This window comes from Geotrypetes seraphini, chromosome 1 (genome assembly GCF_902459505.1).
Source record: "Geotrypetes seraphini chromosome 1, aGeoSer1.1, whole genome shotgun sequence".
NCBI lineage: Eukaryota > Metazoa > Chordata > Amphibia > Gymnophiona > Dermophiidae > Geotrypetes > Geotrypetes seraphini.
In genome coordinates this window covers 351,810,339-351,882,427 of record NC_047084.1, presented here as the reverse complement: position 1 = coordinate 351,882,427, position 72,089 = coordinate 351,810,339, and the positions used below count along the sequence as shown (strand labels likewise).

The following is a 72,089-nucleotide window of genomic DNA, read 5'->3' as shown; positions in this document are numbered from 1 at the left end:
ATGCCGAGTCATTTTCTAAAAGCGGTGTTGGCTTTTGGCGACAAAAATAAGCGACTGGTCCAGAGGTGCCGGTCGGTATCAGAGACTGCTAGAAAGCTTATGTTGTGATGTAGCGGAAGAGATGCCCATTCTCTCTCCTGTTACATCACAATACTCCTCCCCTGCAATGGCAGCAAACACCCCTCCCCCCCCCCCCAAATGGTGGTGACACCCCCACCCACTGCAGTGGGAGAGATGCCCACACTCACCTCTGCCAAGAAATGTCTGCTGCCACTCAGCCGCACGCCCCCCCCGCAGCAGGAGAGATACTCACTCTCCCAACTGCCAAGTGACCCCCCCTGCCTCCGATTTCCACTCCCCTTTACCTTCACATAGATGCACAAGGGCATACTTCCTCCTCCCAGCTGGCCTACCTGCGTTGTCTAAAATTGGCTTTCCTCTTCCCAGTGCAGAAGTGGCCTGAGGCTCTGTATATGGCCCCCCCATGGATGCCTTAGGAGGGGCCTTAGGAGGGGCTATAGGCGTCCAGGCCAGTCAGAGCCTTAGGCCCCTTCATGGTGCATCCAGGGAGAGGCCTGAGGTTCTGATTAGCCCAGACTCAGGCCCCTCCCATGATGCACCAGGAAGGGGAAGGCCCATTTTAGATGATGCAGGCAGGCCAGCTGGGAGGAAGGAGTCCACCCTCTGTGCATCTATGTGGAGGTAAGGGGGAGGGGTAAGTGGGGGAGGAGTGTTCTATGGCAGTGGGGTCACTTGGCAGCTGGTAGAGTGGGCATTCTCTCGCTGCGGGGGGGGGTGCGCGTGGCTATGGACAGCAGGTTGTTTTTGGCAGCATGGAGAGTGAGCATCTCTCCCGCTGCAAGGGGTGCACACAGCCAAGCAGCGGCAGACGTTTCTTGGCAGCGGGGAGAATGAGCATCTCTCATGCTGTTGTCGTGTTTTTGGAGGGGGGGGGTTTCTGTGTTTTTTTCTGCGCATGTGCCCATCGCTATCACCAGCGATGGGCACATGCAAATTTAGCAAATCTTCACTGCTGTCTGCCGACTTCATCTGCATGCGTGATTTTTTTAAGAATGGCTTGCTTTTTTCAATTCGCTATCAAAACGGCTGCGTTTGCAGACTGTCGCTTTTAAATGCAGTTTTTTGAGAATCCTGGCCTGAGTCTGTAATGACTGTGTTAATTGCCTATAGTAAAGAATAACTATTTAAGGGCCATTGTCATTCAGTTTGACTTAAATAGTCCTTTCGATTTACGGTAGTTGATTTTGATCGACTGATCAAATCTCTTAGCTGCTTTGGGATACATGGTTCTCTTTTGTCCTGGTTTCAAGGCTTTTTAACAGAACAGCACTATATTGTAAAGAAAGATAGCACACTCTTAGATAGCTGGCGTCCTTTGAGTGGCGTGCCCCAAGGCTCCCCATTTTCTCCTACACTGTTTAATTTGCTTATGCAATCATTGGGATTTAATTTGGAGCAAGCAGGGATCAAGTGCTATATATAAAGAGATGATATTACGGTCATATTACCTGTTTTTCTAATGTGAGCTGATAGTATTTCTATTGTAAAAACCTGCTTTAATACCATAGAAAATTGGGTGTTTGCCTAACACTTTAAGCTTAATAAAAACAAAACAAAATTTCTATGGTTCGGTTCCCAAACAGATTCAATTATAAACTCCAATTATTTCCCTAGATGGGAATGATTTTCCTTTGGAGCTACATTCTCAAATTTTAGGAGTGGAAATAGATAACTGTTTATCTATGTATTGTCATGTACAATCTGTGGTTAAGCAATCTTATCTGATAATGAGAAAGCTTAGGTCTTTAAGAAAATATTTTGATACTGAACTTTTTCGGATTCTGATAGTCTTTGATCCTTTCCAGATTGTATTATTGTAATCTTACAATAGCTATTTGTTCCAAATCTTTTAACCCACCTTATAATTAGTTCAAAATTCAGTAGTTAGGTTTAGGTTTATTTTTAGCCTATGGAAATCTGAGCATTTATAATCTTATGATTAAAAAAACTTCACTGGTTGCCTTTATTAACCAGAATCAAGTTCAAACTGGGAGTTACAGTTTTTAACATATTTTTTTATTTTTTTATTTTTAAGATTTTCCATTTTAATACAAGCATTACATTATACAATGCAAAAGATCCAGAAAAAATATTTCAACAAAACTTATTTAGGAAAAACATTATGTCTTATTTAGTCCACAATTTAAACCACAATTTAAAGATCAAGAAAGGAAATTTTCTTCCAAAACATTAGTAACAAATCAACTAAACAAGGTCACGGCATTAGAATCCCAAGTTACAACCAGCTGGCAAGTCATACATTACTAGTCATGGTTACCATTTTCTCCTTTGATCCAATAAATTCCAAAAGTTGTTTGGGCTCGAAAAAAAGAAAACATCTTAATAGGTAAAGCTCCCACTTATGTAACTGATTTGACAATATTGTTGCAGGGCTCCTCCCTTAAATATTTTACAAGAAATTTATTTCAACTGAAGTTTCCAACATTTAAAAATTTGAAATCTACTTCGGTATTTTTTTTTGGGGAGGGGGGGTTTGTCTGTCTAGTATCAGTTGGCAAAATTGTGGAATCAGCTTCCTTTTAGATTGCGTTCATGTGGAAATTACCTTTAGCTTTAGAAAATGTTTTAAATCTTTATTGTTTCAGGATAATGTAACAACTATAGATTAACATCTAGAGCTCAAAGGATTTATTATCTGTTGAAATTTCTGGGCGAGTTGGCCTGGCTTCTTAATTTGGAATCCATCCTTAAACTAAATAGGTAATGACGGAATAGAAGAATTTGAGTAACATAACATATTTATTGATTAGAATGTTAGTTTTTGGACTGTACATCTGCCAGAGCTGGTTTTAGACATGGCTGGGACCCATGAGAAAAACTTTCAGCTTGGGGATTTTTGATACCAGCAACTTTCTCTTTAGGAAAAAGCCACTGCTTTTTTTTAAATGCATGTTTTAACCAGCGTAGAGGCTTAGCATGGTGGTTAGAACAGTTAGGCTTTGAAGCAGGATAACCAGGGTTCAAAGCCTATTGATTTTCTTTTTGATCTTGGGCAAATCACTTAATCCCCATTGCTTCAAATGCAGACTTACTGTAGATTGTAAACCCTCTTCCCCAATATAACTATATGGAATACACTGAATCCATAAAAGCAGACCAGATCTGGTCTTCATTCGCTAACCTTTCCATCCCTGATACCAATAAACTAATATCAAAGCTAGCCTTACGAAGCAGCCCCCTAGACAACTGTCCTCCATACCTTCTTTCAGCAGCTCCGTATCATATCATTAACTGGCTCACCAACCTGCTAAATAGTTCCCTGAACCAAGGGCATCTACCCAAAGAAATGGGTAAAATAGCCTTAACCCCTATACCGAAAACAGCCCAAGCAGACCTCTCCATAGAATCTAACTACCGTATTTTCGCGGATATAACGCGCGCGTTATACGTGATTTTACGTACCGCGCATACCCCTCGCGCGTTATATGCCTGAGCGCGGTATAGAAAAGTTTTTAAACATAGTTCCCACCCCGCCCGACGCCCGATTCACCCCCCCAGCAGGACCGCTCGCACCCCCACCCCGAACGACCGCTCGCACGCGCTCCCACCCGCACCCGCATCCACGATCGGAGCAAGAGGGAGCCCAAGCCCTCTTGCCCGGCCGACTCCCCGACGTCCGATTCATCCCCCCCCCGGCAGGACCACTCGCACCCCCACCCCGAAGGACCGCCAACTTCCCGACAATATCGGGCCAGGAGGGAGCCCAAACCCTCCTGGCCACGGCGACCCCCTACCCCCACCCCGCACTACATTACGGGCAGGAGGGATCCCAGGCCCTCCTGCCCTCGACGAAAAACCCCCTCCCTCCAACGACCGCCCCCCCCAAGAACCTCCGCCCGTCCCCCAGCCGACCCGCGACCCCCCTGGCCGACCCCCACGACACCCCCACCCGCCTTCCCCGTACCTTTGTGTAGTTGGGCCAGAAGGGAGCCCAAACCCTCCTGGCCACGGCGACCCCCTACCCCCACCCCGCACTACATTACGGGCAGGAGGGATCCCAGGCCCTCCTGCCCTCGACGCAAACCCCCCTCCCTCCAACGACCGCCCCCCCCCAAGAACCTCCGACCGCCCCCCCAGCCGACCCGCGCCCCCCCTGGCCGCCCCCCACGACCCCCCCACCCCCCTTCCCCGTACCTTTGGAAGTTGGCCGGACAGACGGGAGCCAAACCCGCCTGTCCGGCAGGCAGCCAACGAAGAAATGAGGCCGGATTGGCCCATCCGTCCTAAAGCTCCGCCTACTGGTGGGGCCTAAGGTGCGTGGGCCAATCAGAATAGGCCCTGGAGCCTTAGGTCCCACCTGGGGGCGCGGCCTGAGACACATGGTCGGGTTTGGCCCATGTGCCTCAGGCCGCGCCCCCAGGTGGGACCTAAGGCTCCAGGGCCTATTCTGATTGGCCCACGCGCCTTAGGCCCCACCAGTAGGCGGAGCTTTAGGACGGATGGGCCAATCCGGCCTCATTCCTTCGTTGGCTGCCTGCCGGACAGGCGGGTTTGGCTCCCGTCTGTCCGGCCAACTTCCAAAGGTACGGGGAAGGGGGGTGGGGGGGTCGTGGGGGTCGGCCAGGGGGGTCGCGGGTCGGCTGGGGGACGGGCGGAGGTTCTTGGGGGGGGCGGTCGTTGGGGGGAGGGGGTTTGCGTCGAGGGCAGGGGGGCCTGGGATCCCTCCTGCCCGTAATGTAGTGCGGGGTGGGGGTAGGGGGGCGCCGTGGCCAGGAGGGTTTGGGCTCCCTTCTGGCCCAACTACACAAAGGTACGGGGAAGGCGGGTGGGGGTGTCGTGGGGGTCGGCCAGGGGGGTCGCGGGTCGGCTGGGGGACGGGCGGAGGTTCTTGGGGGGGGGCGGTCGTTGTGGGGAGGGGGTTTGCGTCGAGGGCAGGAGGGCCTGGGATCCCTCCTGACCGTAATGTAGTGCGGGGTGGGGTTAGGGGGTCGCCGTGGCCAGGAGGGTTTGGGCTCCCTCCTGGCCCGATATTGTTGGGGAGTCGGCGGTCCTTCGGGGTGAGGGTGCGAGTGGTCCTGCCGGGGGGGGGGATGTATCGGACGTCGGGGGGGGGGCATCAGGCTTTCAGGATGGGGACAGACCTTCAAGGGGGGACAGGACTTCAAGGGGGGGACAGTGCACGGAAAGTCAGGGGGGGTGAACGGAGAGTCGGGACAGCGCACGGAAAGTCAGGGCAGTGCACGGAAGTCAGGGGGGTGAACGGAGAGTCGGGACAGCGCACGGAAAGTCAGGGCGGGCGAAAGGAGCGTCGGGCATCATGCGCGTTATATGCCTGAGCGCGGTATAGAAAAGTTTTGGTACATATCATCGTGATTTCTGCGCGCTATACCCCTGTGCGCGTTTTACACAGGTGCACGTTATATCCGCGAAAATACGGTACAGACCGATTGCAGGCATTCCGATCCTCACTAAAATCCTTGAGTCCCATGTCAGCAAGCAGCTAGCCTCATACATAGAGCAACACTCCTGTCTTCATACATCCCAATATGGCTTCCGAAAAATGCACAGCACCGAGCTCCTCATCATCACTCTAATCACTAAAATCAAACAGTTGCTAAGCTCGGGTCATCAGGAAATATTACTCCAATTTGATATTTCCGCAGCATTTGACTCAGTGGACCACCAATTACTCCTAACCAAACTCTCGGAAAATGGAATAACAGGGACTGTACTGAATTGGTTTGCCAACTTCCTACAAAATTGCGAATACTTGGTCAAAAGGCAAGAATCATACTCCAACCCTTGGAAGGCATTCTGTGGCATCCCAGAAGGCTCCCCACTATCCCCAATTCTATTTAATTTATTCATGAGCTCGCTGGGACACATCAAAATGGAAGATGAAACTGTTCTATCTTGTGCCGACGACATCCTCCTCCTCATCCCCATAACCAATAACCATCCTAATATTGCTGAAAAAATCTCAAACAATATAGATAAAATTCAAACCTGGGCAACGAACAACAAGCTGAAACTGAACGCCACTAAGACCAAAACCATTGGTTTCCGCACCGCACAACAGAATGTCCTATCTAACCTCACTCTTTCATCAGGCATCACTCTCATAATGGAAAAATCCACTGGGGTACTAGGCTGCATCTTAGACGACACTCTCTCAATGGAACCACAAATATCTGGCCTTCAGAAAAGACCATCTACACTATGCGTCAACTGTGGCTCACAGGATCATACTTCCACCCACACCACTTTGCTCTGATCGTCCATATGATGGTCCTGCCTCAACTAGACTATTGCAACTCCGCCTACCTTCGCATCAACACTACTGCAACTCATCCAGAACACGGACGTTAGACTAATCTACAAATTAAAGAAATTTGATTCAATCACAACCTTCATCAGGCAACTACATTGGCTCCCAATATCATCCCGAATAATTTTCAGATCATCATGCATCCTACATCTATACGGAAACTCAGCAGCCCCTCTCATCCAATTATTCTCTACTGTTTGGTCAACATCAAAAAGAATCCTTAACAAAATCCAACTGAGCCTGCCATCCACAAAATACCTTCACTACAAGTGAATTTTCCACTCTATGCTAACTTATCTGGGTGTAAAAACCTGGAATGACCTACCTGAAGCTACCAGGAAAGAGACAAGCTACACCACATTCAGAAAAAAACCTGAAGACTCACCTCTTTGACAATTAACTGTCTTAGTTTTTGTATAGCACCCCCTACTTCTATGTCCCTCCTCTTGCTTCTCCATGCCCCCTTCCCCTACAACTTTCCCTTCCTCTTTAGTCTGTCGCCTTGAGCCTTTATAGGTATGTGCGACTCACAAATGGAAGATTAGATTAGATGTCATTCCTGTTCATCTTGGGAAGCACTCAAAAGTGACTATTCAGGGAGCAAATGCCAAACAAGAATTCAGGGGACACAGATGTTACTGAATGGGTCACGGTGATGTGAGGTTTTGTTGCAGCAGCACACAGTGTCTCATCAGGCCGTCCAAAGGCTTTCAAACTAGATTACACCATAACACAGTGTTTCTTTTTAATAACTTGAGCCTTTTGTTTTCTCAATGCATCCAGAATGAGAATTTGTTATGCTTTGTTTTGCATTATAGTCCTAAGTGCAAACAATACTTCTCTATGATGTATCTGTTAGACAAGAAACCAACAAACACAGCGGAGATGGAAAATCATGTAGCAATATCATACGATACAGTGTTATTTGGAATGATGATGAGAAAAAAAAGTCAAATTTCACCAGAAAATAACAAGCTTTTATTAGTCATGACAGGGGTTGCCATTCAGCATATAACCAACAATTGGAAGAATTATAGAAACCTAAATTATACATTTTGGTGGAATACAATATGTCATATATTCAAAATGGAAAGAGCAATAGCAATACAAAAAGGGACATATACTAAATTTATAAAAATATGGGGGCCATTGACAAAATATTGTAATGAATGAATAGTAGGATTTCTCTTCTTCTTTTCTTCTTTTCAATATCTTCTTTGTGACACACATGAAGGGGGGGTAGTGAAAATAATTTTTACACAATATGCTATAATATGATATACAATATGTAATGAATGATTGGAAAGTACTTGAAAGGTGGGGGGAGGGAGAGGGGATAAAAATATGTTTAGAATATTATGTATTAGATATAAAAGTGATATTGTGTATTCATTAGTTGTATTTCAATATTTTGTACACTTCATGTAAAATTTGAAAATGAATAAAAATTATTAAAAAAAAAAAGTGTTGGTGTGCAATTTTATTCCCCAAATCACAAAGTCTTGTGCGATGGCTCGACACGCATGTGTTTTGGCCTCTACTGTCTGCCTAAGGAGCCTTGGTTAACCAATATGTTAATGCTTGTGTGATACAGCTTATCATGAGTCATAACACATATGTGAGAACCACATTTACGCACTGCGCACACCAAACAGCATGGAAATCTTGCTTGGCAACTGCCCAGCAGAATTTGTTTCACCTCAAAAGTGGCACCATCACCTCACATACTGCAGATTTCTTGATGTGCTCAGTCTCTCAGTATCCTCCATGTTTGTGAAAAGCCCTCTCATGATCCAGCCTTCATTCCTATCAAAAGAGCTGTTAGAACTGACTGTGGTGTAACTTCAATGCTTTAGCTGAAATTTAAACCAGTTCTGTGAAGTCTTTTCTTGAGGATATAACAAAACAAAAAAAGCCTCAAACATCAGCTTACCGGTACTCCATTCAAAGTGATCATGCCTTGCCTCTTGAATACTTTTATTTGATTCTAGGCTAGACTGTTTCCAGTTCTTCTCTATATATTCTTGTATTATTCATATAACCAAACCAGTGTCCCACCTATCAAGTTACTTCTACGAATTTAAGTCCCAAGGGTTGTTTAATTATGAGTAGTTTGTCCCCACCCCCAGACTACACCACACTAGTTCTATCATTTTCAATAAAATATTTTGTATTGTTGCAGGGATAGAGTGAGTTTGTGGGGATGGGGGACAAACTATGTCATTCTCTAAACAAGTGTTCTGGAACAATCCAATAGAATTAAAGGTTTTTAGAATAAATTCCTGTAATATTTGGTTGGTAAAAGAACTGATCGCATTACATGTTTTTGTACTGTATTTTTATGTATTGTTAAAAGCCTTGTAAAAGCATCCACCTTTTTCTGCACTGCATGATGGGAATTGATGATTGCCTTCAAGTGCCAAAAGGCATGTCTTTAACTACTGGAATGCCTTATTAAGGTATGGATTTTGAGTTGTAGCTTAAAGGCTGAATTAGAAGGAAGGATACAGTTGTCAAGACTTGCTTGGTTACTACCTGGATGTCATCTTTTATAATTTTTTTTTATCTGAGCCGATGAGAAAAGTTTCTTGGTTTACCAGTTTCAGAGATATAAAAAGGAATATTCTCTCACTTCCCTGTTTCCCCTACTGCTTGGATTTTCTTCAGTTCCTCTTTCCAGACATCATGCCTGAGTGACACTGATTCCCTCACTGCCCGAGAGTGAAGGATAGTCTTCACCAAGATTAATCCGCTGAGCACCAGTCTTGAGCTAGAAGAGTGCTGTCATGGTAGTGTGTCCACTTCTTCCTCCCCAGAACTTAAGCAGATAACTTTCATGACATGTCGAAGCCTTACCAGTCATACACACAGAGTCTCTGCCCCGCCCCACCCCACCATGCACCCAGGCGGAAACAGGAAGCTGCGTCAGAGGGAAGCTTTGGGCAAGCAGCACCTCTTGCACAATTACAGTTCCCGATGCCTTTCTTACCCGCGTTGCTTGCTTGTCTTACTTTCCGTCGATGGGGGGGGGGGTTGCGTTGCTGATTGGGGGGGGCCGCGTTGCCGATCGATGCTGGAGGGGCCCATAGCATTTGGAAAAAAACAATGTTGATGCCCTCCTTCATCGGGTCCCCCCTGACCATTTCGGGCCCTAGGCACGTGCCTACTTGGCCTATTGGTTAATCCTGCCCTGGCCTTGAACTGGGAGCCTGGTCAATTGACTTGTAGTCTTTCTTTATGTAAGGAAATCAGTATGGACAGAAGTAAACATGCAGGCTGGCTATGAGGTTACCAGATGTTAAGATTTATCTGGGCATGTCCTCTTTTTAGCAGCTAGTTCCTCCCCAACCCTTCTCCATTTCACAATGGCCAGTTAGTGCTAATATTCAGTAGAACTACCTGTTACGTGCCACTGAAAATTGGCAGCTGGCCTGCTGAGCATGATGTAAGCAGGTAGGGGTCTCTCCTGCCTGTTGAAATTGCTTTACATATTGGGCCCCTAGTCTTTAGTGGAATGCAGGACCTGATGTGAAAGGCAGAGCCGGTGTTGGAGGGAGGGGGGGCGCAAACAATGCAGCTGCCCTGGGCTCTCCAGCTCCAGGGGGCCCCCATGAGCCGGTCCAAAGCCCCCCCCCCCCAATTGTTTAAACTGCAAGGGGGTGGCTGGCACGACAGCAATTCTCTGCCACTGCCTGTAGCCTCCTTGGTACTGTTCCTCTGCCCATCCAAATGGAAACAAGATATAATTGAAGTCTATAAAATCCTGAGTGGAGTAGAACAGGTACAAGTGGATCAATTTTTCACTCCGTCAAAAATTACAAAGACTAGGGGATACTCTATGAAGTTAAAGGGAAATATATTTAAAACCAATAGGAGGGAAAAAAAAATTTTAAACCCACAACCTTAGGGTGCTTTAACCACTGTGCCACTCTAGAAATCAAAATGTAATAAAAATGAGCCAAGTACAGGACAATCAAGCCATTGTGACATCACTGACGAGGTTGGCTCTTAGGCATTGGTGGAATGAGGCATTATGATGTCACAATACCAGCTCTGGTTATCAGAGTCTGAAGCTTTTCACACTATTTATTTATTTATTCAATTCTCCAAGGGGAGCTCAGAACAGTTTACATGAATTTATTCAGCTATTCAAGTGTTTTTCCGTCTGTCCTGGCATGCTCACAATCTATCTAATGTACCTGTGATTTACAGACCTCCAAGACAACAGGTAGACAAGGATATGGAATTAATCGAAGACATTGAAAACATCACCTTGCGTGGGGACACAGTACTGGTAGGGGACTTTAATATGCCCGATGCAGATTGGAACGCACTTACCGCACAAACTAGCGGCAGCAGAAGGTTGTTAACCTCCATAAAGGGTGCACGGCTCAAACAATTGGTATTGGAGCCCACTAGGGACCAGGCGTTACTGAACCTGGTACTCACCAACGGAGACAGCGTATCGGAAGTTTCAGTGGGTGATACGCTGGCCTCCAGCGACCATAACATGGTTTGGTTCAACCTTCGGAAGGGTTTCACCAGATCGACCACAACAATAAAAGTCCTTAATTTTCGGGGCACTGACTTCAAACGCATGGGAGACTTCGTCCGTCGGGCACTGCAAGACCATGCCGAAACCAATAATGTAGAGGCTATGTGGGCGAACCTGAAATCTACCCTATATGAAGCAACAAATCGCTATATAAAAACAGTAAGCAAACGACGGAGGAATAACAGACCCCAGTGGTTCACTACAGAAATCTCGGACCTCGTTAAGAAAAAGAAAAAAGCATTTGTTTCCTACAAACAATCAGGAAGAGGAGCAGTCAAAGAAGACTATCTGGCCAGGTCCAAAGCAGTCAAAACGGCAGTCAGAGAGGCCAAGCTTCGAATAGAAGAGAATCTAGCAAAGGACATTAAGAAAGGGGATAAATCCTTCTTCAGGTACATCAGTGATAGGAAAAGAAACACAAATGGGATAGCATGCCTTAGGAAAGCAGACGGGACTTATGCAGAATCAGATTCCGAGAAAGCCAAACTACTAAACGAATACTTCTGCTCAGTCTTTACCTGCGAGGCGCCGGGGTCCAGTCCACAATTGCAAGCAAGGCAAAGCTCAGAAAACCCGTTCTGGAATTTCGAGATTACACCCAGCAGCGTCTACTGCGAACTATCAAGACTCAAAGTGAACAAAGCCATGGGACCGGACAATCTACACCCCAGGGTGCTTAGAGAGCTGTGTGATGTCCTGGCAGAGCCATTGTCTGTGCTCTTCAATCTTTCCTTGAGGGCGGGAAGAGTCCCCTTGGACTGGAAAACAGCCAATGTAATCCCACTCCACAAAAACGGCTGCAGGACAGAGGCTGAGAATTACAGACCGGTGAGTCTCACATCCATAGTGAGTAAACTCATGGAAACACTAATTAAGCATAAATTAGATACGATCCTGGATAAGAAAAATCTCAGGGATCCCCGCCAACATGGATTTACCAAGGGCAGGTCCTGCCAATCCAATCTAATTAGTTTCTTTGACTGGATAACAAGGAAACTGGATGTGGGTGAGTCCCTAGACGTCGTTTACTTGGACTTTAGTAAAGCTTTTGATAGCGTCCCGCACCGCAGACTATTGAACAAGATGAAATCAATGGGACTGGGAGAGACATTAACTACATGGGTCAGTGATTGGCTAAACGGTAGACTTCAGAGAGTGGTGGTGAATGGTGCCCCTTCAAAAACGTCAGAGGTGACCAGTGGAGTGCCGCAGGGCTCGGTCTTGGGCCCGATCCTCTTCAACATATTTGTGGGAGATCTGACTCAGGGCTTCAGGGTAAAATCACATTATTTGCCGATGATGCCAAACTATGCAACATTGTAAGTGAGAACACTTTACCAGATAGTATGACACAGAACTTACTTCTATTGGAACACTGGTCCTCAACTTGGCAGCTAAACTTTAATGCTAGAAAATGTAAGGTCATGCACCTCGGCAGCAGGAATCCATGCAAAACTTATACACTTAATGGTGAAACCTTAGCTAGGACCAAGGCGGAACGTGATTTGGGGGTGATCATTAGCGAAGACATGAAGACTGCCAATCAAGTGGAGAAGGCTTCATCAAAGGCAAGACAAATGTTGGGTTGTATCCGAAGAAGCTTTATCAGCCGGAAGCCCGAAGTTATTATGCCGTTGTATAGATCCATGGTGAGGCCTCATCTGGAATATTGTGTACAATTCTGGAGGCCACATTACCAAAAAGATGTACTGAGAGTTGAGTCGGTTCAGAGAATGGCCACCAGGATGGTCTCGGGACTCAAAGACCTCCCGTATGAGGAAAGGCTGAATAAATTGCAGCTATACTCACTCGAAGAACGTAGAGAGAGAGGAGACATGATAGAGACGTTTAAATATATCACCGGCCGTATTGAGATGGAGGATGATATCTTCTTTTTTAAAGGTCCCTCGGCCACAAGAGGACATCCACTGAAAATCAGGGGTGGGAAATTTCATGGCGACACCAGGAAGTTCTTCTTCACCGAAAGAGTGGTCGATCATTGGAATGAACTTCCGCTTCAGGTGATTCAGGCCAGCAGCGTGCCGAATTTTAAAAGGAAATGGGATACACATGTGGGATCTCTAGGGAGGTAAAAATGTAGAGGGGATACACATGTGGTATCTCTAGGGGGGTAAATTCAAGGGGGTGGGGTTGTTAGAGTGGGCAGACTAGATGGGCTATAGCCCTTTTCTGCCATCATCTTCTATGTTTCTATGTTTCTATGCAGGGTCACAAGAAGCAGTGTGGATTTGAACCCACAGCCTCATTGTGCTGAGGCTGCAACTTTAACCACTGCACCACACTCTCCCCCTAGTAGTTAGGGTAAAAGGCGGGGAAGTAGCTCTATCCTCATTGCTAACAAGAGTGTACCAGAGAGTGAAGAGTACTATAGGAGGTCTGGGGCATGCAGAAGGAGGCTTGATAGTGCTAGGTAGGACTGAGATCTCAGAGTGAATTGTTGCATTTGTCGTTGAATCTGGAGTCAATTTTGCAGTAAATTACAGATTTGGGAAAAGCGTTGCTTCCTTCTTTTACTATATTGGAGAAGAAATTTGATCAGAAATCAAATGATTTTTCAACCTCATTTGAACGAAGAGGAACAGAAGACAGTCAACAGACCTTTTCAAGCTATTGCTACTGAGGATCTAGCTTCTCCGAGACAGAAATTGGAGTCTTTGGCTATTTCTAGCAGTTATAATTTCAAGATTTTGAACTTTCTACAAATGTATATATAATGTCAGCAAAGAAAATGTTTTGGAGATGTATGATGCAAGTACTTGAGATTCCTCAAGATAAATTGCCACTTTTTAGTTAAGGTTCATTATTTACTGTCTCAGAAGCATGGCTCTCAATCTCAGGTAGTGGCAGCGTTTCAATGTATATTTTATCTGAGACTCTATTATTTACATCTACTTTAGGGGGCAGACGGTGGACACACCAAGAGCGTTGTTTGGATTCTTTCTATATGATAGTTTCACTTAAACCTAAAGGTATGTCAGTGTTTGTTGCCAGAGTCATGCTGATGGGCAAAAAAGCAATCTTGTCAAATTGGCTGTAAGGCAGTGGTCTCAAACCCGCGGCCCGGGGGGCCACATGCAGCCCGCCAGGTACTATTTTGAGGCCCTCAGTATATTTATCATAATCACAAAAGTAAAATAAAACAGTTTCTTGATCATATGTCTCTTTAGCTATAAATTACAATATTATTATTAAGACTTAGCCAAAAGGAAAGATTTATAAACTATAGAGTTTTACCTCATGCAAAATTGTCATTTCTTTAATAAGACATTAACTATTTTTTTTCTGCGGCCCTCCAAGTACCTACAAATCCAAAATGTGGCCCTGCAAAGGGTTTGAGTTTGAGACCACTGCTGTAAGGTGAGCCACCGACTTGCAACCAGTGGAGATCAGCAATGATTGTACAAGCCTCCTTAGAACGTAGACAATTTGTGGACATTGACTCCTGTGCGGGCAATCACTTTCGTCCGATTTGGGAGTACTTTTGGAGGGACCTCACACCACTTGTGAGAAGTCGTTTATTGAATATGTGAACCGTACTATGTTTAATTTCATTGTGTGCCTCTCTAGGGTTTTGTTTGTAGGGGTGGTGTGGGGGGGAAGGGATTTTGTGGGTTGTGCTATTGTACCAAGAAAATGTTGTATTTTGCGGTTATTTCTGTTTTTGCACAGTATTTTAATAAATACATTTAAACATAACTGTGACTCTATCTACAGTAAAGATAATTTTTGCTCTTATCTTGCATAGGGAATGGCTGCTTAAGCTAGTTTTCAGAAGCAGGAAAAATTATTTTTGAATTGTAAAATGCTGATGCTGGGACCCAGGACAGAAATTTAAGGAAGGGATCCCCCAATTTATCTCCTCCCTACCCCGATTTTCCCACCCTCCCATTAAGCATTCTCCTTTCCTTCTCTTTCCTTAACTCCCCACCCCCATGGGTCCAGCAAATGCCCTCCCATTCAGCATCTCTCCCTTCATTTTAAAATCAGCTGCTCTAGGGGCACCCATGGACTAGTACAAAGACCCCTCACCTTTTAAAATGAAGGGAATGGCCAGCATGGTAGCAATTCTCTGGCGCTGCCCACATCCTCCTCTGTGCTGTTCATCTGCCCTGATCCACCCCCTTCTGACACATAAGAACATAAGAATAGCCTTACTGGGTCAGACCAATGGTCCATCAAGCCCAGTAGCCCATTCTCACGGTGGCTAATCCAGGTCATTAGTACTTGGCCAAAACCCAAGGTGTAGGAATATTCCATGCTACCGATACAGGGGAAGCAGTGGCTTCCCCCGTGTCTTTCTCAATAACAGACTATGGACTTTTCCTCCAGGAACTTGTCCAAACCTTTCTCAACACCAGCTATGCTATCCGCTCATACCACATCCTCTGGCAATGCGTTCCAGAGCTTAACTATTCTCTGAGTGAAAAAAAAACCCTAAGTTGTGGGTTCAAACCTTGCGCTCCATGTGACCCTGGGCAAGTCACTTAATCTCCCCATTGTCCCAGGTACATTAGACTGTGAACCCTCCAGGACAGAGAGGAAAAAATGCTTGAGTACCTGAATAAATTCATATAAACCATTCTGAGCTCCCCTGGGAGAGCGGTATAGAAAATTGAATGAATGAATAAATAAAATACTTACACTAGCATCTATAATTGTAGCTTGCCTTCTCACTTAGGTGTCTGCAGGGACAGGGTCAATGACAGTGATGAGCTTTGCACAAATGGCTTTGGAGGAGGTTCTCAAGGATCTGGGCTTAATAAAATGTGTTAATCTCGGGGAGGGTTCTGGTGTGTATGGGGGGATGTGAGTTCTGTTGCGTGGTGTGGATGGAGTTGCGTGTCTGTGGTGGTGTATGCTTTGCTTGGTCCTTTGGGACCCTTCTATACAAAAAGGTGAGGGGTCACTGTCCATGATCTCAGGTTTTCCTGCTCATCTTGTGTCCTATTTTGATCCTCCCTAGGATGTCCCCGTTTACTTCTTTTTTACTTCTTTTATTGTTCCTCTTTGTCTACCTGGTGGGGACTGCCTGGGAGGATAGTTGTATTTCGTTGTATTTCTTTGTTTTTCTTTACCATTTGTATTGGACCACGCTTCTGTTGTTATTGCTATTTGGCAATGCACCCTGTCGGGTGGTGTACCTTTCACTGTTAATAGACATAAGTTTAAAAAAAAAAAAAAAATGTGTTAATCTCAATAACTGACTCCGCACTTAAATTGGCTATTTTAAAGGGCCTATTGTCCACTGGTCTTCCTTAGTGAATTCCGTTAAGCCCGTCAAATATCAGTCAGTTGGCAATCTTACTTTAAGGCACTACTGTACTTTACTTGGTCTAGGGCCAGCTCTGCCTGGTCTGAGCCCTGAAACTTTTGATTACCTAATGACGCCTCTGCTTAGAGATATTTGAATGTCTGGTTTTAAATTGTTTAATTTGGGATTATGTAATTACTAGTTCAAGGTACTGAGCACATAGCAAAATGAACATGCCTGAAGCATAGGCAGATGTACTCCAAGAAGATTTGTATGCTGCTGTGCTCGATCCGTTTTATGGGTGTAATGATTAAATTATGGTATTTTTCACAAAATATACAATTTAATGGTTTGGATTTTTCAGAGTTCTTGTGCAGCTGAGTATTTACCCTTATATCCATTCTTGGACTTCAGAGCAGCGGTAATAGATTTAGACCAGGCTTTTGCAAGTTCAGTCCTCCAAGGCTGCAAATAGGTCATGTTTTCAGGATATCCCTAATGAATATGCATGCCCACTTCATCCAATATATGCAGATCGCTCTCGTGCATATTCATTGAGAATATCCTGAAAATGTGAACTTGGGCAATCCTGATTTACACAAAAATGAAGGGATCACTGTATTAAAGACCCATGATTCCTTCCTGTACACTTCTCCCTCCATATTCACGGTTTCAGCATTCGCGGTTTCGATTATTCACGGTTTTTAGCTTGCTGGCTCCTCCCCCCCCAAATTACATCAGCTTGCATAGAGAAATCCCCGATTCCAAGTGTTTACAGAGAAAATCGCCGATTCCCAGCACTTTCTTCACCGTGCTTTGCCTCTCCATCAGGAACAGACCAGGTTTCCCACCACGTTATTCGTGGTTTCACTATATTCACGATGGTTTTTAATAGAAAACAGCAAATAACATATGAAAAAGTTATTCACGGTTTTTCTGTATTTGCGGTTCTGTTAATCCCCTATCACAGCGAATACGGAGGGAGAAGTGTATTTCTGACCTTCACCTTCTGACATAGATTAGGCTAGGCAAGGGTTGCTAGCAAGACAGAGTCACAGTAAGCAGGGGAGTTCTTACTCATGAAGAGTGGCCAACTCAGAACATGCAAAAAGGAGGACAAATATTTGCATTGGATTTACATATAATTTGTATATGCAGGCCCAATCAAAACACTGCTCTGGCTCTTTCCATTCCTGCTCTCTCCATCCCCAAATTTCCACCACCTCCCATCCCTATCCAATCTAGTGTCCAGATTTTCTTTCTCCTTTCCTCTTGTGTCCTGGTACAAGCATGGTATAGGTTGGAGCCTAGACTAACTGATAGTCCCCAGTGCTTTCTCTCTCTCGCTTTTAAATTTCAATAATGAGGGGTACATATCCCTTTCCACCTCTTAGCTGTAAAAAACATTCTATCCCTGTCCCCTTTTCTAATCAGCCTTCCCCTTCCATAGTATTTGAGAGACTGCCTTGGTTACGGGTGAAGTGATGTATGTCCCTGATACTTCTGGCCCCAGAAACTGAAAGAAATCTCAGTGAACCTGGAAGATGTACTGTGTCAAACTGACAAGTTAAAGTGTGATAAATCACCTGGACTGGATGGTGTACATCCTAGGGTTCTGAAAGAACTCAAACTTGAAATTGTTGATCTTCTGTAGAAAATGACACGGTGACAAAATTCATCACCGTTCCCGTCCCCGCGGGAAACCATCTTCATGTCATTTTTTAAGGAAAGAGGGAAGAGTCAGAGTATGAATGGCCACAACCACTGACCCGCAAGCTTTGCTTTGAATAATGCTGGTGTAGAAGGACAGAGGATGAAATAGACACTAGAAAATGACATGGGTTTATTTCCCGCGGTTATCCGCAGGGACGGGAACGGTGATGAATTTTGTCACCATGTCATTCTCTAATCAGCTGTTAGTGATCTGTAGCCTGTCTATAGCACCTGAAGACTGGAGGGTGGCCAGAATTATGATAAATTTTTAAAAGGGTTCCAGGGAAGATCCAGGAAATTACAGACTGTTAAGCCTGACTTTAGGCACGGGCAAAATAGTGGAAACCACTGGCGTAGCAAGGGCGGGAGGCACCCGGGGAGGTGGTGCCCCTCCTTGCCCTCTTCTCCACCCCATGCTCCTACCCCGCCCCCCCTGCCATGCGCACACCCCTTCCGTTCCCCTGTACCTGTTCAGCTTCCCTGGTGTGAGAAGCATCTCCAGCTTGCTATCCTCAGTACCTGTGCAACTTACAGACTTCTTTGTTTTATATTTTTTGTTTTAATTGGATGGGTGGGGGAAGATATTCAAGGCAAACACCTGGCAAGTTTAGAAGCAGACAACAAAATATTGCCTGAAATACTTCTTTCTAGTCACGTGTTATGGGTGGGGAAGCCAGGTTCCAGGGTGAGGAGGTGGAAAGCAGGACTATCCAGCTCAAACCCAGACACCTGGCCATCTAACTCTTTTGGTAGGAATGTGGGGCAATTTGGGTAATTAGCTTATAACCTAATAATTGCTCTAGTTAGTCTGTAGATTTATTTGGCATTGTTGCTCTCGTTCAACATCAAGTTACATAAAGCAGCTGTTTCACCATCTGCCAATTAAAAGGTTAACCGTTTGGAGTATGTTTTTGCCCTTATAAAGAAAGGGATTGGGACTTGTATACCACCTTTTTATAGTTATACATCCACACTCAAAGCGGATTATATACATTATGTGGTCCCAAAACACAGAATAAGGTTTTTACAAAAGTTTTCTGGCAAAGGGAAGAATGCCATGTTTTGGAAGCACATATATAATTTATTGATGATATAAAATATATATATATATTGGTATAGCAAATCAGTTGCCACAATAACAGCAAAGTTATCACAGTACTTATCACAAACAGTGAAGTAGTGATAGCAATGTAAGTAATCATTATTCCTGGTAGAAACTTAGTATTTCTTAATAAACAGAAACCTAAGAAACTACATGCTAAAGTTCCCAAGTTGCACTTGGAACTTAGCAATACTTTCTATCTAACCCTGGACCAAAGGAATGAAACCACTGTCCTCACCTGACTTGTGGGATGCACATGGAAGTCTTTGGTTCCCTTGGTGTGGTAGGTCTCACCTCTATCTCTCAGATTTCGAGCTGGTGTCTTGCAGTTGGCTCCTGAATAAGCCGGAAGTGACTGCACAAGGTCATGTAGATGGGATATCCTGCTCCACAGATCTGCTTGGTCTGTGTTCCTTGATGGAAGGCTGGTTCAGCGATAATGCTGGATGCAAGCCTTTCTTAAGATCTAATCTTTATTGTAACTGGGATGTTGTGCAGTACTGATTGTTACTCAGTATGGCATAAATTTGTAGTTTTTTATTATTATTATTTTTATCATGGCACTCTTCAGGTATTTCCCATTATATTCATAATTATTGTCACACATTTATATGGCTGTTCTACTTTTGAAGTATATACTTTTTTTAGAGATGAGTTTTATCATATACATAAGAACTGCCATCTCCGGATCAGACCCATGGTCCATCGAGTCCGGCGATCCGCACACGCGGAGGCCCTATCAGGTATATACCTGATGTAGTTTTAGTCACCCATAACCCTCTATGCCTCTCGTAAGGAGATGTGCATCTAATTTGCCTTTGAATCCTAGCACAGTGGATTCCTTAATAACCTCCTTTTTTTTAGTTCTCAAGTGCTGTTTGTTTCATGAAATTTTATGCAGTTTTATTTTGATTTATCAACATAATCTATATTCAATTTGTAATTTATTTATGCAGTCTTGATCTTTTTTCATGTAAAGTATATTTTCTTTTAGACCATAATCACACCCTGAGGCAGGCCTCCATCTGGAGGCCGAAACACAGACTGTGTCTGGTCATCTACTGGATCCTTCTACAATAAGTACATTCTGCTTATAGGACTATTTATTATATATGGTTTTTATATATACTATTTCTGTCCAAATTGGAATAAAGATTGTTTGTCCCAAGGTTGATGTGGTCTATCCCACTCCCCACTTGTTTCTCTTTTGATAAATTTGTAGTTTACAGACACTGCTAAACGGGGTAACAAAATTACTGAATACCGTCAAAACAACAAACCTTTGCTACATTGTGTGGAATGGATGGGGTTCATCAGAGACATTGAAGATAGCAAAATGTAGTGGAGAAAGAGCCTCAAATTAACATGCCAGCCACATCATATGCATTAAAAAAAAAATTTCCACACATCAAAGCTTCACTGAGTCTCAAAATGACCACCAGCCATCCATGCACACAAAAAATGAGAACACGACACTGGAAAAACTGGGGCTTATCTGATGCATCAGATGCTCCCATGATGCCGTTCCTCTCTATCGCCTACTCATCTCAGTTGAATCTTTCTCAGAATCCACCCACAAGGGTTCTTGTTTCGCCAAATCCTTGGCTGCCTCAGGGTATTTTTCTCATGACACTTTGCACCAACACACTCTCATATGCGGGTTTTAGCATTACAAAATCTGGTACTTCTAGAATCTGGATGGAAGAGGGGAGAGAAAAGGGTGGATAATTTGGGAAAGAGAAAAGCAGGAGATGATGGAAGGAAGAAACTGAAAGGGGAGACACACTGGATGGAAAGGAGATAGGGGCCAAAATGCTATATGGAAATGTGGGGAGAGACAGAGGTGGCTAGTGCTGGATGGAAAGGAAGACAGAGAGGAGGAAGATACTGATGGAAAGGGAGATATATATAGAGAGAGAATGGGCATATGCTGTATAAAAGTGGGAAAGACAGATTCTGGATAGAACAGGGGAGTGTGAGGGCAGATGGGAAAGGGGACAGAGAGGAAGGAGATGATGGCAGGGGGAATTGAAAGAGGAGATGCTGGATGGAAAGGCGAGGGGATAAGAGGGGGCAGACATTGTATAGACAGGGAAAGATACAGAGAGGAGGGAAACAGAGGGGAAAGAGGCTTTATAGAAGGAAGGAGACAGGCCTGGATAGAAGAGAGGAGAGATAGGACGGAGATGATGGAAGAAGGAAGTGAAAGGGGAGCTGTATAGAAAGGGGAAAGGGGGGCAGAGTGTATGGAAGTGGGGGGGAGAGATTAAAAAAAGGGAGATACTACTGCCTCAGCCAATGGTACTGCTAGAGTTTACAGTGCTGCAACAAAAAAATGCATTGCAAAATCGGAAGGTCCTGAAAGTGAAATTTCAAAGATATGCTTCAATGCCCAAGGCAGTCAAATTCTGACGGGCAGTGCTGACAAGACAGCTAGACTTTGGGACTCTCATAGTGGACAGTGCCTTCAGGTCTTGGAAGAACATACAGATGAGATTTTCTCATGTGCTTTCAATTATGAAGACACTACAGTCATTACAGGAAGCAAAGATAATACCTGTAGAATATAGCATTGATCCAGATGTATGAATCCCACAGGAATGTGTTTGAACTAAGCTGCCATCCAGACTTATCATCTCCAGCAGCAAATCATCAAAACCATGAAAGTGTTCATTTTTATTGTGTAGCCTCTTTTACTTTGTAGAACTACTAATGTAGATTTGTTTTATATGAAAAGTACTTGAGAAATATCACTGTTAGGATTGCTGAAGTAGGTCAGTTACATCCAGGCAGAAGTTACTATATTATTATGTTCTGCTCTTAATATGGATTGCATCATGGTCCAGTTTCCCTATCATTTAGATGCTTCTTTGTGTACGTTTGCATTTCATGTATCTTTGTTTTAAATAAAACTGTGCTATGTTAAAAAAAAAAAAAAAAAAAGGGAAATATTGATGAAAGAGTAGAGAGAGAAAGTGGAGGCTGTTATTTTTAAGTTTTTAAATAATTGTTTTAAATTTATTGTCATGTACTTTATGCCTGCTTTGTACTCCTCTATGATGGATTTTTGGACGTTTATCTATTTTGAAAATGAGCTCTGTATTAAGGTATCAAATCATACAAAATTTTAAAAATCATGCAGCTCAATTTAAACATAATTCAGGCCTCAACTGAGAACCAGTGTAAAGTAATGAAAGAGGGTGTAACCCTATCAGATTTCTTCACCTTATAAATCTGCTGACTTTTGAATGGTATAATTATGAATCGGTATTATGTAAGAGTTTTAGGTATATGTACTGAATGTTCTTTTTATGTAATTTGTTTCGTATTTGTTTTATCATTCCTTGCTTTGAGCTTTACAGTAAAACAGGTAAGAAATCAAAGTAAATAAAATACATTTTCAACCCATGCTGAGAAAAATGTGTCTTTTAAACCCCTCTTCAAATAAGGGTAATAAGTGGTAGTAAACAGCTTGTGAGCTGCTCCCAGTGATGGGGCATGCCCAGCTCCCGGCATTGACTATCTGGGTATGTGCATTATCCTAGAAGCACCAGTTGATATTCAGACCGGTGCCCCAGTTAACTAGGGCCCTGATGTACAAAATGTTTCCTTGCAAGTCTTACTCTATCGATCGGCGGTAGAAGCCACTGAGAATCCTATACTAATGCATTACAAGGAGCTCATTAGTATTCTATTTATTTATTTATAATATTTATATTCCACATGTCCAAAGTTCTAAGCGGGTTAGACAAATAACATACATAAAACATGTCATAACATACATAAATCATATCATACCAACAGTTATACATAAAATTTCTTCAGCTTTCATAATTTCAAACAATCTTATCAAATCTACTGCTTAAATATGATGAAAAGCCTTGCTAAAACAATAAGGGGCTCATAATCGAAAGAGAAAAACGTCCAAAAATTGGCCTAAGTCGGCACTTGGACGAACATTTCTCAAAAATGACCTGGCGCCGAAAATAAAAACGGGTATTGGATGTATTTCTAAATGACCTAGGCCTTCATAGTGCCGCTCAATGTCCAACGCTAAACGGGGTGTTTCGGGAGGCATGTCGAAGGCGGGAGTTGGGTGGGACGTGGGCTGGCTTAGGCTTAGTCGTACAGCATGTATAACCGAAAGTTTTACAACAGAGCCTAGACGGAACTTGGATGTTGTGACTTAAACCATGTATAACATGGTCTAAGTCACAAAAACTCACCTAAACTCACCAGATAAGCACTTCAAACACATAACACAGACCCCCCACACACTACCCCAGTGATCACCAACCCCCCCTCCTAAAAATTGTATTCACAACTTTTAATTTCAGCCTCCAGACCATCATCACCTGGCAGCCAGGCATAGGAAAGCCTAGTCGTCCAGCACAGAGGCAGCTTAAGTCATCTGGGGGGGGGGGGGGGGTTAGCGACCCATAGAGAGGAGGACCCATGCCCATAAGCCCCTGTAAGCACTGCATTGATACTTAAACATATGCACTGCGCTATACACCCCCAAAACCCATTTGTACTAGCATATAAGTGGCTCCTGCAGCCATAAGGGCTATTGGGGTGGTAGATAAGTGGGTCTAGGGGATTCTGGAGGTGGTTTGGGGGGCTCATCATCACCTATAAGGGAGCTGTAGTGAGGAGAAGCCATGGCACCCTTTTTGTGAAGTTCACAGCAGTGCCACTATTTAGGTGGCATGTCTGGGTGTGCAGTCCATCACTTTGCCAACCCCTCCCATGTCCAACAGGGCTTGTTCTAGGCGTTTTGGATTTGGATGGAAAGTTGGACGGAAATGTGGTATATAGATGGACGATTTAGCAGCTTGGACGATCAGATCGGCAGGACGTATAATTAGACGATTTTCAAAAGTAAAAAAAGTTGGACGTCTCTTTCGAAAATGTGTCTTAGGCTCTTTATAACTTTGGACGACTTGCGAGATGGATGTAAGCGGACTTAGATGTCCCTTTCGATTATGCCCCTCCACGCTTTCAGACTCTGTGTAATAGAGCAGAGAAATACGTTGTTTCCCGTGCAAGCGTTACTGACAGGGTCTGAGCTGTCATAGTCTTACTTTCCTGTCAGTGCCTGAATTCTGATTGTGTCAGTAAAGCCCTGACAACTATTTTTTTAAAAACCAAACATCCCTCCGTCCCACTATTCCCCCCAAAAAAATGTTATTTTCACAAGATTGGCAGGAGAAGGGATGTCCAAGCCCTTCTGCCAGCAGACCCGCCTCTTCATAATGACGGGCATTCCTCTTCCCAGTGCATCCTGGTAATCCTACATCAGAGGGGGGGGGAACCTGGCATGACTTTTTTTTAAATGGGCATATATGTTATGGGTATGTAACACACAAACACACATGTACCCAGTTTTAAAAAAAGCTGCTCTTCCTGCTCTGAACAGCTCCACCCTCCCTCCAGCTGACTCGGACTCCCACCACTTTGTGATCATGGGTTCCTGAAGAAGGGTTTGGTCCCGAAACCAGGCTGGTTGAACCTGGTATCCTGTGGCGTTTTGCTTTTTGAGCCTCAGGAATGCTTTCATCTTTCAGCTAAGTCCGTTATTTTTTGATTTTTGTTGGGGAGTTGGCTGGGGGGGTTCAGTGAGTGGTCGCTCAGTGGTTTTCACTTGTTACACATATTAATTTAACTTTATTGATTTGTGAGTTTTCACCTTTCATTTATTGCACACATTGGGTGCCAGTGATGGTGTGCAGGTGGAGGTATATTACCTTTACCTGACTCTATGAAGCGTTGGAGCCTTGTCTCCCATCGCTGTTCCCTCACACTGAGGGCACCTTACACTTTATTCTTATTAAATTTACGCATGTTTTGCATTGTGTGTACAGGTGATTTACCTTGAGCGGCTACTCTCTGAACCCTTTGACTATTTCTGCCTTTTGTAGTTTTCTAGTTTTCTAGTTTAGATAAGTTGTATGGGGACAGACTTAAAGATATCAATATGTATACTTTGGAGGAAAGGCGGAAGAAGTAAGATATGACAGAGATGTTTAAATACCTACATCCAGGTGATTTATCACTCTTTATCTTGTTGATTTAGCTCAGTACAGCTTCCAGGTTCGCTGAGATTTCTTTCAGTTCCTCTACCATTTCTGGTAGAGGTATTGCATCTTCTGTAAAGACTGAAGCAAATAATTCACTCAGTCAGTCTGCTATATCCTCTCCCCCCACTCAAGTGCCTCTTTTGCTCCTTGATGATTCAATAGTCCTAAAGTTTCCCTCATAGGCTTTCTACTCCTGACGTACCTGAAAGAGTTGTTACTATGAGTTTTTGTCTCTATGGCAAGCTTCTCTTTCAGCCTTCCTTATCAATTCTTTGCATCTAACTTGCCAGTGCTTATGTTGTGTCTTATTTTCTTCATTCAGATCCTTTTTCCATTCTTTAAAGAATGTTCTTTTAGCTCTAATAACCTCTTTTATCACCTTTTCACCATAATGACTGTCATTTGCTCTTCTTTCCACCTTTAATACATTGAATACATCTGGTCAGGGCTTCCTTGATGGTATTTTTAAATAAGCAGGGTTGTCTAACATCGGTCCTTGAGGGCCACAATCCAGTCGGGTTTTCAGAATTTCCCCATTGAATTTACATGAGATCTATTTGCATGCACTACTTCCATTGTATGCAAATAGATATCATGCATATTCATTTGGGAAATCCTGAAAACCTGATTTGGTGAGGGCCAAGGTTGGATGCCCCTGGTTTAAAGGAAAGGTCTGGTTAGAATTTCACCCTATGCAAATGAGCTGTCTGACCTGACGCTTTGGCTCCTGCAATAGTGGCTCCAACACAGGTTAGAGGTGCTTTTCTTTTAATTAACTATCTCCACTCCCTAGCTTATTGAATTCTGTATATGAAGGTGTTTCCCTGAAAGTTCTGGGAAAATTGCAATGGATGCAGAGTACTGCAGCTAGGCTGATTTGTGGTGAAAAATGTTAAAAACATATAATATACACAGTAGCTCACATAAATAAAGACATTGCTTCTCCGCTCTACTTGCTTATTGTGACAACCTGAGTTGTAATTGCACTGTTCTTGTTCCACCGAGCACCCTGTTTTATAACAATGTAATTTTAATTGAATTAGTTTTGTACACCACTAAATACACTATTCCTAGTACTATATCAAGTGCCTCTGCTTTGCTCAGCTGTGTGGTCATCTGAAGCTGGGGAAGTAAGGGGGGGGGGTCATGCCATTATGCCTCCAGGGGTCATCTGATCAGTTTGGGCACATTTTTGACCCTTATTTTATTTTTAAAATAGGTCTAGCCCTAAATGTCTAAATGGTGCCCTAGATGTTTTGTTTAAAAAATTTGATTATCCCTGTAGAATGTCCAAGTCCTAAGCCCGCTCAAAGCATGCCCTCCTTAAGAGTTAGATGCACTGGAGACAAAACAGAAAGTCAGTTTCAAAAATGGCCACTTGGATGTTTTGACTAATACATCCAAGTGCCAGTTTATAATATACTGGTTTTTGGACATCTTTTTTGAAAATGAGCCCCATACTGCTTCCCTTGCCCTGAGATCATATATTTGCAAGGGAACCTTAAAAAAAGTACCCCCCTATTGCCAACACTTTTGATTTTAATTGTAGAAATAATTTTCTCTTGGCTTATGTGGCATGAGTCACATCTGGAAACATACGGTAGAGCCTTTTCCCACAAAAAATACAATTTCAATATCATAATTTTGTCACTCTTTGTTGTGAATGTCACAAGGTGAGTAGCCCTAGAAGAAATATTATCCATAGAAGATTCATGAAATCTGTCAGATTAAGATTGCTCCTCTCCAGGAAGTCAAAATGCTCCCTCCCTGTCATTCACAGCTTGAGATCTTTGGGAAAAATAATATAACTGAAAAACTTTAACTTCTTTAAAATACTTAGTTAACAATATTTCTGAAGACAATGTTTGAGGAAAATTCAATACTTAGTCCTCAATTAATTTTCCAAATCTCTCCAATTCATATCAGATGGATAGACTGCCTTTCACTGTAGCAGAGCCAGTCATCTTCAGTGTTGTACTGTAATTTGAGGATCCACTCTCTGCAGCCTCTGTTCACTTAAATTTCTTCTCCATATCCTTCATTTTAGCTACTGTGTCCTGAGAGAACTGACACAGTTGTGCCATAGTGTTCCCCATTCTAGTCTCAATCTGAGTCACTACTGACCAAATATCCTTTAAAGTAATATCTTCTTGTAGAGATTGCAAAGCATTTCCTTCCACGCTAGTAGACAATAGCTTAGGAAGATGAACCAATTGAGTTCCAGACAAGGTTATACCCTCAGCACCCTTTTTAGCCAGTCCCTCCTGATCAAGTAGTCTAGGTGATATGGTCACTGTCTTGGAGGTGCTAGGCATAGATGGAGAGGTCCTATCAGGGGATCTGAGTGAAGCTTGTTCTTTCTGGGATTCCAGCTGATCTTGTAAGGGCTGCCATTGAAAACCATGCTTATCCATAGGGCCTTGTTGTGGAGTATTAGTGGCCTGAGCCCCTTTAGCAGTCTGAGGTACCTTTTTTTCCTCATTATAATAAAAGCAGTACAAATGAGTTGACTTACAATTATGTGGAAGAGCCTCTAAAATTCTACCAGGTTCCAGGACCTTCTTTACTCCTTCAAGGCTCCTAAGGTGTCTGGCACCCCCCTTTCGCTATGTGCTGCGGCCATGCTACAGGTAAGTGTAACACTTAACTGTTCCAGGAGTTTAGAATGACGTCAACACCACGCAATAGAGGCAGGCTTAGGTTTCGCCGTTCTACTCAGTTACCACCACTCTCATAAGCCCTCTGAGCTCCAACTCTCAACAACTCACAGGAAGTACACCACTTTTAGCTGTTTTATTATTTCTTGTTAATGGAACATTACTGTAAGATATTGCTATATGTACAGTAAAATACTGAAAATGTATCATCAATTAGTGCTGTCCAATTTGCTGATTCAAAATCAATACATTGATTCACTTTCCAATAAAATTAGACTCACCGATTCAGCAACCAACACTCCCTGCCACCCTCTACCCTCCCGGTGAGACCCAACATACTTCCGAGGCCTCCTATGGCAGTGAACAGTCAGCTGTGGCATTACTCTGAATGCGCTGCTCTGTGACATGTCCCACCAGGGCCTTCCCTTGGTCATGTCACTGATGACATCAAGGATCATGTGGGAGAAGGAAGCACTGGCGAGGCAGGCTACGAGTAGCCCATTCAGAACAATGTTGCTGCTGCTTTAGGAGACCTCGGAGGTGTCAGGTCTCACAGTGGGGATATGGAAATGGAGGGCAGACAGTAGGAAAGAAACAAATGTTGGATATGGCAGTTTGGATATGTCAGATTTGAAATGTGTATCCTGCCAGAGCTGGTGTTAGCGAGTGTAAGCTAGCATGTAACAGCAAGAGGAAAGGAGGGGGTGGAAAGACTACAAAATAAACCCGCCAGGACATTTGAAATAGAGAGTTGCGTGGGGACAGAAATCCCACCCATCCCCATGAGGAATCCCACCATCCCCACAAGAAATCCCCTCCGTCCCCGCCCGTCCCTATAAACTTCAGCAATAGTTATTTCATTTAATTATGCTACTGAATTAAAGGCTCTGGTAAAAACCCATTTACAAATAAGCAAAGATACTTTATTAATTTGGAAATATTAATTGGGAAGAAAACATACTTTGTAAACGGGTTTCTACCAGAGCCTCTAATGTTTATAAATTTTTATCAACACAACTAATAAACTACTTTATTCTAAAGCAAAAAAAAAAAAAAAAATAGAATTTTTTGCCTGGTTTCTGCTTTCCTCATGTTCTCATTCAATTCCTTCTCTCTGCGTCTTCCATTTGCTCTGTTACTGTGCCTCTCCCTTTCTCCCCCCTTCCAAATTGGTCTGGCACCCATCTTCTTCCCTCCGCTCCCCCCCATAGTCTGGCATCTCTGTCTTCTTCCCTTCCAGCATCTTCTCCCCACTCTCTCTTCCCCATTTCCCTTAAGCATCCTTCTCCTCCCTCTCCCTTAAGCATCCTTCTCATCCCTCTGTCTTCCCCATGTGCTTTCAGTATCCTTCTTCCCCCCGTCTTCCCTATGTGCTTTCAGTATCCTTCTCCCCCCCATCTTCCCCATGTCCTTTCAGCGTCCTTCTCCCCCCTCTGTCTTCCCCATGTCCTTTCAGTGTCCTTCTCCTCCATCTGTCTTCCCCATGTGCTTTCAGCATCCTTCTCTCCCCCATGTGCTTTCAGCATCCTTCTCCCCCCCCCGTCTTCCCCATTTCCTTTCAGCGTCCTTCTCCCCCCCCCAATCTTCCCCATGTCCTGTCAGCATCCTTCTCCCCCCATCTTCCCCATGTCCTGGTAGCATCCTTCTCCCCCCCCCCCCCCGGTCTTCCCCTTGTCCTTTCAGTGTCCTTCTCCCCCCTCAGTTTTACCCATTTCCCTTAAGCGTCTTTTCCTTTCCACTCCACCTTTCCTCCCTTTCTCCCTCCCTGCCCCTTACCTTTGTGGCACTTCCCCGCCTGACCGACAACAGAACAGACCCGGTCCGACAAACCTCCCTGCCCTGAATCCAGCTGCTGTAAGAAGGTAATTTAGATTTGCGACTACAGGGCAGGGAGTTTTGTCGGACCGGGCCTGTTGTCGGTCGGTCGGTCGGGGGAAAGCGCCACGAAGGTAAGGGGATCTGGCCGGCTCTGCACCCCCCTAAAGCTGCCCCAGGGTGGACCTCCCCCTCCCGCGGTACACCACTGCCTTAAATTTTCTCTACCTGCCCTGCCGCAGCACACAGCCGACCGAAGTCCTCCCGATGTCAGCGCTGACGTCAAGAGGGAGGGAGGGCTTTGCTTAAGCCCTCCCTCCGATGTCAGCACTGACATCGTGGAAGACCTCCGGGTTGGCTGTGTGCTGCGGCAGGGCAGGTAGGGAAAAGAAGACGAGCCTCGCGGCTCAAATGCATCCAAACCCGCAGGAATCCCGTGACCCTAGGGGGCGTCCCCTAGGGATCCCTGTGACCCGAAGGGGGAACCCGCGGGATTCCCTTCGTCACCGTGCAGCTCTCTAATTTGAAAAACAAAACAAAACAAAAAAAAGCATATGTTGGGCAGGAAAAGCGAATCATAAAAGAATCGATTTGATAGGCCAAATCAAATCGAAAATTTTTTCCCTGAATCAGGAAGCACTATTATCAATTGTCTTTTAATTTAATTGGAGCAAAGATTTGGCATGATTTGCTTATTTATATCAAGTCATTGACACCTTATCTCTTTCTAGATTGCTGAAAACATGCTCAGGGTAAGATCATCAATGTCCGCTCCTTCAGAAAGAGGGTGAATGCAACTTCTTGGAGGCCTTCCTGTAAACCTTTACCGGCATACTGGCTTCCTTGCTTTCCCTCTTCCAACTGGAGAACAGAGTTTAAAAGAACAGTCCAGTTAGACCCTTTACAATATGCAAATGAGCCATCTGACTCTCAGGCTCCTGCAATTGGGGCTACCAACAGACTGTATATGAATTTTCCCTGAGAGTTCTGGGAAAATTGCAATGGATGCAGAGTACTGTGGCTAGGCTGATTTGTGGTGCAATAAATTTGACAATGAGTATAAAAATGTAAGATTGCTTGGTTTTTCTTTATCAGGCTTTAAGGAATGGAAAAGGTCAAAAACGGACAAAAACTGGAACAAACACAAACAACAAAGTAGGTACCATAAGGCGGTGAGGGGCCAAAAGAGACTATGAGGAAAAAATAGCTAAGGAGGCCAAAAACTTCAAGCCATTCTTTCAATACATTAAGGGGAAACGACCCGCGAAGGAAGCAGTGGGGCAGTTGGATGAACATGGAATAAAGGGAGGACTAAAGGAGAACAAAGCCATCACCAACAAATTGGACACATTTTTTGCATCTGTATTTACCGAAGAGGATATACACAACATACCAGAAGCCGACAGGCTATATGCAGGAAAAGAAGATGGGAAATTGACAGGGTTGACGGTCATCTAGAAGAGGTATGCAGGCAGATTGATAGGCTTAAAAATGATAAATTCCTGGGACATGACGGCCATCCGAGGATAATCAAGGAACTGAAAGGGGTTATAGCTGAACTGCTCCAACTAATAACCAATCTGTCGATCAAATCAGGAAGGATTCCGGAAGACTGGAAATTGGCAAATGTTACGCTGATCTTCAAGAAAGGTTCGAGGGGGAGATCCGGGAAACTACAGACCGGCGAGTCTGACCTCGGTACCGGGAAAGATGGTAGAGGTGCTGATAAAGGACTGCATCATTGATCACCTTGACGGACACAATCTGATGAGGACCAGCCAGCACGGCTTCAGCAAAGGAAGATCTTGCTTGTCGAACTTACTGCACTTCTTCAAGGGAATACACAGGCAGATAGACAAAGGTTACTCGGTCGACATTATATATCTGGATTTTCAGAAGGCATTCGACAAGGTCACACAAGAACGACCACTTCGAAAAATTGCGAGCCATGGAATAGAGGGTGAAATACTCACGTGGATTAAAAACTGGTTGGCGGACAGGAAACAGAGAGTGGGGGTAAATACTCGGACTGGAGAAGCGTCACAAGTGAAGTGCCGCAGGGGTTGGTGCTTGGTCCCGTGCTCTTCAGCATATTTATAAATGACCTGGAAATTGGTACGAGCAAGGTGATTAAATTTGCAGACGATTCGAAGTTGAGAGTAGTGAAGACACAGAAGGATTGCGAAGACCTGCAACATGACAAACACACTCGAGAAATGGGTCACGACATGGCAAATGAGGTTTAACATGGATACGTGTAAGGTGATGCATGTCGGTAGCAAAAATCTTATACACGAATACAGGATGTCCAGTGCAGTACTTGGAGAGACCCCCCAGGAAAGACACTTAGGAGTACTGGTAGACAAGTCAATGAAACCATCCATGCAATGTGCAGCGGCGGCGAAAAAGGCAAACAGAATGCTAGGAATGATTAAGAAGGGGATAACAAACAGATCGGAGAAGGTTATCATGCTGCTGTAATGGGCCATGATATGCCCCCACCTGGAATACTGCGTCCAGCACTGATCGCCGTACACAAAGAAGGACATAGTACTGTACTACTCGAAAGGGTCCAGAGAAGAGCAAATAAAATGGTTAAGGGGCTGGAGGAGTTTCTGTACAGTGAGAGATTAGAGAAACTGGGCTTCTTCTCCCTTGAAAAGAGGAGACATAGGGGAAATGATCGAAACATTCAAGATAATGAAGGAAATAGACTTAGTAGATAAAGACAGGTTGTTCACCCTCTCCAAGGTAGAGAGAACAAGAAGGCACTCTCTAAAGTTAAAAGGGGATAGATTCCATACAAACGTAAGGAAGTTCTTCTTCACCGAGAGTGGTAGAAATCTGGAACGCTCTGTTATAGGGGAAAACACCCTCCAGGGACTCAAGACAAAGTTAGACAAGTTCCTGCTGAACTAGAACATACGTAGGCAAGGCTAGACTGTTAGGGTACTTGTTTTTGACCTAAGGGCTGCCACGGGAGTGGACTGCTGGGCACAATGGACCACTTGTCTGACCCAGCAGTGGCAATTCTTATTTGCTATTTGCAATCAGTGCCTCCCTTTGCAAAATTGAGGTGAATCAAGGATTACTAGGAAAAGAAATGTTTTTTTTTTTTTTTTTTACTTTTTTAATCATGGAAAAAGTTATCAATTGTCTTTTATAAAATCATACACAATACATAAGAGGGATCAACAAAAGCAGTCTCTCTTCTCCTCCTTAAAAATATGTCCTCCATTATCGAGAAAATTGAACAAGCCAAATTACTCCAGAATGCTATATAGAAAAAATCATACTAATAGAATATCTCCGTCACACACACAGAATGCAAATGGAAAACATATAACAGCTGACCAAAAATTATATAAATTAAAATCTCAACAAGCCACACCTTCCATGTAGTACAACAATAGAGAACAAAGATCCATTTTTTCCTATACTGTGCAATATATAAAGATCACACATGCCAGGGATGCTGGCCAGGACAAATGCCCCCTGGCCAGAGTGAGACCTAAGCCTACTGGAAACAGTACAGCCTGGTAGTGGGCTTTGAAATCCTCTCCAAAATTTCTGCCCTAAATATCAGCACTGGCAGGATACACATTTCAAATCTGACATATTCTTATCACAAATAGAAAATAAAATTTTGTCTACCTTTTGTTTAATTATTTTTTAAAATCATATTGGTCCCAGGCTCTGGTTTTTTATTCCATCTGGATTTTTGCCACTTGCCAGGGTCTCCTGTTCATTTGACATTTCTTCTTTCTCCATGCTCACCATCCATCTTCCATCTGTGTATCTGTCTTTCCCTATCCAGCATCTCCCCACATTCATCATCACCACCATGTCCCTATTCCCTCCCCCTTTGCCAAGCATCACTCCTCTGTATTCCTAAGCTCCCCAAGTCCAGCATCTCCTTTGTGTTCCTATTCTCTCCCATGTCTAGCATCTCCCTACTGTAACCACATACCCCCTCCCATGTCTCGCATTGCTCCTCTTTGTCCATGTATTACTATCCCCCATGCATAATCTCCCTTTGAGTCCCTGTCCCTATGCTCTTCTCCATGCCCATCATTTCCCCTGCTTCTGTATACCTGCCTCTGTCTCTCCCTATTTTCCCTCCCTTCCCTATGTGCTCATTATTTCACTCCCTCTAACTTCATCCCTTTGCTTAGTTCAACATCTCTTTCCATTTTCTCTTCCCCAGGTGCAGCACCTCTCCATTCCCTCCAGATCCAGCTGATCCCTCCTGATCCTGCAGATCAAGTATCTCTCTCTTTTTCCTACTGGTCTACCCCCCCCCCCCGGGTTCAGAAGCAACCCTCCTTGGTCTGGCACCTCTTTCCCTTCCCTCCCATGCTCCACTCCCCCCCACACCTTATGCAGCTGATCCTCATAGGCCTGCTCCTGACCTTTACTTTGCCAGTTCTACCTTCTGATGCAGATGGGATCAGACCGATATCGTGGTGACAAACTTTGTCCCCATGTCATTCTCTACTCAGTAACCTCTAAAGTGGATCAAATATAGTACCCACAGAACAAGGGCTGCACATGCACAATATGTATGTTTCTATATACATTCTCACACCCATTCTACTTTTTCTATAGACCTAACCAAGAACTTAACTATCTGCTACATTCAAGAAAAGTGAGTGAATTAAAAAGATTTGTTAAAAATTTATTTTGGATGTTGAACCGAGGCTTGTAATACAAAACAAGTCTAATATACAATATTATATCAAATGACATATGCAATAAATTACTATCTACACACTATAAATTTTATAGCAGATGAAGCCATGTACAGAAAATGTTACATATATAAAAAATAACAGTATCTTTTCTGTTCTTTACTTGGCTTAAAAAAGGTTTATGTACATTTTTTTTTTTTTATTTACACTTTGTGCATTTTCTTAAACAAGTTTGTATACATTTTTACATTAACAAGGCACACATACTTAAATCATTAATTTCATAAGATTCTTTAAGAAACCCCTGACAATCATCATCTAGGATTTTTCACATTTCATTACTTGGCATGTTTTTACCAGCAGGATTTCTGGATTATCAGTTCTTTTCCGGACATTTCAAAATATTAAAGCATACAGCAATATTTAACCCCCTCCCCCTCCAAACAACGTATGTATACCAAATTTCACATTTATCATGTAATTCTATACAGCATGACATCGTCTTGGTGCTAAATTTTTACAAATGAGCATATAAATATCCGACTATAAGGTTTGTTCAACTAAAAGTTATTCAAAATGTTTCATGTATCTACGGAATGTTTTCTTTGCACACACTAAAATTCAAAATGTTAAAAATGCTGTTGATCTAGCATCAAACACACCAATCCCCTCTTTTACTAAGGTGCACTATGCTTTTTAGCACACGGTAAATAGTGTGCACTGAATGCTAACGCGTGCATGTTATCCTATGGACGCATTAGCGGTTTGAGCACTCGTTGATTTAGTGCGCGCTAAATCACTTATCGCACCTTAGTAAAAGAGGGCCCAAGTCTTCTTTCAGAAAAAGATTGCAGCAGCTGTGAGACTACACAGAAATGAAGTTGGCTTGCTTTCAAATGCGCAAAAAAAAGAAAAATCAAATATCCTCATTTGACAATTTATATGCTTTTTTAGAATCTTCAGAAGTGGCTGTTGTCAGCCCAACACTTCATGCTAACAATAACAACTAAGGCCAACTAACACCTCCTCACACATCCATAAAACAATCTTATTTGAAATTTCATAACCTCTTGATAATGTACATATTTAGATCTTGAATGAATTTCTCTTCTCATTTATTAAAAAGAAAAACACAAAAATGTATTTTTTAGGTATTTATATTCCGCCTATCAAAGTTATCTAAGCAGTTTACAAGCAGGTACTCAAGCATTTTTCTTAACTGTCCCGGTGGGCTCACAATCTATCTAATGTACCTGGGGCAATGGAGGATTGAAAGACTTGCCCAGAGTCACAAGGAGCAACAAAGGATTTGAACCCACAACCTCAGGGTGCCAAGGCTCTAGCTCTAACCACTAGGCCACTCTTTCCTGCAACTGGCTCTCCTGCAGTTTATACAATTTTTTTGTTTTCCCTTTCTAATAAGCTGAGAAGTTAATTTAGGCCCAGATTCTCTAAACGGCGCACGATTGCCAAGTTAATCACACAACGGCGCCATTTAGAGAATCCGAGCCCTAGGGAAAGACAGGCGACAAATATAGGCCAGAGTTTCTAGGCCTACATTTCCAGCGCCTACCTTTGACCTGAAATCGTGCCTACGGCACCTAACGCTACTACTGGTGTAAGCCACACCTACAGTGCTGTTAGGCACTGTAAAGCACCTACATAGGTGGTGATTCTGACGCCGGTAGGTGCCTTGAAATTTGTTTTAAAAAGGTCTTTTAAACGGCGTTTTGCTCTTAATATGGGCCTTAAAAGTCAAACATGCATTATCAAGCGCTTATGAAATTTAAGATTGTTTTATGGACGTTTGGGGAGGTGTTAGTTGGCCATAGTTGTTAGCATGAAGTGTTTGCTGACAACGGCCACTTCTGAGGCGTTCAAAAAAAAAAAAAAAAAAAAAAAAGCATATAAATTGTCAAATGTAGGATATTTGATTTGTTATCATTTTTGTGTGATCCTACAGCAATAGAATTTGACCTATAACTAGCTACAAATAAAAGACAGATAAGTATGAACTATAAAAGGATTTGGGGTTAGAAAGAATACTGCAGAAAGCAACTGTGGCAAGCACAAGCATGATAAAGTATCAAATAAGAGCCCCAGTGGTGTGCAACCATACTACTGAATGGGAATGCTGGATTATATTCTGGATTTAGTGCCATTTATGCTCCCTTTCCCATAACCACCACTTATATTATAAGTCTTTAGAAAATGGGATTCTTGTTTATTTACACTGGGGATTCATTTGCTGCTTCCTGGCTTTGAAGCAACTATACCCGACCTCTGGTGTATGCATAGTATGTTACAAACAGAAACAGACTATACCCCCATTCATACTAAACGCACAATACTAAGCATATTAGATGTTTCACTTAAAAAGTCCTCTTCAAGAGATCTGCAACCCAAACTGTAAAAGCTGAAGTCTGAATTTGTTCACGATTCATTTCATAACAAGAGTACATTCGCACTAGCCAGAAAACAATGTAGTGAAATGGGAAAAATAAAGTCCACTGGTATTTGCTGGAAGTGTATACTATAACGACACTACTTGCAAGACATACTTTCAATTCTGTAAATGCTTTAGTACAAATAAAGTGATTAGATTTATAAAATGAACAAGGATTTAAAAAAAAATGTAAGCAGCTTTCTTAACCGTTACAAGATTCCACGTCAAAGCTAGCCATTAGAGGAAACGAAATGAGTGCTATAAAAAGGGACATGGGTGCTTGCTGAAGTTCCAAGATGGGATGAAGGTAATTAAATGGCTAAACTTGACAAATGAACGTGCGAAGCTTGGCTCTAGGTTTGAAACTCTCAAAGAAGGAGCCTTCACTGTCACTGGGCGGAGAGCTGCTTAAGCTTTCTTCTCCACAGCTCATATCTTCACAGGAGTCCTCACTAAAAACACAAACAAACCACAAAAGAAACATTTATCACAATTTACAATCATCCATGTTTCCAGTCCAAGGTGTAAAACTGAAAAGGTCAGGCCAGAGCAAGAGATTAGGAAACACATTCCATCAACACTACTTTCACAAAAGTACCGAAATTGTTCAGAGTCATTCTGGATGTCAGCCTGATTTTACACTAGTCTAGTCCCTGGGGCACCTGTCTCCAATTAGGTTAGTTTTGTGCATAACATAGCAATAATAAATCTCAATCCTAAACCAAGGTTTTGTTCAGTATGATATGCCTCTCAAAATTTGTTCCATGGCTGTTCTGCCTTTCTTATCTTTGCAAACCTAAAGGTTAATAGGTTAAATGGGCTTGACACTTGGGGAGCAAGGGGGGGACCGCACAAAACATTTAAAATTTTTTTTTTTCCTCCTGTAGGCTCATGACAAAAGCCTGTTCTGGACCGACCACAGATCCAGTTGCTATTGACCTCTATTCTCCCCCTCCCCCAGAGCCATCTGTTTAGCCAGGTCATATGGAAGCCTGTGTCCCTGTTTGAGTGAAGGCTCCATAGTCCCAACTGCCTTCCTTTTCTATGCCAACAGTGTCCAGTCAAGTCACAGCCTGGAATACTGTTAAGCAAGATAGAGCAGACAACTACAACATTAGATGTTCTTTCTGCAAGAAAACATTTTTTTTAAAAGTCTCTCGGTTACCAGGAATATAATTTGCAGGGCCAAAGTAATATTTTGGCTGCCTGTAATTAAGAAATTACATCTTTAAAATGCTTAACTTTTTTTTTTTTTAAATATCTTTATTCGTTTTTACATTATGCAAACAAGTGTACAATAATTCAAGTCATACTATACATTCTTCACTTGAAACTCTACATTCATTTTATACCATAAACTATCTCCCCTCCCTCCCTTTCCATATATTACCCCTCATAATGTCATTTAAAAAATGCTTAACTTTTTAAAATGTAGCTGGGTCAATATTCAAGCAGGTTATGCATTTGCCAGTAGGCAGCAAATGGGTCATCATGCTGTTTAAAAACAGCTCAAGAGCCACATACATCTGTAAAATTAAGGAGGCGTGTAAGAGGAGAGGCAGAAAAGCAGTATCAGTGACTGAATAATGCTGCTGGATAACAGACCTAACTCTAAATGGATCAATATTTGCACGATCACAACTGTGTATATTCAGTGTTGTTACTTAATACAAATAGTCAGAAATGCTATTCATGCAAGTTAAGTGCTACTGCTGGTGGTGACCATGCCGCCTCTGGGACTTCAGGGCCTTGGCTCCCTGTGAGCCACACTCAGGAGTGTCTACTTGGACCTAGTACACTAGCTGGTCACACAGCACTGCCACCAACACATCCATGTTGGTTGTAGCAGATTACTTTTCCTCAGCTACACTATGACAATGCAACTCTGGGGTTGCCAGAGCCTGGAATTCAAAAGCCATGATACTTAATGCTGATGACTCTGTCTCACTGCATCTGGTCAGGAAGAACCGATGTTTCAGCCATCTTTAAACCCAACCAGATAATTTTCCTTTCAATGGGGGTGGGGGGGAAGAGATCAATTTATTTTCCCATCAAAATTCAAATTGGTGACCAATGAACTTTCTTGCCTCATTCACCTCAAGCTCTAACCAATTGGGTTTGAGGACCCACTAAATATAAAGACAAACTGCAGACCTCAAAGCATACCCTGAAGAATGCAACAGCATGATGGCTGAGATGTCTGTTCTACCTGACCAGATGCAGCAAGACCCGGAAAGCTGCAACAACCATTATACCCATGTTTCATGTACAGTCATTGAGAATTCTGAAAACCAAGCAACCCGTGGAACGGAATCGCCAAAACTGCTTGAAAGCCTTTGTGTAATATCTCAGTCCTAGATCTTCACTACAAGAATTCAAACGCTGGAAGGATAAAGTTAACAAAAGAGCATCATACCTTTCGCTTTCACTGAAGCAGCTGCCTTCTGGAATAGTTGGAAGCTCTGGGACACTGTAGTAGCTATTGTGAAGATTCTGCGCTGTACGTCTTGAAACAATCCAGACCAGCTTTTTATGATCAGGTTTACTGCATTCAGGAGACGAATAATCTGCCAAGCATTTTGCTACCAACTCTCTCCAGTATACCAAGTCTGTGTCATTTACCTAAAGAGAGAAAATATTAAGAGCACTTTTTTATTTTAGATCCCTAGACTACTGGTCTCTAGTCTGGGAATAAGAGTGATGAGATTTGACAAATCAGAATTTAAAAAGAATCAGCAGCTTAAAAAGTGAAACACACCGAGGCCCAGATACACTAAAGCCAGCGATCCGTCGCTAAACCTGTTTTAACAACTTTAGCGACGATCGCATTTGCCGACCCAATGCAGAAAACAGCTCACCGCCTGGTTTTCTGCACAATCGTTCATTCCCCTATCTGACCATGCAAATAAGCTCATTAATATTAAAATGCCATGTAAACTAGTAGAGCGATTGATCTCTAACATGGCTTCCGGATGCACTTTAAAAAAAAAAAAATAATTTTTAGTGATCAAAAAAAACAAAACAAAACGACCAATCGTTTACTTGTCTAACCTTTTTTTTTTAATAATGGGCACAGATGCTATGCCTGTTACACAAGCACAATATCTGCCCCATTAGGGAAAAAAAAAAGAGCCCCCCCCCACCATGAACTGGCACCAGGAACTGACCCCCCACCACCATGCAAGTGAAAACAGAAGGAGGCATGCCCACTTCTTCCTACCATTCTGACTCCACCTCCCCCACACAAGAAAAAATGGCAGAAGGGATGCCCACTCCCTCCTGCCATGGTGATTCCTCCTCCCCCCCCCCACCTGCAGAAGTGAAACAGCAGGGGAGATGCCCACTCCCTTCTGCCACTGGAGGTCCCCCATACCTCTTCCCCCCCAGTACCTTTTCAGAGAAGTAGGAGAAGGAAATCTTAGTTCGTCCCACTTGTAGGCCTGCCAATCCAAAATGGCGGGCCTTTCCCTCCCCAGTTCATCATGTGATGCATGGGGAGGGTGGTCAACATAGCAGGAAGGAGTGGGCATCCTTCCTGCCATTTTTGTCTCTTGGGGGGAGGGGGGCTAATGGCAGGAGGGAATTGCCATCCCACCTGCCGATTTTTGCTAGCGCAGTGGGAGGGGGGATTCCCGATGCAACGTCCATCTGAAGGCCGTCATCAGTGGGGTTGGGGGCTTTTTCCCCTTTTTTGTGTTTAAACAATTTTTATTGATGACAAAACCACTTACAGTACAAGAAAACACCATTGTCAACACAGTGAAAATGTTACACAGAGAAAAGAATACCACATTCAAAGTCATCACATTTTCAGGAAACAACTGAAGGGGAAACACTACCGGAAAAACAATGCATAATTCTTTTTTTTTTTTTAATGGAGCAGATATTGTGCATGTGTAACACGCACAGCATCTGTGCCCATTTTAAAAAAAGAAAGAAAAAAAGGCTTCCTGCCCTGAACAGCCGAGTGTCAGGATGCTTTCCCCTGCCTCTCAGCTGTTTGGGCTTCTCCTGCCAGCTCTGTGCATGTGTGAGAGTCGCTCTCACAGCAATCAGAGGGCAAAGTCGGGGATTACAACGAACATCTGCGTGAATCATTTGCATGCAAACTTCTTAGTGCATCAATAGCTCTTTCTGAATTGGCCAAAAAATAAAAAAATAAAAATAAAATCGGATTGGAGCAGACCCACACAGTCTTACCAATCCTCTTAGCGCATCTAGGCCTGAATGACTTGAGACTAAAATGTTTCTAAAGTTAGAAGGAAGGCAGAAAAAGTAGGTGAACAAGAGATATGGCTTCAGATACTAATACTTTTTCCTACTAAAAAGGGGGGGGGGGAGTTTTATGGGAGAAGTGTTATTTTACCGTTAACCTTGGGTTATTAACTAGGTCTGCGACTTATGCAAAAATAGCACAAGTTGGTAATAAGTCCACATTGATAACTACACTCTTAAATGTAATGTTTAGAGGGAAATGATAAGTGCCAAGTTATTCAAAGTAACTTCAAGACTACTGTACATGTTGACATGTAAAACAACCTGTAAATTGCAGAATATGGTACAGATAAGTTGTGCAATTTTCTGACCAATTTGAAGCATAAACATGAAAGTTACAGCAGAAAACATACACTTACTTTGGAGTGCTTTTGAACATGAAGAGCAATTTCAAATAATTCTATTGATTTTAAAGTCTCCACTTCAAGAGTGAGAAGGCACAGGGCTAATACTGAGGGCTAGAAAAAAAAATCATATATTAAGACATGTAAAAATCAATTACATTGAGTAATATAGAATGTTTTAAAAGTGTTTAGAACAGGGATCTCAAAGTCCCTCCTTGAGGGCCGCAGTCCAGTCGGGTTTTCAAGATTTCCCCAATGAATATGCATTGAAAGCAGTGCATGCACATAGATCTCATGCATATTCATTGGGGAAATCCTGAAAACCCGACTGGACTGCGGCCCTCAAGGAGGGACTTTGAGATCCCTGGTTTATAACATGTACATACATACCTTTGCCTTAGAAAACATTAGTCGACAGCTGCATGCTTTCAGCTGTGCTTCCAATCTGTCCAGACTCAATACTTCTTTCCTAAAAAAATGAAAGGAAACAATATTTACACAAGGGAAAAAAAATACCCCCCCCCCACCTGAGACAGCAAATGAGACCTTGTTACTCCAATTTCTTAATAGATTGAAAATTATTGTAGATTTGGGGAAATGCCTAGTGTCTCAAGAGTCAGAGAATTTGTCACTTTATGCAAGTTGGTTCTTCACAGAATCAACTCTACAAAAGCTGCATGTTCACTCCTTAAAAATATCATCTGGTCTTTTGGCATTTCTCAGTTAATAAAAGACCTTGCTTCAATGGTTAGTTTCCTGATAATAACTAAGGGCCTGTTTTATCCCTTGCATGCAGAACAGAGGTACAAAAAAAAAAAATTCCCTTGAAGTCAGATTTTACTAAAAGCAACATTGGAAGAAGTCAGGTTTCAGCACATCCTGGCAACAGACTGAACTTCTAAGATCAAAATTAAACATTCCTAGACGAGAAATGTTAACCAAGTACCCACATCTGTGTGATGTGTCCAGGATCACAAAGGATTTCCCAACTACCCCGATCTCCTAGAATTCAAATATCATTTCAGACTGCACATATTAAGAGGGGGCAGAATCTCTAAATATTATATCAGATCCCTGTACACTATGTTAAGAATAGGCCACGAATCTTACGAGTTTAGCACAAGGTGGCTCTTGGGACAATTTTACGCAATGCAGAATTCTCCACCTGTGAATTCTGCAAAGAACAGGCATTGGTGGCTCTCTTTGAGCCCTCTCCCCATCGCCCACAGAAATGCAGCAAAAAGTGGTGGTGGCAAGTAGCTGCAAATTGGGCCACATCCTCCTCCTCCTGAGCATGACTAGTCATTTGACTATGCAGAAGCTGGCACAGTTTCCAATGAACAGCTGTGACCGCACAGTGCGAAGAAGAGGTAGCCTAATTTGAAGCCATTCACTACCACTAACTCTTGCAGTACAATCAGAGTGAGAAGGAAGAACAAGATAAATGGGTTAAGTATTGCTAGGAGGGTGGGATGGTTGGAGAGCCAATTTGAGTGTGTGCCACTGGTGTGGGTGGGGCAGTTCAAGCTGAACGTGTACCATGGAGAGTGGGGAGAGCAACAATGAAAGCTAGTGTTGTGTTTGTAGGCAGGAGAAAGAATGGAAGCAGGGTATGTATGTGCCTGGCAAAGAAGAGGTGTGGGATTAAGAGGGACATAAGGAATTAATCATCTTACTGGGAGTTAGAGGGAGCTGGAGAGGCATGAGCGAGGGAAACAACAGGGGGAGGATTTTAAGCCTTACAATGGAAAAGTTCTGCACAAAACACAACACAGCTAAGCAAAATTTAAAAAGTTTTTCCAGAGTTCCTCTACCAGTAATCACTGCCATTTCTCATGATGTCTGCTTACACAATATAGTACAAAAATACATATATCTTCATATGTTAAACTTTACAGGGTGGATAAGTGATATTTTTGGATATTCACCGAATAGTAGATAATGGAATCAAACCAGAATTCTCAGGCTTAATAACTGTGCACCAAACAAAAGCTATGTGGGCTGACCTACACAGTTTCCGTGCCAATTAAACTGATGAGCAATGAATGTGACACTTAAGTCTAAAAAAAGGTTTGCTCTCAGCTTACACTCACCTTTTTAAGGTATGGCACAGCACAATGCTATGATACAAGTGTAAAAATGTTAAGGCAGTAGTAGCTTTAAACTCAAAGTGCAGTTTATCAGAAATGATTTTTTCCATCCTTTTCATGTCGGACACCGTGCATTTGCACTGGCTGATACGAATGACATCATGTGTTGATGGTATATTGCAGTCTTCTTCGACTACTCGAGCAGCTAACTGAAAGCAAGAGATTCCAATGCATGCCAAATGTTTAGGCTTCACCTAAAAACAAAATCATCCAACAATTTTGTTACTAATGCGGCAAGAAATAAGCGTTATCATTGATATTTGGCAAGAAATAAGCGTTATCATCGATATTTGGCAAGAAATAAGCGTTATCATCATTGATATTCGGCAAAGTCAAAAATATATCTAAGCGGTTTACAATAAATACCAATAAGGATAGGTGAAAATACAAAACAGATGTCTACAAAAAGATAAAAGTACAATCCATTCTTTATAATTGACAATAGAACAATATATTAAAGAAAAGGGGCGGGACACCATAAGGATGATGTGAAATACAAAACACATGTAAACGTAAAAAACTTTAACTGGTAGCTGTCTGTGGCAAACAGCCAATGGTAGCTGTAATTTGGGGATATTAGTCCAAAAGGAAGGCTCAATTACAGACGTACTTTGGCAAATGACAATCATGAACAGATGTAAAAAGGTAATCCATTACACAACACTGGGCTACAACCTGAAAATAAGAACGATGAACGTAGTTTAAGCCAATCTTCATGCAAATTGAACCTCAAGTAAATATTGCCGAGAATGCAGAGATGTGATTGAATTGTATAAAGTAAGCGCATTACATAAAAAAATTAGGGAATAATAATAACAGTTTCAGGAACAGATATGTTTTAGGCGTTTCCTAAATTCCCCATAAGAAGTAGGCGTAAGCAATTGTTCTAGATCTTTACCCTATAGTGCTGCCTGATGTGAGAAAAGGTGTTGATGATGTCTTTAAGTTTACATCTTCTAACTGGAGGGGAAACAAAGTTCAAATGTGTAAAGAGCCTTTTGAGGCAATATAAGGATTTTGAATGGAATGCAGAAACTAGCAGCCAAAAGTTCCTTAGATAGTAAGTAAGATCATGATAATCATCCAAAAGACTTTTTTACTGGGTGACTTTTTTTTATAGATCGCACATTCTTGAAAGGTGGAATTATTCATACCTGTTCATTTCCTTTTCTTGAGACCTGCTAGACCTGTTCAGATCAGTGGGTTATGACACCATAGCAGCAGAGGTAGACAAACTGAAACTTTCCAGTGACATCACTGACATAAGAACTGGTACATTCTGGAACAACTCGGTATACTGGATGTCAGAGCCCAAGAATGCACAGGCAAAACTAAATATATAAACACAACATCCAACACCATCCAGGGATCTCTGTATTATGCATAAATTTCTTAGATATATATTGTGAAGTCCATATCCGCCTCAGCAGAACTTGGGTCATAGATCCTGCTGTACCAGCATTCAACGTACACACAGTCCAACCCAGGGACCTAAACTGAGCCAGTCTTTATTTTTTCCCAAACTCAAAAATCCAAATGGGGCAAAATGTATAAACAACATAAAAAGTCTTAAAAATCCTCCTTAATCCATATAGACCACAGTTAATTCTTGATGTCCTTAAAGCTTTGTTGTCCTGTCCTAACCAGTTCTACTTATGGACTTTGCTGGGCTCTCTTTTAGTATGCTGCCTTGCACAGTTCTGTAGGCCCAAGCCCTCAAAATTAGTACACTTCTCTGGTTCACTACTGCTGTTTTACTACTCCTTTATATGTTTAAAGGTTTATTCTCTCTTTTTATAAAATAATTTTCCTATTGACATGGCTCACACTCTTGCGATGCCTGCTGTCTAACTCCCACTCCCCTCAAATACTATGGCACCCCCACCCTGCCAGCTGCTAGCAAAAGCAGTTTTATTATGTTCAGTCATGGGTTTTCTATTTACATAAATATCCAAAAAATCAAGAAAAGGATGCCCAAAATAAATCACAAAAAATTGCACCCTCCAAAATACAGGACAAAAAAGTCACCTTTCTTTACAAAAAGGGAGAAAAGACCTCAGTGTCTAATAGGGGCTCTTTAAGCTTCCCATATAGACAGGCTAGTTTTAAACAGAATTTAATCCTAGCAGACACATCCTTGGTCAGAAAAACTCCCAATTAGTAAGTGAACCTCTATTCTAATTTTCTAATAGTTTTATATATTTTCTTATAGTTTTATATATTTTTTAAAACTTTTCTTCAAACAACAATTGTCAAAAATAGAAGTCACTTATCTGAGCACTTCGATATTCAGGTGTAGTCCTGGAGTAAAGCAAGCAGGAAAAACTGCTCTATGGAAAAAAGCTATCAGTCAAAACATTCTTCCAAAATATCCAACAGGGGCCCCTGTTTCGCAACAAAATGCTTCGTCAGGGATTTGCTGTAAAACATGAAAGACACATTGTAGAAAGTTTTCAAAAAACTTGAGAAAACAAGCAGAAAAAGGATAGCTATACCCAGTGGAAGCGGGTGTGTGATCGCTGTGGGTATAGCTATCCTTTTTCTGCTTGTTTTCTCAAGTTTTTTGAAAACTTTCTACAATGTGTCTTTCATGTTTTACAGCAAATCCCTGACGAAGCATTTTGTTGCGAAACAGGGGCCCCTGTTGGATATTTTGGAAGAATGTTTTGACTGATAGCTTTTTTCCATAGAGCAGTTTTTCCTGCTTGCTTTACTCCAGGACTACACCTGAATATCGAAGTGCTCAGATAAGTGACTTCTATTTTTGACAATTGTTGTTTGAAGAAAAGTTTTAAAAAATATATAAAACTATAAGAAAATATATAAAACTATTAGAAAATTAGAATGGAGGTTCACTTACTAATTGGGAGTTTTTCTGACCAAGGATGTGTCTGCTAGGATTAAATTCTGTTTAAAACTAGCCTGTCTATATGGGAAGCTTAAAGAGCCCCTATTAGACACTGAGGTCTTTTCTCCCTTTTTGTAAAGAAAGGTGACTTTTCTATTTACATTACATTGATGTCTTCTATCCCGCTAATACCTTTCAGTTCTAGGCAGTTTACAACAAGAATTGGCCTGGGCATTCCCAGGGAGATTACAAAGTTAATAAATGTTGTATGTGTCAGGATCTGGGGAGGGTCGATCAGGTTTAGTTAGATCATTGGACAAATTTTTTGAATTGAATAGTTTAAGTTCTTTCCTGAATGTTTTGTAGTTGGGCGTCGTGCGTGGTCAGCAGATTGGAGAGGTGGTGGTCTAGTTTCGCTGCTCTGGTGGCTAATAGTCTGTCATATATTTTTTTGCTTTGCATGCCTTTGATTAGGGGGTGGGTAAAGTGTGCTTGAGGTCTCCTTGGTCTGGATGTGTTTTTCCTGATTAGGCGGTTGCTCAGATAGCTTGGTCCGTTTCCATTTAGGGCTTTGAATAGCCTCCTCCATTACCGTATTTTCGCGGATATAACGCGCACCGTTGTAAAACGCGCACAGGGGTATAGCGCGCAGAAATCACGATGATATGTACAAAAACTTTTCTATACCGCGCTCAGGCATATAACGCGCATGCTGCCCGACTCTCCTCTGGCCACCCCGACTCTCCTTTCGCTCTCCCCGACTCTCCTCTGGCCACCCCGATTCTCCTTTCGCCCTCCCCGACTCTCATCTGGTTGCCCCGACTCTCCTCTGGTTGCCCCGACTCACCATTCACCCGCCCTGACTTTCGGTGCACTGCCCCGCCTCTCCGTGCCTGTCCCCCTTGAAGTCCTGTCCCCCCTTGAAGGTCTGCCTGTCCCCCCTTGAAGGTCTGCCTGTCCCCCCTTGAAGTCCTGTCCCCATCCTGAAAGCCTGATGCCCCCCCTCGACGTCCGATTCTTCTCCCCCCTCGGCAGGACCACTCGCACCCCCACCCCGAAGGACCGCCGACTCCCCGACAATATTGGGCCAGGAGGGAGCCCAAATCCTCCTGGCCACGGCGACCCCCTAACCCCACCCCGCACTACATTACGGGCAGGAGGGATCCCAGGCCCTCCTGCCCTCGACGCAAACCCCTCCCCCCAACGACCGCCCCCCCCAAGAACCTCCGCCCGTCCCCCAGCCGACCCGCGACCCCCCTGGCCGACCCCCACGACACCCCCACCCGCCTTCCCCGTACTTTGTGTAGTTGGGCCAGAAGGGAGCCCAAACCCTCCTGGCCACGGCGACCCCCTAACCCCACCCCGCACTACATTACGGGCAGGAGGGATCCCAGGCCCTCCTGCCCTCGACGCAAACCCCCCTCCCTCCAACGACCGCCCCCCCCTCAAGAACCTCCGACCGACCCGCGACCCCCCTGGCCGACCCCCCCACCCCCCTTCCCCGTACCTTTGGAAGTTGGCCGGACAGACGGGAGCCAAACCCGCCTGTCCGGCAGGCAGCCAACGAAGGAATGAGGCCGGATTGGCCCATCCGTCCTAAAGCTCCGCCTACTGGTGGGGCCTAAGGCGCGTGGGCCAATCAGAATAGGCCCTGGAGCCTTAGGTCCCACCTGGGGGCGCGGCCTGAGGCACATGGGCCAAACCCGACCATGTGTCTCAGGCCGCGCCCCCAGGTGGGACCTAAGGCTCCAGGGCCTATTCTGATTGGCCCACGCGCCTTAGGCCCCACCAGTAGGCGGAGCTTTAGGACGGATGGGCCAATCCGGCCTCATTCCTTCGTTGGCTGCCTGCCGGACAGGCGGGTTTGGCTCCCGTCTGTCCGGCCAACTTCCAAAGGTACGGGGAAGGGGGGTGGGGGGGTCGGCCAGGGGGGTCGCGGGTCGGTCGGAGGTTCTTGAGGGGGGGGCGGTCGTTGGAGGGAGGGGGGTTTGCGTCGAGGGCAGGAGGGCCTGGGATCCCTCCTGCCCGTAATGTAGTGCGGGGTGGGGTTAGGGGGTCGCCGTGGCCAGGAGGGTTTGGGCTCCCTTCTGGCCCAACTACACAAAGTACGGGGAAGGCGGGTGGGGGTGTCGTGGGGGTCGGCCAGGGGGGTCGCGGGTCGGCTGGGGGACGGGCGGAGGTTCTTGGTGGGGGGGCGGTCGTTGGGGGGAGGGGGTTTGCGTCGAGGGCAGGAGGGCCTGGGATCCCTCCTGCCCGTAATGTAGTGCGGGGTGGGGTTAGGGGGTCGCCGTGGCCAGGAGGGTTTGGGCTCCCTCCTGGCCCGATATTGTTGGGGAGTCGGCGGTCCTTCGGGGTGAGGGTGCGAGTGGTCCTGCCGGGGGGGGGGGATGTATCGGACGTCGGGGAGTCGGCCGGGCAAGAGGGCTTGGGCTCCCTCTTGCTCCGATCGTGGATGCGGGTGCGGGTGGGAGCGCGTGCGAGCGGTCGTTCGGGGTGGGGGTGCGAGCGGTCCTGCTGGGGGGGTGAATCGGGCGTCGGGCGGGGTGGGAACTATGTTTAAAAACTTTTGTATACCGCGCTCAGGCATATAACGCGCGAGGGGTATGCGCGGTACGTAAAATCACGTATAACGCGCGCGTTATATCCGCGAAAATACGGTACTGTTCTACAAAAGGCACATCAATCCTGTAGTGTTTAAAGGAATGCAGTGAGCTACCATATTGCTGGCAACTCTTTTATTGTGCCTGAAGCATTTTTCTTATGTCATCTCTTGTACTGGGTTCTTCTGGCAGCTTATTATTCATTTGTATATTCTGGTTCATTGTTGTGAGGGGCAGGGGGTAGGGGGGATAACTGCAGTATAGTTCCTGAACAAATGTTGTATCTTCTACTGTAATCATTGTCCTTTTTTTGGCCTGTTCAATAAAATTGTTTCAAATTAAAGGAATGCAGTGATGATCAAGAGATAGGAGAGGGGAGGGGAGTGGTATAAAAAAAGAAAGAGTGACATAAGACTCACCCCACTGGCAGAGGCTCCTGAAAGCCTCTGCCAGGTCAAGTACCTATAATGAAATCCTCAGATTAAGTACAGAGGCACAGAGGAGAAAGCCACTTCAAGCTCAACCAAGAGAAGATCTGTGGACCAGTCCCTGGGAAAACCAGCCATAGACTGCCTCAAGATAGGACAATGATCTGCACCACCTGCTGCAGGCAGAGAAATACTGAGTTGTTCTAGGATGTAACACTCCTTTTTTCAGTGACGTCACTAGAACGTTCAGATTCTGTCCCTCCATCTACTGCAAGGGTGTCAAAGTCCCTTCTCGAGGGCTGCAATCCAGTCGGGTTTTCAGGATTTCCCCAATGAATATGCATGAGATCTATTTGTATGCACAACTTTCACTGTGTGCTAGTAGATCTCATGCATATTCATTGGGGAAATCTTGAAATCCGACTGGATTCTGGCCTTCGAGGAGGGACTTTGACACCCCTGATCTACTGGTTAAGATGACATAACCCGCTGGTCTGGGCTGAATAATGAGCAGCATGAGGAACACTTTAATGAATTCTCTCAACATACCTTCATGAGTGCCAAAAATCTGTCTAGAATGTTGACAGTTAGGACAAAGGTTTCCGTTCTAAATCCAAAAAAATTAGTTAAACTCCATAAGTCTTCTACTTTGGTGTTTCTTAGTCTTGGACAGATAGTGTTTTCATTCTGCAAAACAAAACAAAACAAATTAGCGCTCATCACATCTGTAAGAATATGGTGTTTAATAGCTAAAAAAAAAAAAAAAAAAAAGACAGGCCTCAACAAATTTTCACAGAATCTAGAAGCCAGGCCTAAAACTTACGTGACAGCGGCAGAAAACTCTTGTTTTCCCTCCACCCCACACCAAACATTGTCCACAGTGAAGTTGTGTGTGGGGGAGGGGAAAGCTCATCCAAAAATCAGCAGCAGTTCCTTAGAAATTGATTCACTATGGCTCCCCCCCCAAAAAAAAAAAAAAACCCCAAAAAAACAACTATCAGAAAATTCAATAAATCAGTGGGAAATGCTCAAAAGTCCTTGTTAACAGCCACATGCATTTATAGCCATTGCAGGCTGAACTTTCTGAACAAGTAATAACGATCGATGCTCAAAGGACATTGCATGCAAATGAGATGCACTGAAAGTCTTGAGTGCAGTTTGGTAGGGAAAGTGTCTGGCACATGCGCAGCAAGGTCTTGCAGTAAAGCACAGTTACTTACCGTAACAGGTGTTATCCAGGGACAGCAGGCATATATTCTCACATGTGGGTGACGTCATCTACGGAGCCCCGATGCGGAAGCATTTTCAAGCAAACTTGATTGAAGATTTAAGTTTGCTCTGCTGCTCCACGCATGTGTGCCTTCCTGCTCCACTAGGGGGTGCATCCCCTCGTGGTCTCCAGTTCACTTAACTAGCCAAGAAGCCAACCTCGGGGAGGTGGGCGGGTTGTGAGAATATATGCCTGCTTTCCCTGGATAACACCTGTTACGGTAAGTAACTGTGCTTTATCCCAGGACAAGCAGGCATGATATTCTCACATGTGGGTGACCTCCAAGCTTACTGAAGAGGGATGGAGGGAAGTTGGCAATTTAAGCAAATAGATTTCGCAATACCGATTGGCCGAACCGGCCATCGCTTCTGGACAGGGAGTCCAGACAGTAGTGGGAGGTGAAGGTATGAACCGAAGACCACGTGGCAGCCTTGCAGATTTCCTCAATAGGTGTGGACCTGAGGAACGCTACGGGGGCTGCCATCGCTCGGACTTTGTGTCCCGTTACTCGACCATGCAGCGCGAGACCAGCCTGAGCGTAGCAAAAGGAGATGCAATCGGCCAACCAGTTGGACAAGGTGCGTTTGGAAACTGGGTGGCCTAACCGGTTTGGGTCGAAGGACAGAAACAGTTGTGGGACTTTCCGGTGTGGCTGAGTGCGTTGGAGGTAGAAGGCCAACGCTCTTTTGCAGTCAAGAGTGTGGAGCGCCACTTCTCCGGGGTGAGAGTGGGGCTTTGGAAAAAACACGGGTAAGACGATGGACTGATTGAGATGGAAATCAGACACTACTTTAGGTAGGAACTTTGGATGGGTGCGGAGTACCACCTTGTCGTGATGGAATACCGTGAAGGGTGGGTCCGCTACCAGAGCTTGTAGCTCACTAACCCACCGTGCGGACGTGAGCGCGAGTAGGAAAATTACCTTCCAAGTGAGGAATTTTGGATGGCATTTGTCTAGTGGCTCAAATGGGGGTTTCATCAGTTGAGCCAGAACCACGTTAAGGTCCCAAACCACCGGGGGAGGTTTGAGAGGGGGGTGGACGTTCAGCAGACCCTTCATGAAGCGAGTGACTAAGGGATGGAGCGAGAGGGCTTTCCCTTCCAGGGGCTGATGAAAGGCCGCAATTGCACTGAGGTGTACTCGAATGGAGTTGGTCTTTAGGCCGGAATGAGATAGTTGGAGTAGATAGTCAAGGACCAGGGGGACGGGGACCGACACCGGGTCCTGGCTGTGGGAGGAGCACCAGGTTGAGAACCTGGTCCACTTTTGGGAGTAGCAGGTTCTCGTCGAGGTTTTTCTAGAGGCCTCCAATATCTCCTTGACTGATTGAGACACGGGGAGAGCAGTCAGGGGGAGAGAAACCAAGCATTCAGATGAAGAGATTGAAGATTGGGATGTAACAGTGAACCCTGACCCTGTGACAGTAGAGAGGGAAACAGAGGCAGAGGCAGTGGATCTCTGACACTGAGTTGAAGTAGAAGGGAAAACCACGGCTGGCGTGGCCAGCGAGGGGCAATCAGGATCAGGGTGGCTTGTACTGTTTTCAGGTGGACAAGCGTCCGCAGTATCAGAGGAAATGGCGGGAACGCGTACAGGAACCTTCCCTCCCAGTCGAGGAGGAAGGCGTCGGCCTCGAGCCTGTCCGGGGAGTATATCTGGGAGCAGAAGAGAGGCAGCTTGTGGTTGTGAGGGGACGCGAACAGGTCTATTTGAGGTGTCCCCCACTGTTCGAACACCCCTCGTAGGGTCTGAGAGTGTAGTGACCACTCGTGTGGCTGGAGGAGGCGGCTGAGTCTGTCCGCCAGGCAGTTTTGTTCTCCTTGTATGTACACCGCTCGAAGGAAGGTGTTGTTGGAGATTGCCCATTTCCAGAGGCGCAGGGCTTCCCGACAAAGGGACCAAGACCCTGTCCCCCCTTGTTTGTTTACGTAGTACATCGCTACCTGGTTGTCGGTTCGGATGAGAACCACTCGGTCGTGGAGCAGATGTTGGAAGGCTACAGCTGCGAGATAGATGGCCCGAAGTTCTAGCACGTTGATGTGGCAGCGACGGTCTTGTGCTGACCACATTCCTTGGGTGCATAGGCCGTCCAGATGGGCTCCCCAAGCGTACTCCGACGAGTCCGTGGTGAGTACCTTGCTGTGGGGTGGGGTGAGGAAGAGCAAACCTTTGGAAAGATTTGAAGAGTCGGCCCACCAGCGGAGCGATCGTTGCAATGAAGGAGTCACTGTCACGGGGCGGTCGATCGGGTCCCGGTCTTGACGCCATTGAGACGCCAGGGTCCACTGAGGGATTCTCAGATGGAGGCGGGTGAAGGGTGTGACATGGACGGTGGAGCCCATGTGGCCCAGGAGGGTCATCATCTGTCGAGCTGGTACCGAGGTCAGCAGTGAGATCCTTCGGCTCAGACTTACTAACACCTCCAGGCGTGGAGGGGGGAGGAAGGAACGGAGACGAACCGTGTCCAGCGTGGCCCCGATGAACTGCAAGGACTGCGAGGGGCGTAGTTGAGATTTTGGGAAGTTTATTTCGAACCCCAGACTTTGTAGGTAGGTAATAGTCTGTTGGGTCGCTGAGATAACCCCTTCCCTGGACGGAGCTTTGATTAGCCAGTCGTCCAGGTAGGGGAATACCTGGAGGCCCTGGGAACGTAAGGTTGCTGCTACCACCACGAGGCACTTGGTGAAGACCCGAGGTGATGATGCTAGTCCGAAGGGGAGGACTCGGTATTGTAGGTGCCAGTCCCCTACCTGGAAACGCAAGAACTTGCGGTGAGCGGGGTGCACTGGGACATGTGTGTACGCCTCCTTGAGATCGAGGGAGCAGAGCCAGTCGCCCTCGTCGATCAGGGGGTAAAGTGTCGGTAGTGAGAGCATCCGAAATTTTTCCCGTACCAGGAATTTGTTGAGTTGTCTCAAGTCTAGTATTGGGCGTAGGTCTCCCGTTTTTTTCGGTACCAGGAAGTAACGGGAGTAGAAGCCCTTCCCCCGTTGGTCGGGGGGAACCTTCTCCACTGCTCTCAGGCGAAGCAGGTCTCGAGCTTCGGAGAGGAGTAGGGATAGCTGAGTCCGGTTGGGAGGGCAATTCCTTGGGGGGTTGTCCGGGGGAATGGCCTGAATGTTGAGAGAGTACCCTGATGAGATCACGCCAAGGACCCATGCGTCCGACGTGATTTGTTCCCAGCGAGGGTAAAAGGCTTTGAGTCGACCCCCGATGGGAAGGAGGCCTGGGACTATGGCGGAAGGGGCCCGCCCCCTTCCGCGTGTCCCGTCAAAAAGACGGGGATGGTTTGGTGGTCGCAGGCGGTTGGGACTTGGGCATGGCCCTGTGGTGGGCTTGCGGGCGCCTGGGTGGGGGCCGCGAGAGTGGACTTTTGTGGGTAGCGGTGCGGAGGGGCCCTATACGGCCTGGACGCTGGCGGTTTGGGCTTTTGCCGGACAAGGGAGGCAAACGAGCGTTCATGTTCGGAGAGGCGTTTTGTAGCCGCCTCGATAGTGTCATCGAACAATTCCTTTCCCACGCAGGGGAGGTTAGCCAAATGGTCCTGTAAGTTGGGGTCCATGTCGACCAGGCGCAGCCAAGCTAGTCGGCGCATGGCGATAACGAAGGCTGCTTCTCTGGAGGAGAGTTCGAAGCCATCGTAGGCCGCGTGGAATAGATGAAGGCGCAGGTTGGAGAGGGACTCTAAAAGCAGGCCGAACGTTCCTTGCCGGGAGGCCGGTAGGTCAGTCTCAAAGGCTCTCAATAGTCCAATGAGGTGTTTGAGGTAGGATGTGAAGGTGAAAGTGTAGCTTTGCACCCTAGAGGCCATCATTGCGTTTTGGTATAGTCTCCTGCCGAACTTGTCCAGGGTTCGGCCTTCTCGGCCTGGGGGGACCGCTGCTGAGACCCGGGACGGGTGAGCCTTTTTCAAGGAGGATTCTACTAGCAGCGATTGGTGGGAGAGCTGTGGTTGTTCGAATCCCGGGTAAGGTACTGTGCGGTACTTGGCCTCCATTTTGGAGGGTACGGCCGTGACCATGTAGGGGGTCTCCAGGTTCCTGAAGAAGGCCTGTTGGAGTACCGGGTTAGGTGGTAAGCGAAGGGACTCTCTGGGCATTGATGGCATATCCAGCTCCGCCAGGTACTCCTTAGAGTATCTGGAGTCGGACTAGAGGTCTAAGTCCAATGCGTGGCCCATGTCTTGGACGAAGCGAGTGAAGGATGGGCGAGATGTCCCCGGGGCCCCGTGCGGGGTCGGGGAACGAGACCTTCGTCGGGTGGAGAAGGATGGGGAGGCTTCCCTCGAGTATCGAGGTTCGTGCTCTGATCCATGCTCCGAGGCTGGGGAAGCACTGTGAGAGTGTTCCGGGGTTGTCGATCTTCGGCGTCTCGAGGAGCCCCTCGGAGACGATGCCGGGGTTAGGGGTACCGATCGATGTCGGATTGGTGACCTCGATCCGGACTCCCTCGGAGAATACGTCCGAGGGGGAGTTCGGAGGATGCGCGGGTTGGAGAGTGATAACTCAGCCACCCTTAGTGGTCCCGTACGAGGTGTGGGAGAACGGCCTCGTAGAGTTGGTGAACCTCGGGCCTTCTTGGAGGCACGGCGGTTCGAGGTTTCTGTCGTTTTAGCCCGACGTTTTGCCCCTCGGCGGTCTGCGGAGGGGGAACGTCTCGGGCGCCTCGGCGAGGAGTCCGAGGAGGATGGGATGCGGCGAGGATTGCGCACCTTTCCTCGAGGTTGTTCGGTGCGAGGCTCAGGCTGGTCTGGCACATTCGAGGTCGAGGCCGATTGAAACTGGGCCATTGCAGCGGACAGCTCCGACGTGATCATCGCTCGGAGTAGGTCCTGGAAGACGGGCACGGACAGCATCGAAGGCATGTCCACTGCCTCGGTGCACTCCACAAGGGACGACCTCGTATCAGAGTATTCCCGTGTGGTGGAGGCACGGCCCGAAGGCTTGGAGGGCTTAGTCGGGGCTGTAAGCATGGGGCTTCCGCCATGCGTTGGCGTTGTCCCCGAGGCTGGCTTCTTCGCTGTTACAGAACCTGAAGAGGGAAGAGGGGACTTACCCGGGGCCGAGGCTTTCTGTTGTCCCGAGGACTTCGGGGTCGAGTCTCGAGGCGAAGCCGAGGTCAAGGCCGGGGCCGACCTCGAGGCCGAGGTGGAGGGTTGGTCCGGGGTGAAGAGGTCCGCCATGCGGGCTTTTCTTCGGCGGAGGGCCCGGTTTTGGAAATTAGCGCACTGGGGGCAGGAGTCGGTTGGATGAGCCGCCCCCAGACAGAGGATGCACCGGCGATGCGGATTTGTGAGAGAAAGAAGCCGCTCGCACCGGGTGCACTTTTTAAAGCCGGTCAAAGGCCGGGACATTAAATCGAAAGTAGCCGCGGCTCGATTAGCCACGCGGCCACGGGGACCCGGGAGCCTCCGGGTCGTCGAAAACGAAGCAGGAATCAAATAAAAAGGTAAAGAATTCGCGCACAACGACTTAATCGTGAAAAAACAACAAAAAATCGCGGTGCTAGAAGGCAGTTGGGGCAGAGCCTGAAAAACACGGCTTCTAGGCTCGCGGAAAATTTTGAACTGGAGACCACGAGGGGATGCACCCCCTAGTGGAGCAGGAAGGCACGCATGCGTGGAGCAGCAGAGCAAACTTAAATCTTCAATCAAGTTTGCTTGAAAATGCTTCCGCATCGGGGCTCCGTAGATGACGTCACCCACATGTGAGAATATCATGCCTGCTTGTCCTGGGATAAATATCGATGTAGTGGAAAACAGGGGGAGGGGGGGGGGAAAAAAAGGCAAATGAGTGCAGTAGGTAAATGTGCTTCATTACACAAGAAAAAGTGGAAATTAAATACAAAGCAAGACAAAATAAAAACATAACCCAACATGAAAGATGGCAACGACTGCTCTTTGAACCCTGTCATAAAAGTTATCACATACACATGGACAATTCTTGTTGGATACTTTTACTGTTGCCTTTATTGTTGTATTTTGTGTGCGGCAAGCAAAAATTTTTCGTTTTTAAGTTTACACTACTGTTGCGGGTGTAACACACTTGCATATGATATATACACATGAAAAGTGCAGATACTATTAAAAAAAAAATGCATAGGGCACTGAGCAGCAGTTCTTTGGACCTGCTGGAAAATTTTAAACATTACAGATATGTGCTTCTTTCTGTATACTCCATAGAATGCTTATTCTCATATATTTGCATCTAATTTACGGCCGCTACTTTCGTGAATGGTAAAAGCAGAGCCAAAACCCTTTTAGCATTAGGTACACAATAGCATATGTGCAAAACAGGCTAAAACTGGTCAAGATCAAAATGAAACAGGTCAAGTCCGGTAAGCTTTGAGCATCGGCTCCTCAGTCTCTTAAGGCTGTCCTTGCCAGTCAAGTTTTCAGGATATCCACAATGACTAGACATGAGATTGGTTTGCATACATTGCCTCCATTGCATGCAAATCTTTTCCATGACTATTCGTTGTGGATATCCTGAAAACCTGACTGGCAAGGGGGTACTCCAGGACCAACCTGAGAAACACTGCCTTAAGGTATTGCTGAACATCCCTGCCAAAAATCTGTAGTCTCCCTTCTGAAAGCATTGTGTCAGCTGAATGACATAGGTGACAGAGAATTAGCTTTGTTTCACATATCAGCATGCCATGGGTCCCCTTGTCTTCATCCAGTCTCTGAACCTACATCTAGTTCAGTGGTCTAAAACTCGTGGCCCGGGGGCCACATGCGGCCCGCCAGATACTATTTTGAGGCCCTCATAATCACAAAAGTAAAATAAAAGTTTCTTGATCATATGTCTCTTTAGCTATAAATGACAATATTATTATTAAGACTTGGCCAAAAGGAAAGATTTATAAACTATAAAGAGTTCTACCGCATGCAAAATTGTCATTTCTTTAATAAGACATTAACTATTTTTTCTGCGGCCCTCCAAGTACCTACAAATCCAAAATGTGGCCCTGCAAAGGGTTTGAGTTTGAGTCCACTGATCTAGTTCCTCTCATCTTGCTATCTGCAAATAAATATATTTCTGACTTCCCTAATGAACCACATGATGCAGAAGTTCAAGCCTGTCTTGTGGGACTTCAAATCATAAGACTAGGCCTAGGGTGTCCTTTAACTAAAGTGCAGTAGCTGATTTAGCGTGCACTAAATCAGCTACCACACCTTAGTAAAAGGACTACTAGGTGAACTTTCTGCACCATGTGGCAGCTTTTAGAGAGCCAAACTGCAGCGGTGAAGGAGGAAGCGTGTTTTCTGCAACAGAACAAAAAAAAAAATTTCAGGGACAAGAAATCAAGTGCCATAGCAACCTGATGCCTAGGATTTGTCGAGACTTGGTATAAAATAATTTTAAGATGTTACACGCTGGGCCACACCAAATTCAGCTATTTTTCTCAAGGCAGTGGCCAATCTAGATCACACAGTGGCTTTCAATGATCTGCAAAAGAATTTACAGACTTCTTCAGAAAGTTGCTAGAGGAATTTGGACACAAAGTCCACAGACCGATTGTGCATTCAGTGAGAAATAACCGATTTTAAAAATTACACATTAATTTTTAATATAATCCCTAGGGCATCTTTTACAAAGCCGCAACAGTGAGTTCTGGAATAGCAAATGTTAGTTAACCACAGCCCAAAGGAATTGAATGAGCTGTTTGCATTTTCCACATATATTGGTGATCTTACATCACAGAACTACATTTTTAGTAAGGAACACACTTTAGCGAGTCTAAAATTTAGAACCACTATATCTTCCCTCGATTCTCATTATCACCCCAGTAGTTAAATTCCCCACTCATCTCCTACCTCTCATTCTATCCACCATGTTGCAATTTGCCACATCAAGTCTTTTCCTCTTTCCTGCCTCACTTCTTCCTTAGTAGTCTCCCTCCAGAGTCCATGGAAAGGTTTAATGACAAGGCCATAATGGTTTACAAGATGATCTAGAGCAGTTGTTCTTAAACTTGTCCTGGGGCCCCCCCAACCAATCAGATTTTCAGGATATTCAAAATGACTGCATGAAAAACTTTTTTAAAATTTTCTAACCCGCTTAAACCTAAACAGTTCACAGGATACATAATCATCAATATAACACTACATCAACAAACATCACATATTCGTCTAAAAACTCATATATGCAAATCTCTCATGCATATTCATTAGGGATATCCTGAAAACCTGATTGGATGGGGGTCCCTCAGGACAGGTTTAAGAACCAGTAATCTAGAAAATTCTGTGTAGAAGCCAATTCCCTTCATTTTTCATTGGTTAAAAAGGTGCAGTTTTTACTTTTGCTAAAAATCTTAATAAAGCTGAACTTACAAAAAATTTAATTTAATTTAAAATGCTAGATTTTTCTTAGCTACAGTTCTGCAAAAACAAGGTATGGGTGACCACAGATCACACTGGTCCTTGAAAGCCAAGCTAAATCCATATCGGTTACAAAATTATTCTACTAACTAGGTACTGGTTAAGTACTGGAGGACTTCATTATTATATTATATTACATTAGTGATTTCTATTCCGCCATTACCTTGTGATTCAAGGCAGATTACAGAGTAATTAAAGAGCAGAGCAGGTTGCTTCAAAGAATTGGGACGATTCTTGTGGTGTTAGTTTGTCTTCAAGGATTTCTTGAATATCAGGGTTTTTATTTCTTTTCTGAACGATTTGTAGTCTAGGGTCGTTATCAGTAGATTAGAGAGTTGGTAGTCTAGTTTTGCTGCTTGTGTAGCTAGAAGGCCATCATACAGTTTTTTTTCATTTGACGTCTCCAATTGGGGGGGTGCATGAATGGTGTATGGGTTCTTCTATGTCTGGTTGTGGTAGTTTGGATTAGGCAGTTGTTCCAGTAGGCTGGGCTGTCTCCGTTTATGGTTTTAAATAGTAGGCAGTAGAATTTGAATAGTATTCTTGCTTGTATTGGGAGCCAGTTTGAAGATAGGGGGGCTATTTGGGGTTAGGGGCAGGAAAGAGACAGGTAGAGAGGCTGTACTATGTGTTCAGGGGATGGGAAAGAAAGAAGTAAGCAGCCACTATGCTATTGGGGAGGGAGGGCAGGGGGGTGCAGGTGCCACCATATTGTGTACAATTGCACAGGACACGGATATAGTTTGCTATGGCCAAGATTGTGATATAGCCATTACAACGGGATGGTCTGAAGCAAACTAGTCAGCTTACTAAGGCATTGACAGCAGGTCTGCGCCAGCTACCCTTGCTTTCTAAGGACTTTCTACAGAATTCCATATGTGACTTTCTGCTTCCCATCCACCTCTGATGTCTATTTACATTCATAGATACAGAAATGTATTTTTTAATGGCGTTGTTTTGATGGTAGAAAAATAAAGTACAGCTTGGCAGTCTGCCAAGAACATTCAGAATTAATTAGTTCCTGTGAAATAAATCCAATATTTTTCTTTTCCTTCTTTACACAAGTGGTTTTGCTTTTTTGCAATTGAAGGACTGAGAGGTCATGATTCCACAAGAGTACTAATTACCAGCTGCCCTCTGGCTGCTGTAGCATGAACATCCCCATAAATTTCTCATCACCACACAGAGCCTTTAGCAGGTTTAAGCTACATAGAAATCTTCAACACTACCACTGATGTAATATTGTGTACTTGTTGTAAGAAGAAAAAATGAATAAAGAATTTGGAACATAAGAACATAAGAAGTTGCCTCCGCTGAGTCAGACCAGAGGTCCATCTCGCCCAGCGGTCCGCTCTCGCTCTGCCTGAACAGTGGTCTCTAACTAATTTTACAAATTTCCTCTAATCGTATCCCTATAACCTTACCTCTACTCTTATCTGTACCCCTCAATCCCTTTGTCCTCCAGGTACCTGTCCAGACCTTCTTTGAAGCCCTATAGCGTGCTTCTGCTTATCACATCCTCCGGTAGCACGTTCCATATATCCAACCACCCTCTGGGTGAAAAAGAACTTCCTGGCATTTGTTCTAAACCTTTCCCCTCTCAATTTCTCCGAGTGCCCCCTTGTACTTGTGGTTCCCCATAGTTTGAAAAATCTGTCCCTGTCCACTTTTTCTATGCCCTTCATGATCTTGAAGGTTTCTATCATGTCTCCTCTAAGTCGTCGCTTTTCCAGCGAGAAAAGCCCCAGCTTTTTCAGTCTTTCAGTATATGAGAGGTCCCCCATACCGACAGACTGAAAAAGCTGGGGCTTTTCTCGCTGGAAAAGCGACGACTTAGAGAAGACATGATAGAAACCTTCAAGATCATGAAGGGCACAGAAAAACACTACCACTGAGAGATGTATGATTATGTGAAACATTTGGGTTTGCTTTGGGGTTGTTGTTACAGCTGCAACAGCATCTACTATACGTCATTGCGTCTGGAGTGATACAATTTTCAGAGGTTTAAGTTATAACTGAATGAAATGGTGTGGTGGCTGTGTTAGTCCACTTTTCAAGATGACAGAGGGTAGTGGTTAATGGAGATCACTCTGAGGAAAGGGATGTTATCAGTGGTGTGCCTCAAGGTTCTGTTCTTGGGTCTGTTCTTTTTAAAATTTTTATAAGCAATATTGTTGAAGGGCTTTCAGGTTTGTTCCTATTCCTCATGTATTGCCATTTTGATGTGTGTACTTCTTTGTATGAGCCGTTTGCCATTCTCAATAAAAATATCATTATAAAAAAAAAAGAGAGAGAGAGATTTGCCCCAAGATGTGTAACTGCAGATACTTCCGGTGGTCCAGGAAAATGGAAATGTGGAGATGCACCTCCGTTAGATCCAGGGAGGCTAAAAACTCCCCCGGTGCCACCAATGCAATCACGGAAAGCACCGTCTCCATGCAGAAGCGAGGCACTTTCAGCACTGCATTGACCACCTTGAGGTCCAGACTCAATCTCCAATCGTCAGATCCTACCTTTGGAAAGATGAAGTTAGTTGAGTATCTCCTACAGCCCGAGTTTCACTCTAGAACGGGTTCTATGGCCGCAATATCCAGAAGTCTGTGGACTGTGGCCTGCACCAGTACCACCTTCTTGGAGCGACCCGCAGGTGAATGCAGAAAACACTCAGTCAGAGGACAGAGAAACTCCAGTTTGTAGCCATCTCTGAGAACCTCCAGGACCCAGCAGTTGGAGGTAATGGCCTGCCATTCCACAAAAAAAAAAAAAAAAAAAAGCCAACAACTGTTTCTTTTGCAGAAGTCTTCGGACGACTCCCTGTAGATAGCTGACATCGAGACCCACCTAAGCACAATCTGGCAGATGAAGAGGACCGTTGTCCTGTGAAAGAGCCCAAGTATGGATAAGAACACCTGAAGAAATGAAAATTAGGACTCTCTGAACCCCTGGAAGGGTGGGATCTATTCACAGTCAGCAACTTGGGCCTGCGATCCTGCACAATGGCCATAAGGTCATCCAGAACCTGGCCAAACAGGGCAACTGGCTCATGATTGCTTTAGAAGAATCGCCATACCACTGCCGGATCCAGAATATCCTGCAAGCCGAAATGGAATAGGTGGAAAGCTTAGCAAAGACTTGCAAAATGTCATACAAGGCATCAGCCATATAATCCACTCCCGAGATTATAAAATCCAAGATACAAAGCACCACAGTATCAGAATCATGGCGCAGTGTGGAATGTCATGCCCAAGCCGCAAAGAGGCCGACGCCACCTGAACACCAGCGGCCGCAAAATCAAACAGATGCTTAAGGACAAAATCCACACTGGGGAGAGAAGTGCACTTGGTGACCTGCGCCACCGAGGAATCCACCTTTGGGGAAGCAAAGTGCTTGTTAAAGGCATCTGCCAGGGAATAAATCCGCTCCACGGCGTGAGCACTGCGCGTGGGACCAGTTGTTTTTTTCCCTAAATATATCTCTATATTCTTTAAAGATTGTAGTTCACCCTCCTTTCCTTTTGTACTGGCAATTATTTGTACGTATACACTGTGGGGCTCATAATCGAAAGAGAAAAACGTCCAAAAAGCTGCCTAAGTTGGCACTTGGACGAACATTTCTCAAAAACGTCCAAGCGCCGATAATCAAACTAGGTTTTGGACGTATTTCTAAACGACTTAGGCCCTCAGTGCCGCTCAACGTCCAAAGCTAAACGGGGTGTTTCGGGAGGTGTGTTGAGGGCGGGAGTTGGGCGGGACGTGGGCCGGCTTAGACTTAGTCGTACAGCATGTATAACCAAAACTGATACAGCCCACGATCAACGGAACTTGGACGTTGTGACTTAGACCATTTGAAACATGGTCTAAGTCACAAAAACCCACCTAAACTCACCAGATATGCACTGAAAACACATAAAACAGACTCCCACACACTACCCCAGTGGTCACCGACCCCCCCCCCCCATAAAAATTTTAATCACAACTTTAGAATTCAGCCTCCAGACCATCATTACCTGGCCGCCTGGCATAGGAAAGCCTAGTTGTCCAGCACAGAGGCAGCTTAAGTCGTCTTGGGGGTAGGTTAGGGACCCATAGAGAGGAGGATCCATGCCCATAAGCCCCTGTAATCACTGCATTGATACTTAAACATGTGCACTGCCCTATACACCCCCAAAACCCTTTTTTACTGGCATATAAGTGGCTCCTGCAGCCATAAGGGCTATTGGGCTGATAGATAAGTGGGTCTAGGGGATTCTGGAGGTGGTTTGGGGGGCTCACCGTCACCTATAAGGGAGCTGTAGTGAGGAGAAGACATGGCACCCTGTTTGTGAAGTTCACAGCAGTGCCCTGTAAGGTACCCCACTATTTAAGTGCCCTGTCTGGGTGTTCTGTCCATCACTTTGCAGGCCCCTCCCACGTCCAACAGGGCTTGTTCTAGACGTTTTGGAATTGGATGGACAGTTGGACGAAAATGTGCTTTAAAGATCGACATTTTAGTGGCTTGGACGATCAGATCTTCAGGACGTATAATTGGACGATTTTCGAAAGTCAAAGGATGTTGGACATCTCTTTCGAAAATGGGACTTAGGCTCTTTTTTTACTTTGGACGACTTACGAAATGGACGTAGACGGACTTAGACGTCCCTTTCGATTATGCCCCTCTGTATGTTTATTTGTATAAAGTTGTTTTATTGTTTGTTTCCTAATTTTAAATTGTCATACGCATTGAAGTATTTGACATTGCATGTACAAATCCACAATAAGTATCTGCTTGAAAAGTCTGTGCACAGTGGGATCCTCCCCCAAATCAGGGGCTCCACAGTGATCCGGATCCTAGAAAATTGCAAGATCTGCCACAGCTGCGGCAGTGCCCTCCTGCGAAAGCAGAGGTATGGAGAGCAAATCTGGTGCAACCACAAGCACTATCTGCTTATCTGCCAGCACCCCCTAGGGGAGACAAGGGAAAAGACCCTGGACCACAGTTGCAGGAGTCCCTGTGCCCAGCACGCAGGCCGGCGGAAGGGAAACAGGCAGAGATTTATGCCCCCCCCCCTTCCTAATTATGCCTGATAAAGTGTATCAACAAAATCTGGGGAAAAACCATCCTCCATGGCAAGAGCCAACCCATGCGCTCCAGTTGGGAATTGTTTGGAGGATTTACCAGGTTTATCCCCTGAGACACACTTGTATTTCACCATAGCATCTCCTGCATACTCCCCAGGGCCCCTCAATGTCATTTTCATGGGAGTCAGGACAGAAGGCACTAGAATACCCTTCACGGAGATTGAAGGCACCGAATCCAGGCAAGTCTCTCACTCCTCACGAGCTTTAGCGCAAGTGGAATACAGCTATGCATCAGACATCCATCCACTGCAAATGAGGCATGAATCCATGACATCCTGCCCTGGGGAGGCCATCTATGTGGTTTTCTTTCAAAAGGCTAACATAAAACTAACTTTAAAATCAAATCTGGAAAAATTCAAGATGGACACTGAAGGCCTATTTTGACTAAAAATAGCCTGGGAAAGCCAGAGAACCCTCAAAAACAGAGATTTTAGGAGTGGGGGAGTTAGGGCATGCAGGGAAACCTAATGAAAACCCCTTTTGAAAGACCCTCCCAAATCTCCGATTCAAGCTGTAAGCTGGTACTTGCAGAAACATGCGCTGACAGGGAAACACTGCAGATGGAGCTAAAACAGATCACAGGGAGATCCTCCGCCTCAACTTGCTAGAAAGCTGAACTTTGAATCTTCTGACTTCCCCACTGGCCTGACATCTCCGCCACCCTCAGACATGCTGCGCAGCACGACTGGCAGAAGAACGCAGTGTAGCTTCAATCCCGGGTGCGCCTCCACAGAACTATGCAGCCTGCACTCAACCTACTAGTAGACGAAGCTGGGGTGAGCTAGCTCCCAAGGGAATGGTCCCTGAGCCAGATCCGATGTGCAAGCTGTCCAGGGGGTTTACTGACAAGCAGGGAACCCTCCAGAAACAGACTTTTCCCAAAGGTCTGCGATTTCCTGCAGTCGGAGCTGTCCCCGCAAGGAACCTCCGTAGCATGAGGGCGAAAACCGTGAATGCAAAGACTAAAATTACACGAAATAAAACACAAGCAGAAAAGGCAAGCTCCTATAGCCTGGCTTGTAGAAAGAAAGACTGTTTGCAGAACCAGCGACAGTGATGAGGTATGAAGGGGAGGGGTTTAAGTCTCTGAAATTTGAGGCTTTTTACAAAGTCCTGGCAGGTAGACAGAAATAACCACAGGTCCCGGAATAAAACGGGATTATACAAGAATGGCCTCTAGCACTGCTGACACCAATGCATCCTCAGCCTCTGATGTAGCCCATTTAGACTCAGAGAGTCCAATTTCACCAATACTGATGACCAGCCTTACAAGCGCCAAAAATGCGTTTCTCAGTTATGAAGACCTCTCTGACATCTGAACATAATAAGAAGATTCTTAGTCAGGCCCCATACTTTGCAAACAGCCAGACATAACCAAGACACCCAGATCAATGATAAATGGCCTTAAAAGGGTTTACTTAATGCAGCTGAAAAACATTAATACTAGAAGAACAATCACCCACATGACAGGAAGAGGAACTAAAAAAAAAACAGGGAAACCTTTAGAAGAACATTACATTAGTGATTTCTATTCCGCCATTACCTTGCGGTTCAAGGTGGATTACATTCAAACTAAAAAACAAGAATTACATTCAAAATTTGAAAGAATAGAATAAGCGATGATAAAAAATTTAAGGTAATTAAAAAAAAAAAAAATTGGGTAAAGAGTTTCCAACTGGAAGTAGAAGTCTTTAGGAGATAAGAATGGGGTGAATTATGTGGTTTTAGATAACATTAGGTAAATAGAAGAATATTAGAGAGTACTAAGGGTATAGAGAGTGTTGGATGTTGGGTTGGGATTAGTCGTGCTGGATAGGTTTTATGTATTTTTTGAAGAGTATGGTTCTAGTATCTCTCTTGAAGGTGTTGTAGTTTGTAGTTGAAGATAACAGGGTGGTGATTTTCATAAGGTGACATGACTATTTACCTCCATGAAGACTGAAGTGATCCTCACTTGACAGCTGCAGACAGGAAATAAATGCACACACATGGGCAGTAGATCATCTCAAAAACCTCTAGAAGAGTATGGAAGTGTTTTCTCATGCCATGTTCCATCAGTGCCATCATTCATCCCCTCTCAACACCTTTTCCTTCTCGCAAGCTACCTCTGGAACAAGCTCCCATTTGAAACACATGATCTTCCTGCCTTGTCGGTGTTCATTCTTACCTAAAATCCCACATATTCTATCTCAATGGCTAATTCTCCAGTTTTCTTATCCATTGTGCCTCAATAGTCTTATTTAATGATGAAGAGGATTGAAAAAAAAAAAAAAAAAGTTCAACAGGATAGGGTTCTTCTGCCTGAGGGGGGGGGGTTGATAGAAGTAGGAAGCAACCAGTAAATTGGGAAGTCGTTTAACCTTTCAGCTGGTACTAAGACAAGGAGTACATTCCATGAATAACTGGTACGAGGTATGAAAGAAATTTAAGAAAGTATTTGTCATTCTACAGAAGCTGAGTAACCTGTTGCCAGAAATATGGTCAAGCTTAATATAGGGTTCCTTTTACTAAGGTGTGCTAGCATTTTTAGCGCATGTACAAAATTACTGCGTGCTAAACCGCGTGGTACGCTTCTATAATAACGCCAGCTCAATGCTGGCGTTAAGGTCTAGCGCGCGTGCGGCAATTTAGTGCACGATATTCCGCGTGTTAAGGCCCTAACGCACCTTAGTAAAAGGAGCCCATAGTCGGGTATAAAAAAAGATTGATTTTAAAATTTATTCAAAGCTTTTTTACATAACAGTCAAAGAACATAAAGAATACAAGACATTCTAAAACAGGCAATAAGGCAATCCATCCTAAACAACCAAAAAAACCAGGTACCTTAATCTAGTGTTTCTCAACTCAATCCTGGAGTATCCCCTTGCCAGTCAGGTTTTCAGGATATCCACAATGAATATGCATGAAAGAAATTTGGATATAATGGAGGCAGCGTATGCAAATCAAGTTTATGCAAATTCAATGTGTATTGAGAAACTCCAGGACTGACTTGAGAAACACTGCCTTAATCAACAAAAATAAACCAACAAAAAAATTCACCCCAGCACAATAAGTGAGAGGAGATAACAAAAGACAAAAGAAAGCATGATCTGGACAACTAGATGGACCATGCATCGGACCTAAGTCAGCACCGTCCCAGCAATCAACATATCTATATTCAGCATATCCCTAAAAAATCATTTTCAAGTACCCTTCCAAGCTCATGTGCAACTTTCTTTAAATTTGACCCCTTATTTTCTAACTTCTGTTACTCTATTTATCTATATGCTGCATCTTTGCTTACACTCTATGTTCTCTATTAAAATGTTTTATCGCGTATTGTATTAATGTAGCATACTACGCCATACTTTATATTGCAATTTGAATATTTTTACTGCTCTGTTTATTGCTTATGTTTTATTTATTCTTGCTGTACACACCACCTTTAATAAATTCCTTAAAAAAAGGCAGTAAATAAATAAAAATCTGTGATAATGTGCTATCCTGCTGGTCTTTTATTTATTCCAAGAAACAATGAAAATTACGATATACAACTTTCTTCTGGAAACTGTTTTGGTTAGTACACTTGGACACTGATATTTTTGCTCCTAATCATACTGTCATATGTGAAAAAGGAAAAAGTATAATTTTGCTGTTTCTAGTACTAAAAGAAATTATTCACAACTGACATACCGTAAAGGCCTTACAGTTTAAGACATGCTCAGACATGTTACTGTAAAGGCCTTACAGTTTAAGACATGTTCAGACATGTTACCTATCCCTAGAGCAATACAACATGGTCTGTACATCAATTTAACATGTTTTAAAAGCATCCTCTCACCTCAAGTGTTGACTCAATGAGGTATAGTCCTTTTTCTCGAGGTTGAAATTTCCATTCATGTTCCAAATGGTGATTTAACTGTTTAAACAGTTGGAAGACTTCATTGCTGGCTTCTTCTATTACTCCCAAATCCTTCATCTTACCCTAAAAAAAGAGAGTCATGGCTCCTAAGCTATGCATCCCAGATATGAGTGTAATGCCATTGCAGACTAAAGGATCTGCTTGTTGCGGAAATCCTCCTAGTGTTTCTCTATTTGAACATTAGGCTATTAAATAAAGCTGGTGTCCAGATCAGTACTAGCGATCCCCTAGGGTATGAGGGAAAGAGAGGCAGTTCAAGGCTAAATCTCAGATCTCCCCAATTCCTTTTTCAGGTTTGTCTCACATCCAGAAATAAAGAGAGAAAAAAATCCCAGTTCAAGAAGGAAAATCGCCTAACAATATAATAACCACAACAAAACAAACACACAAGCCGCCCTTTCCACATTTCTTACACAAAGAAAGGTTTATCCAGAAATGTATTGGGGGGACGGGGGACAATAAGTTAAAATGAATACCCGAAACCTTTTAAAGATTATACGTTTTTACTGGACTAATTCACTATATTCCTTAATTAGATTTTTTTTTCTCACTCAAAGTTTTGCAAATCACAAACAGTGCATTGATTACAGCAACAGCTCAATAAGAAAAATGTGCAATCAAATATAAGAGAAAGAAGGGGGGGGGAAGAGAAAACACACAGGTACAGATTCTTAGCTAAACGCCTAGCCCAACAATCAATAAACCATCAATTAGATTATTTTTTTTTTTTTTTTTAAGAAATGTAACATTTTTGCTTCGTTTTGTTTTTGAACTTGGAAGATGAAAGCGAACAATAAAATTGAGCTCCGAGGATCTATAAATTCTCTCTCCTGCCCCGGGGGGGGGGGGGGAGGGGACAGAGAAGAAGAGCAAGAACGGTACACAGTATAGCCAAAGCGTAAACAAAGACAGAGAAGCCCAGACGACTCGCACTCAGAAAGAGGTCAGACAAGACGGGAAAAGCTCCTCCACCTCCATCCCCCCCAGCCTCAGAACCAGCCAGGGGGCTTCTAAGCAGGTGCCTTACCCGCCCCCCCCCCCCCTTATTTAAACTGTCAGTTCTCTAACCTGCAGCATCTCCCCCCGCTTCCCATTCCACTCGGCGATCGCGATCGCCCCGGGCCGACCCGTCTCCCAAACCTCAAACTGCCCTCCTTCAAACTCCTACCTGAGGTCGCCCGCCACCGGCCCCCGCCGGTTTCTTTCTCCGGCGCCCCACCCCCTTCCCCCGCTAACCCGAACTCTCTCGCCCTCGGCTGGGTTCTGTCTTTTTTTACTGAAAACAGGAAGTTGCGTCAGAGGCGGGGGGGGAGGGGCGACGTTGCGTCAGAGCAGGGAAGGCGTGGGATTTGTTGCGAGTGATTTTTTAAAAAAGACAAACTGGAAGGGACCGCGGGCTAAGCTCAAGAAAGAGCGAGCAACCAAATTTGTATTTATTTGCCACTTATATCCTAAGTGGTTTACGTTCAGGTACTTTATCATATTTCCCTATCTGGCCCGGTGGGCTCAAACTCTTTATCTAGTGTACCTGGGGCAATGAGGGCATTAAGTGTCGCAAGGAGCAGCAGGGATTTGAACCCACAGCCTAGCTCGAACCCCTGCGCCGCACACTCCCAATTGAGGATGGAGGGGGTCGTGCTGTGAGTTGCTCAGTATCTGTTTCTCGTTTGTTTTATTCTCTTTACTAGGAGACGTTGACACCTCCTCGGACCCGCTTCGACTTCCGCATTGTATTGTCCCTGTGTTGGGTCGTGTCTAGTAGATGACTGGAGAAAGGGGGCCGGTCCCTGGAAATCCCCAAGGCAGGGGTTCCCAAACCTGTCCTAGGGGCTCTCCAGCCAGTCAGGTTTTCAGGATATCCATGAGAAAGATCTGTACGCAGCAACCCTCCCTCCCCCCTTTTGTACTACCCCACTTTTTTATATTTTATTGTAGCTCCAACTTCCATTCCTTAAAATCTTTGTTTTTGTATATTATTAACCCCTGTCCTTTTTATATGTGTTTAATTAAGTTAAAATCGTAAGCTGCCTAGAAGGATCCCATAGCAAATAAGTAAATAAAAACTTTAAAACATGAAACATCTATGTTACCTAGAATTGGTTTCACTCACTTAGACCCTCTTGCGTTAATGCGTGCATGTTAGTCTTTGGATGTGTTAGCGTTTAGCGTGCGCTAATTCAGTTAGTGCACGCTAATCGGTTAGCGCACCTTAGTAAAAGAGGGAGTTAGTGAATGTACTTGTCCCAAGCTTTCTTCAAGTCAGATAATTTTTGTCTTCTCTGGTATAGGCTGAATTCACCACCCCTTTTCTTCAAGAAGTATTTCCTCAGGTTACATCTGATTTTATTCATTGTGGATAGTCTGAAAATCTGACTGGCTAGGGCACAAACCCACTGTTATAAAGAAAGAGCTGCCACCCTTTCATGAGCTGTACTTTGCCATAGGTCTTTGTATGCCCATTAAAGAGCATCTCCTAGACTCTTGCATTGCACTCAGGTTTACACACACCTGCATGGACACTTAGGGCCACTTTTACAAAGCCACATGAACAATTCTGTGGAAAATGCATCACAGGCAAATACACTTGGATTGGCCACTGTAGAAATAGGATACTGGGCTATATGGACCATTTGTCTGACCCAGTATGACTATTCTTATGTTCTTGATGAAACCTCCCATGGGAGTGGGTTTCTGAGAGAATTTGGAAAGAGGTGTTTGTGAACAGTGGGTTTGAAACCTGTCTATGTTAAAAACTGAATAAGGGTTTCTGCTTGCCATTTATCTGACTGCAGGAGAATTGTATCCAGTTTATGAAAGTTACATCGCTGAGTATGTAGAGGGGGTGTGTGACTCAATATGCAAATCATGCACTGAGGGATGAACACTCAAAACACTTGGGTGTTGAGTCTTGGAGATGCTGGCACTATCGTGCAGGGAGCTCTTACTCAAGGTCATGGAGGCAAGAATTTCCTTGCGCATGGTCCTGTCCTTTTTTGCAAGGTCATTTCAGAATGTCATCTCAATCAAGAGATCAGATTACCAGCGTTCCAGACTACAAGGTCAAAGAAAAAAGACAGGATTCCAAGAAAGTTGGATGTGAAGAGAGTCCTCCTATGTTTTCTAGAGGTCTCCAATGAGTTCCAACTGTCGGACCATCTATTTGTGCTCATCAGTCAGGCTGGATATGGTAGACCAGCATCTAAGGCAGTGGTCTCAAACTCGCAGCCCGCCAAATACTGTTTTGAGGCCCTTGGTATGTTTATCATAATCACAAAAGCAAAATAAAAGTTTCTTGATCATATGTCTCTTTAGCTATAAATTACAATATTATTATTAAGACTTAGCCAAAAGGAAAGATTTATAAACTATAAAGAGCTTTACCTCATGCAAAATTGTCATTTCTTTAATAAGACATTAAGTATATTTTTTTGAGGCCCTCCCAAGTACCGTATTTTTTGCTTCATAAGACGCACTTTTTTCCACCCAAAATTGGGTGGAAATTGCGGTGTGTTTTATGAAGCAAAGGTAACTTTTTTAAAACATCCCCACCCACCTCGTTGTTCCTTTTCAAAATGTCCCACTCGTTGGGGGTACGCAGGCTGACTGCCGCCTGCCTGCCTGCCGCCGCTGCTCTCTGCTGGCCGCCCCTGCACTGCAACTCCAGGAAGGGAAGGGCCAGTGTGACGCACCGGACACTGCCTTTCTCCCTCCCTGCCGCACTGAAGCCTGCCTACCCTCTGCCGATTCCTCCTCCTCCTCTGGCCAGGGTCCACCGCCGCTGCCCCGCAACTCAAAGAAGGGAAGGAAAGGGCCAGTATGCAGTGATTGCACGTCGCCAGCCCACAAGCCTTTTCCTGACGTCAGAACTATATCAGTTCTGACGTCGGGAGAAGGCTTGTGGGCCGGTGACATGCAATCGCTGCATGCTGGCCCTTCCCTTCTTTGAGTTGCGGCACAGTGGCAGCAGCAGACCCAGGCCACAGGCAGAGTAATCGGTGGAGGGTAGGCAGGCTTCAGTGCGGCAGGGAGGGTGGAAGGCAGTGTCCGGCGCGGCAGGAAGAACAAAGGCTT

The 72,089-nt window shown here is 44.6% G+C and overlaps 1 protein-coding gene across 2 annotated transcripts; it reads right to left on the bottom strand.

The window, feature by feature from the left end:
• Positions 1-36,239: 36,239 nt before the first annotated feature.
• Positions 36,240-69,280, bottom strand: CCNG2 (cyclin G2). Of its 2 annotated transcripts, XM_033964036.1 has the most exons (8): positions 69,187-69,280; positions 67,938-68,081; positions 49,896-50,033; positions 43,414-43,664; positions 41,711-41,789; positions 41,336-41,434; positions 39,118-39,323; positions 36,240-37,153 (listed from the first exon to the last, which is right to left on the bottom strand). In XM_033964036.1, exons 2-8 carry the CDS (start codon positions 68,073-68,075, stop codon positions 37,021-37,023), a joined length of 1,044 nt encoding a protein of 347 aa, XP_033819927.1. In that variant the 5' UTR covers positions 68,076-68,081; positions 69,187-69,280; the 3' UTR covers positions 36,240-37,020. The 2 variants fall into 2 exon arrangements, with proteins under 2 accessions (XP_033819927.1, XP_033819937.1); XM_033964046.1 differs by lacking the exons at positions 36,240-37,153; positions 69,187-69,280 and adding an exon at positions 38,076-38,227 and having other exon boundaries at positions 67,938-69,180.
• Positions 69,281-72,089: the final 2,809 nt, after the last annotated feature.

Coding starts and splice junctions, on each gene's coding strand:
- CCNG2 (XM_033964036.1), bottom strand. CDS start 68,075: ATGAAGGATTTGGGAGTAATAGAAGAAGCCAGCAATGAAGTCTTCCAA. Junction 41,435..41,710: donor TAATGTTTTCTAAGGCAAAG/GTATGTATGTAC, acceptor TTTTTTTTCTAG/CCCTCAGTATTAGCCCTGTG. Junction 37,154..39,117: donor TGCTTCAGTGAAAGCGAAAG/GTATGATGCTCT, acceptor TTGTGTTTTTAG/TGAGGACTCCTGTGAAGATA.